This window comes from Vanellus vanellus, assembly GCF_965231255.1.
Source record: "Vanellus vanellus genome assembly, chromosome: 1".
NCBI lineage: Eukaryota > Metazoa > Chordata > Aves > Charadriiformes > Charadriidae > Vanellus > Vanellus vanellus.
In genome coordinates this window covers 122684914-122745390 of record NC_138905.1, presented here as the reverse complement: position 1 = coordinate 122745390, position 60477 = coordinate 122684914, and the positions used below count along the sequence as shown (strand labels likewise).

At 43.7% G+C, this 60477-nt stretch overlaps 1 protein-coding gene and 1 pseudogene across 2 annotated transcripts; both read left to right on the top strand.

Annotated features, from left to right (window-relative positions):
• The first annotated feature begins 7140 nt into the window (after nucleotides 1–7140).
• LOC309677186 (histone H4 transcription factor-like) lies at nucleotides 7141–23990 on the top strand (annotated as a pseudogene). Its single transcript has 8 exons — nucleotides 7141–7296; nucleotides 8403–8649; nucleotides 13951–14063; nucleotides 17908–18061; nucleotides 18990–19067; nucleotides 21812–21932; nucleotides 22954–23092; nucleotides 23922–23990. The product of its transcript is annotated as a histone H4 transcription factor-like (transcript).
• An 8918-nt stretch (nucleotides 23991–32908) lies between these two features.
• On the top strand, nucleotides 32909–55114 carry RIPK4 (receptor interacting serine/threonine kinase 4; the record flags this gene model as incomplete). The annotated part of the gene is made up of 8 exons (XM_082487469.1): nucleotides 32909–33197; nucleotides 40805–41096; nucleotides 48910–49058; nucleotides 49846–49895; nucleotides 50950–51108; nucleotides 52057–52163; nucleotides 52685–52937; nucleotides 53937–55114. Exons 1-8 carry the CDS (start codon nucleotides 33013–33015, stop codon nucleotides 55112–55114), a joined length of 2373 nt encoding a protein of 790 aa, XP_082343595.1. The 5' UTR covers nucleotides 32909–33012.
• Nucleotides 55115–60477: the final 5363 nt, after the last annotated feature.

Here is a 60477-nt window from a genome sequence, read left to right as displayed (position 1 = left end):
AAATTATTTTGGTTTTGTTTCAAACAAATTACTCTGTTTGTAGAAGTTGGAAATGGATGCCTTTTCAGACAGAGCTTACCTTGGAGAACTACTGACTGACAGCTGCCCTCCCAACTACGCCTTTTTCAGACGAATACCAAAGTTATACTGATGCTGTTTCAGACTGCACAAGAAATAAAACTACGTAAGGGATGTGCAATCTAAATTTCCTTTGCCAATTTGTTACTAGCCTTTCCAGCTACAGGATGTGAAGGCTATTGATTTCAGCCACGTGTTGGAGATTTTGCGTTAACAACTGTTCAGTAACAAACTGGAATTACTTTGAGCCAAAGGAGTGATGTTGTGTAGTGTTCTGTGTATTGTCATTGTTTATTGCTAAGACTATTATTTAATTGAATGCTGTCTGTGGCACATGGGCTCTAAGTAAAGGAGCATCAAGGTACAGAACCCTTTCTCTACCAGTGTTATTCTTTTCTGGTCCTTAATTAACGCATCAAACATTTTTTTCTTCAAATCACATAGACTTGCTTCAAAAGCAATAAGCTTAACCATTGTCTCATAGAACTTTGTACATCCTGCAATATACAGAAACACAGGGTAGCGTTCTAAAATACTTATTCTATAGCTGGTTACTGGGTAATAACAGAAAGCAGAGGAAATTGAATCTTTCTTGGCTATGGTCTGTGGTGAGTTCTCTCAGGAAAACCTACTGTATCAAGTGCGATTACGCTCTCTAAAATTAAACTCCTCTTTTGAGATCTGCCAGTATAAAAAGGATTTTTGCAGAAACTTGCCAGTCAGTCTTCTATGTAACCAGATATGCTTCTGTACCTTTTTATTGTTCCAGAAATTGTTTGAAGTTAACAGCCAGGTAACAGCTGAATTTATTTCTAGAACTGATTTTTTTGTCAGTTTGTCAGTGTGATTTACTAGTGTTCTGCACGCATAGAGATGCCTCAATTTCTCATCTTGAAAGCTAGGAATGGAAGAAATACCATACATCCAGATGACAACCATATAAAAACTACAGGTGCTACATGAAAATGGATAGGGTAAATAGCTTTGGTAGTATTGCTTTGTGAATTCTTGTTTGGTAATGAGATTTCCTTGGTGCTATTTAAAGTAATAATAATGTCACTCCTTCTAATTACTTTTGGCCTTACACTTATTATTGATATAGGCATACCTGTTGTAAAATCTTTAACCCTTTGTATTTTTGGCATGCCCTTTCTTGGTGGTTGTGTGTTGGCCTCATCTGGTGAGAAGGAAACATATTGGAGGAGGAGGATGCTGATCCACACCAGGATGCACAGCAAAGCTCTGCTTGTCATTTTGGAGATGGACTGTGCTGCTAAGTGACTTGCATCTGTGAGATCAGTTACCAAGGTTTGGTTTCACGTAAAGGCTTTTGCCCTGTAGCAAATCCAAAGTTTCATGTTGGCAACAGGAGAAAGGAAAAAAAAAAGTGTTTCCATCGTGTTTGTCATCAACTCATCTCAGAGTGATTTTCTTCAGTACTGAGATGCTACTGTGATATTTGCGATGTATATGGCAAGAAGCCATTAAATTTTCTTGATTAAAGATGTTGGAACACTGTAGAAAGCCACAGGTACTTCACTGTACAGCGTAACCATGGTTGAAAAATATGTTTCTTGCCCTAAAATGCTTTGAGAAAGCTGTTCTGGATTTATTTTCCCTCCTGGGCACTGAAGCGCTGTTCTGCGTGTGTACTGCTGCCAGCTGAGTTCAGACTGGGGTTCAGCACACCGAGCCCCTGCAGTACAGCTAACAACGGCTGGCACGTTGGATCACTTTTCTAGAGAGTCCAAGCTCACTGGTGCTAAATGTAAATTCCCAACAGCTGGAAGGGGCAGAGAGGGCGAGATTTGTCCAGGAGACTTCGGTCTCACCCCTGGAGTGAGGATTTCATCAGCCCTTGTCATGCAATGCTGTTCTCTTTCTGCCTTATCCATGCGCTGTTTTGACCAGTTACAGTGCCTGGTTAATTGCTAATGCTTTTGAAAAGCTGCTTATTAGGTGCAATGGCTGTAGAGCAATAAACAATACTTCAGTTTGGGGATTTATTTCATCTAAAGCGAAGTTTTTAAGTTCCAATGTCTTTTTGCTGTCAGTTGAGTGCTTTCCTGTATTTTTCTCTTTACTTACAGATTTTGATTCTAAAAAGTCTTAAAGTGTCCCATAAGTGTAGCAAAATTTAAAAGGCTAAAAAAAAAAAATAAAAAATGTAGTAACGGCAGAATGAGGAGTTAAAATTAGGAGAAAATAATGATGCTATTTTCTACAGATTTCCACCCTTCTCCTACCCACATGAGTCTGAGGTTCTTGCCGTGACGATAGCTCAAGGAAGGAGACGGCACATGCTCTGGCTCGTTTGCCAGAACAACTCGCGTAGGGATTGATGCACTGGGTGCTGTTAATAAGAGCAGATCCCAGCTAAATTCTGCCAGCCTTCCCCTCACGCCATGCGCTTGTTTCAGTATCTCTTCCCGACACAGCTGGCCCTTTTCAGAGAGCTCCCAGGAACACGAGCGTTTCTGAGACTTGTACCTCTCACGTCTAGTCAATGTCAAGACACGGATTCAAAACTGGGGGGAAGAGGGACCTGAGAGGCAACAAAATATACTAGAAGTGTATCTAAAAACTATGTGGGAGAATACGTGCTTAGCCTGCTGTACCAAACTATATGGTAAGTGGTGGTGGATGCGGTGCTGTTAACTAAATATTGGTGATTATTGCTTCCAGATGCTTTTTTCTAGCAGAACCTTACAACCTTATAAGCAGAACCAAATAACCTCCTGTTATTTGTATAGGGGAAAGTGTTAGTGTGTGTTCATTTCACCATAAATTCAATTCAAAGGTTTGAATTCACACGCTCAGTGTGTTATATGCAGCAACATGCAGAAACCAAAGGGTAAGATGCTCAAATGATAAGAGAATGAAGCAGGTCTACGTTTCATCACTTTTGGGAAGAGGGAAAGCAAGGTTGTGCGCAGTGTCTTCTCAAGAGTGACTGTCCTTTCTCACGCACAGAACAGACCTGCTCTGGTGTGTATGTGATATCTGCGTGCAAGTCGGGCACAGGAGTGTCATCGAGGGGATGACATTGGAATAGAGGGGTGTTTTACAATTAAAAAAAAAATCAAATCAGCTTATTAATGGAAAGGGTGGGGAAGCTCTAACCCTAGTTCCTTGCTGGGCCAAGGAGAGGGGGATAAAAAAGAATGGCTCTCAATCTGTTATGCTGGCTGTGTTGTGGGTGGGTAAAAAATAAATTGACTGCACGTGTGAGCTCCTCTTCCCTTCTCTCCACACCTATGCCTGTGTTAAGACCTGAGTCTGAGCTTTCAGAGGAATAAAATACCTTTGTCTGACTGATGTACAGACGGCACTTGTGCTCAACGGCCCTAGTTATATAGAATTCAGGATTCTATACAATTTAGTAAATATGGGTATCTAGGTTGGGGGTATTTGGGCAGGAGCGGGTTCTGTTTGGGGCTCTGTGTGTCTTAAAAAGTAAAGAATTGTTGCTTTATTGCCTTCCCGTGAAATCCATCCTGATGCAAACAAGAATTTTGCTGAAGAGACAGTGGAATCAGTGACAAAGCACTGTTTTTAAAGATGCAAAAGAGAAGAGCTTAGATTGCATAATCAAAGAGAAAAATGAGAAACTTTGTCCTGAAGGCAAATGCACCTACTTCTCATTCACTCTCCTCCCTTTTCCACTACTTTTTTTCCCATGAAATACATGCAAATCCCAACATGCACTAAGTTTTCCTCCAGGCATGATATACTTGTGTGGTTATTTAAGTAAGAAGAGGGTTGAATAGAGATATGAGGTGTTCCTGGCAAAAAGGTCTTGGAAAAAGAGTGTTCTATTTACTGCTGGTGTTTTAAAGTAATCCAGTCACCCCTGAGAGCATTTCTAGTTACTAAAGGGATAGCTGTCGTTCTAATTACACAGCATACACAATTCCTTCTTAATTTACTTTGTCTTCTCGCAGTATAGCCAGTATTTCTGAGTCTACTTACTTTAAAAAATGTCTAGAAATTAAGTGTAAGCATTTTATCAAAATGAAGAGTGGCTTAAGAAGTAATTCAAGTAGAGCAAGAACTTGCTGTAATCAATTAATGCTTGCGAGAAATCACAAATTCTGGTTGCACAGGACACTTAGAGTCTGGAAGCAGCAACGGAACGTGTGTGGTCGCCTACACCTGGCTACAAAGACTTCCATCTCTCAATGGCAGGCATTCCCGGCTAATGCACTCTTACCTTTAAAGATGCCTGTGTTTGGTGTGAAGGATATTGAAAATGCTACAAGTTTAGTCTAAACTAACAGCCCTATAAATGGGAGAATTAGAGGGTGGGTGGTGGTGAGTGGGATTGTTGTGTGGTAGCTACAACAGCAGTCGTAGGAAGATGTGTTTTAACCACCCCAAATGCCTTTGCAGCCCACTGCCTGCTTCCCTTCTCCTCTGGACATTCGCCTCCCACCAGCCGCTCTCCCATTCCTGCTCCTGAGCTGGCGGTTCCGCCTCGGCTCCAGCACCAGTAATGGGGTCCTGAGCCCCAGACACAGCCTGATGGCTCTCCCAGCGGTCTGCTGAGACGCTCTGGAACTGGGGGACTCCCATGAGCTGCAGACCCCCGTTAGCAAAGGGAGCAAAATGGATCCGGCCCAGCACAGGTGCGTACCCACCACTCACACCTACACACCTGCACACACAGCTGCCCGCACCACGCACGGCGTGCAGCCCTGCCCAGCCCCACACTGGGCACCCCTCAGCTTTGGGAAACATCTCAAGGTTGGGAAGAGCTTGAAAACAGGGAAATAAACCTCTGAGGCTGTCGGGTGGGGGGGGGGGAGAGAGGGTCGCGGAGATCACCGCTGCGGCCGGCAACGGCCGGCAGGCCGCACGCGCGCGCACCGGCCCTGGCCTCAGGTAAACCCACGGGCTTTATGGCCGCGGGGCAACTCACGGCTCCCACCCGCGGCACGGGAGCGCTGTGGCAACGCGGCTGAGAGGCGCCGAAGGCCTGGCTCGGCCGCCGCTCCGCCTTCGCTGAGAGGAGGAGGATGATGGCGGCGGCGGCAGCAACAGCAGCAGCAGCGACCCCGGCGCCCCCCTTCCCTCTTCGCTGTGAGGGGGGAGGCCCGAGCCGCTGCCCGCCTTGCGTACGGCTTCTGCGCATGCGCAGCACCGCAGGTGCGCGGTGGGACCTGGCGGTCCTTCACCCCCTCCCCGGGTCGGTTAGTGCCGTTGAGTCGGGTGTGCGGAGCGCCCCTCTGCCCGGGTTGTTGAGGGGGGGGGGCTGCTCTCCCGCTCCCGTAAGCACCTTAGGGCGGCTGAGGTGGGAGTGCAGCGCTAGCGGGGGTCTGCGGGCGGCTGAGGTGGGGGCGTAGGGATAACAGGGGAGGGGGCTGTGGGCGGCTGAGGTGGGGTGTAGATGCGGGGGGAGGGCAGGGGAGAGTGGGAGCGGGAGCGGAGGGCCGGGTCCGAGGGTCCGCGTCGTTATGGACGGGAGGATTTCGAGGTCACTCCCAGAGTTTTCCCTCTGGTCGTTTTTGCCTCTAGTCTCGTCTGCTTGTTAGGATGTTGTGGGTACCGGCATTGGTCAATTAGAATAATTATAACTTGAAATATTTGGTTCTAGAAGTATTAATACCGTGTCTGGAACAACTTTAATAAAGTACTTGACAACGGATTACTTAATGTGTAGCATAAATCGTACTCGTCCTACCTTTCCGTCTGTCTTTAGGGATGCCGGCATGTCCTGCTTCAGGTCAGTAAGAATGGGGCATGGGTGAAATAAAAGGGTTCGTTGTAGCAGTTTAGATTAAACTGTTACAACGTGAGAAGAGTCCCACGTGCAATATAAGGTGATTGGTTCTCTCAGAAGCTTTCTGGTAATTAACTTTCAGATTAGGGGTATGCTTCCAGATTGATATTTCTAGCAGCTGGAAGTACAAAGATACTGCCAGTTATGTTGATAGTGTCTGCTGAACACCATTGAGTTGGTGTACTGATTCCTGCATGCTTTTCCACTTACATGCTTTTTTTTTTTTTTTAAGCTAGTATTAAGTCAGTGCCTGACTTTTTCAATCAATAGAATCAGTAAGAGCATCAGGGAAGACTCAGACTTTTATATACTTACGCTTTAGGCTGTTGGACAGTTTGTCTTCCAGATCTGTGTGTGTTGATGAGAAAATGAAGAACCTCATCCCAGCTGCTTGTTACCATCCTCCTTCCAAAGTCTGCTGCTGACTGAGATCCATCAGCTGATCTGCTTGGAAACTCTTTAAACTCTTAAAACTAATCCAGATTGCTGGGAATAATGCAAATTAGGGAGTGGTCCTCTGAGCAGCTGAACTGGCAGATCTTTGAAGCTAGTAACACAGGCAAGACTAGGGGGGTGGAAAACCTCTGAGAACAGGCCAGTAGTTTTTAATGAAGTTTGCTATTGTTATATCTGTTCAGAGTCGTGAAAAAAAAAAACAGTGGAACTATTTCTCCTTGGTTTATTTTCCTGTTGCTTCCTTTATACTGATACAAACATGCATCCAGTTGAGCAGAAAGCTGATTTAGCTGGCTTTCTATCATTCCCCCCAAGAATTAGCTTGCAGTTGGATCAGTTTTCCCATCAGTTTAGTGGCTGGCTGTGCCAATTCCAGACCTGGATCTTGAGAAGAACAAGAAGGGGCAGATGGAACCAGCCTTGTTCAGTGGGAGCCCACACTGACGTCAGGCTAAAGTGACTGTAATCGTTACTTTGGCTTTCTATGTAGAAAGAGGTTTTACAGTATTGCCGTGGAGTTGAATTACAATAAAAGCATCCTCAGCAGATGTTTGGGATGGTGACCATCGAACTCTTACTGTACGGTTGTAATGAAAATGTTACAACATGTGGCTTCTGGCAAGGTGTAAACTTTTACAAAATATGGCCTTAGATTCTTAAAATAATGTATCCAGTAATAATAAAAAAAAAAAAGAAAAAAAACCAACGAAACCCATTCATCTCATCTAGGAACCTGTAACCTGAACTGCTCATTTTACAAGAGAAATTTACAGAAATGTAATATGATAAATAAAACTTCTCTGTACTTCTAAAAATTTTAGGCAATGGCCCCTGGAAGCAAATTTAAGAGTGCTGAATTGATATTACCATGTGAATGGAAAGAATGCTGCTTTGTAGGGAAATGCATGAAGGAATTTTGCAATCATATTGCGGAACACTTGGAAGAGTACCTGCAGCACCCCCTGGAAACAGCAAGTCATTTATGTCTCATCTGTCACACAGATTACATTGTGGTTTGGAGGATTATTTCTAGCCTAGAAAATAATATTGACTCCAGTTTACCTGCACCTTAGCTTTTCCAAGGCCCAGCTGCATGAAGCCCTTAGATGCGGGCTTATACCTGCTTTTTGCTTCATATCTGATTGTCCTGGATTTTTGTCTATATTGGTAGCTATTACTAATATGGTAAGAGGCTGGAGAGGTGATGTCATGAGAACTTCTGCTGAGCATTTTTTTTTTCTAAGATTAGGGTCTCAGCAGGTGCAATTGTCTAAAACAGATTTTAGCATATTGTTTTTGAATGGCAGAGAGTTCTTCCCTTTAAGGGAACTGGCCCGTTGCTTAAGAATCCGAAGTTTAAAGTAACACTTGTATGAATCTTTATGGAAATGTGGAAACGTTTATTGTTTGTATGGTATATACCTTATTTGGATACTTACACTGGTGTTCTTTTATGAGGGGTACTGTATTTTACATATTTTTAATAGTATTAAACGTGCTTAAAAAGAAAACAAAAAAAATCTGATTCTGCAGAAAATTATAGGCACTCTCTGTGGATTTAATAGCAATAATATACTAGACTTTTTAATATAGCTATTTTGGCTCTTGTGTATCCTGCTCTTTATTCTTAAGACTGTAATCAAGTGTAATTACAGGTGTAGACATTTTAATTAAAGGTGAATGAGTTTTAATTAAAGGTGAAAAAAGTAGAATTGGACCAACATTAACAACAACTCTGTGACCTAAGATGAAGAATGTCATAATATATACCTAAGAAAATACTTATTTTTGCAAAATTTTCCTACTGAATCTGTGAAGTAGCCTTCTGCAAAAAGTTGTGGTTTAAGGTAAAAAGCACTCTGGTATTGCTGCAGTTGTGAGACAGTGGAAAATCTGTTTGCCACTGAGATTTGCAAGTTTTATCTAGTGCATTATCAGCAGATAGCAATTACCAGCTAAGGTTACTTACAGATTGTGAAGTTATTACAAATGTAAATACTATTGACTTTCTCACTGTGGTGGCACACAGCTGCAGATTTCATGCAGTGTTCTGTAAAATGTTACATCTTTCTTGTGTTTAAAGCAGTACTGGTGTTGGTGGAGAAGTTGTGAATTTGGGGCAAAAGATACCAGAGAGCTGATAACACATGTAAATTTTCACAGTTACCACACCAAACTGAAATTCATAGGCTCTCAGTTACGGGCATTGCACCACAATTTGCCAGTTACAGGCATTGCACCACAATTTGCCAGTGTGTTTGCAGAACAGTCGTAGCTGGCAGCAGTTACCAAAGACTTCGGCAGAATTTGTTTGCCATTGGGAGAGTTGTGATGTAAGTTAAATACGTTGCAATATTACACAGAATCACAGAATGGTCAGGGTTGGAAGGGACCTCTGGAGATCATCTAGTCCAACCCCCCTGCCAGAGCAGGGTCACCTACAGCAGGTTGCACAGGACAGCGTCCAGGCAGGTTTGGAATGCCTCCAGAGTGGGAGACTCCACAACCTCTCTAGGCAGCCCATTCCAGTGCTCTGTCACCCTCAAAGTAAAGACGTTCTTCCTCATGTTAAGACGGAACTTCCTATGTTCAAGTTTGTGCCCGTTTCCTCTTGTCCTATCGCTGGGCACCACTGAAAAAAGACTGTTCCCATCCCCCTGGCACCCTCCCTTTAAGTATTTGTAAGCATTAATAAGATCCCCCCTCAATCTTCTTTTCTCTAGACTAAAAAGACCCAAGTCCCTCAGTCTTTTCTCATAAGAGAGATGTTCTAATCCTCTCATCATCTTTGGAGCCCTTTGCTGGACCCTCTCTAGCAGATCCCTGTCTTTCTTGAACTGGGATGCCCAGAACTGGACACAGTACTCCAGATACGGCCTCACCAGGGCAGAGTAGACGGGGAGGATGACCTCCCTCGACCTGCTGGCCACACTCTTGATGCACCCCAGGATGCCATTTGCTTCTTGGCCACCAGGGCACATTGCTGGCTCATGCTTATCCTGTTGTCCACCGGGACTCCCAGGTCCCTTTCCACACAGCTGCTGTCCAGGAGGTCAGCCCCCAACCTGTACTGATGCATAGGGTTATTCCTCCCCAGACACAGTACCCTACACTTGCCCTTGTTGAATTTCATTAGGTTCCTCTCTGCCCAACTCTCCAGCCTGTCCAGGTCATGGTGGATGGTGGCACAGCCTTCTGGCACGTCAGCCTCTCCTTCCAGTTTTGTGTCATCAGCAAACTTGCTGATGGTACACTCTATCCCTTCATCCAGGTCATTGATGAATATATTGAACAGGACTGGACCCAGTACTGACCCCTGAGGGACACCAGTCATTACTGACCTCCAACCAGACTCTGCACCACTAACCACAACCCTCTGAGCTCTATCTGTCAGCCAGTTCTCAATCCACCCCACTGTCCATTCATCTAACCCACGCTTCCTAAGCTTGCCTATGAGGATGATGTGGGAGACAGCATCGAAAGCCTTGCCGAAGTCAAGGTAGACAACATCCACTGCTCTCCCCTCATCCACCTATCCAGTCACCCCATCATAAAAGGCTATCAGATTAGTCAGACGTGACTTCCCCTTGGTGAATCCGTGTTGACTACTTCTGATAACCTTCTTTTCTTCCAGGTGCTTTGAGATGACACCCAGAACAAGCTGTTCCATCATCTTTCCAGGGATGGAGGTGAGGCTGACCAGCCTGTAGTTTCCCAGGTCATCCTTCTTGCCCTTTTGCTATTTTTTGTCCTTTCCTAACTTTACCGTAGCGTCCTTTGGGTTTGACTCACTATTGGGAATTTTTGCTCAATCTTATCTCTGAACAATGCTTTGTAAGTAATACATGGTAATTATTATGGTAGCATTCACAAAAATGTAATCAACATATTTGCATAACATCTGTGACCTCAAATTCAAATTTTCTTTCCCTTTGTCGTGACTAAAATGATCTTTTTCACAAAGATGCAACTTCTCTTGGGTTTTAAAAGGGCACATATGCAAAACTTTAATATACCCAGTTTAATGGTAACTTAATGAACTTGGTAGTTTGTAGAGAGGTCCAGAGTGTTTATCATTTGTCTGAAGAAAGGCAGCAGAATATCTGATGTTTCCTTGGTTGGTTGGAAATGTTTGGTTTTTAACGGGACGGAAGTCAGACATTTGCAATAGGCTGTTCATATGTGTGTTGTTCAAATGTGGCCAAGATTGGTTTCAATTAAAAATGGTTTGTATCTTCACCACTTTTTGGTGTCCTGTATTAAATAAAATCATTATCCATTCTGTTTTGACTGTGCTATTTCTGTATCAAGTAAACCACAATGATTAGCAGTTGCTATCTTTTTTTGACAATGTTAACATAAATAGTCCTGCCTATCTAAATTTTCTTCTGCTTCTTGGAGGTGTTCATTCCTGATCAAAAATGGCTTCATATTGATATGATGTGATAGGGAAGCATTTTCTCTGTCACTGTTGGCCTCAGAACCTCAGCTGTTATTTATGCTAGGGAGCATTACCTTTGCATCCACAAGTGTGATGCCTTGCAGATGACACTTTCTTACTATCTCCTTTTGTGTAACTGTTGAGCAAGATAATTTTTAGAGAAAGAAGTGCTACAGGAGAATTTTCTATCTGGTCTACGTTAATTTTCTCATGTTGTATGAGGTTTTTTGTTTGTTTGTTTCATTTGATTTAAGTGATATAACGGAAAACGAAATATTTGCAAAGGAGAAACAACTGAAATGAGTTGTACTGTGGAAATCAGAAAAACCGTAAAACTAAATAATTTTGCAAACCTCATATGGGTGAATCTGATGTAGGTTTAGTAGTGCTGAACTACAAATCAAAACAAAAACTTTAATTTTTTTTCAAAGGCCTTTGATCCTTTTTTCCTTACGTCTCTCTAAGCCTTTCAATGATTCATGGGTTATCATCCTTAAATCCTGTTTAAAAAAACACTAAATAAACAAACACTAATTTAATTTAAATAAACAAACACTAATGAGAATGAAAATATTTCCGTGCAAGGGAATGTCAGGCTGGTCGTGCTTTACATAGGTGTTGTATCCCTCACATGCATCACATTGTTGAATTAGAATCAGTGTGATGTTTGAGTAAATATGCTGCAGTGATGGAGTGAAATTACTTTTGTCTTCTGATGGTCGTTATAGTCCATGCTTTGCTTTGCTAGCTTTCTCCTTACTAGGTCTAAAGTTATTTCCAGTTTCCTCTTAACATTTCAGTTTATAGATTGTTTGTGCCATAGCATATATAAAAGGTAAGTGCCTCCTCATCTGTATGTTATTACTGGACAGAATGTCTAGAAATATCCATTTATGTCTTTAGGTTCTGAATTTAGAATATCTATACTCACATAATGCTTTGATACCTCACTTTTCATTATTTTTTCTTTACATGAAATAAGGAATGACATAAAAATCTGAGAGTGAAGTTCCTAGAGAGCAGTAATTCCATTGCTGTCAATCTGTGAGAAACTCTTATCTCGGTAAATAAAGGCTTTTATTTACTAGTGGATTACACATGGAAGTACCCTGTTCTCTTCTTTTTAAAGCTATAAGCCTAAACATATAACAGAGAGCATTATTTATGATAACTTTTGAATATTTTGCATAGTTTGATTACAAACTATTGTTACAAACAAATCTTATTGCCATTATGTCTTATAGCTTATGGGAATCCTATTTCCTACAGCAGTGATTTTTGTTATTAACTCTTTTTCATACATACCAATCACTTTTTACTCACATACTGCCATGATTGGTCTATTTATTTTAAAAATGAAGAGGTTCAGAAAAACTTCAAAGCCCTCAGAATTTGATCTTGCTGCATCTGTTAGTAAGCACAGTCTTTTGAAAAACACGCTTAAAAAACAGAATAAAAATCTTCTCATTAATTGATTTCATGTTCCATTTTTCATTTATGTGAGTGGGCAGTTTTAGTTGATGGGATCCTTTAGTCCATAGCATTTTGCTAAATCTTTTTATACATGTTTTTTCAAGTTCAAACTATGTTGTGAATTTTATTAATTAAAAGAATGGTTCCCAACTTAGTAGGCAGGCTAGACTGGACCCAGGAGGTGGGGTAGGGCACACTGCGAAAGAGGAGAACTTTGAGGGCAGGGAAAACTGCTTACCTTTCCCACCCTCCTGCAAATATGTTCCCACAGTTATGAATATAATTCTCTTTGAAAATCACCCATACAGCTTCCCCTGACACTTGTGGTGCCTCCTCCTGTGTCAGATTCAGTTTCCCCAAAGGTAAAGCTTCTGACTCAGGCAACAGCCCCAAAAACTTCTCTCCTCTCCTATTTACATATAAAGAAATATTCAAGAAAGTTCCGGCAAAACACTTAATGAGATGGTGCCAACAAATTAAAACGGGTTTAATCCCCATATGGTTACTCTGATTAAGAACTGAAGAGGTTTTTCGATCACTGTCTAGCTCAATGCTTTCAGTTGATTCACCTTAATATGCCTATATGTTTTCATATACACAAGACCTTGGATTTCTCAGATCATGTTTCAAGCCCTTCAGAGGAAATAAGGGCTTGTCTCCCCTGAGGGAGCTATTGTGAAATACATTGGAGTATGAATTTAAAATGCAGCAGTTTGCCTACATTAACTCCTCGTGTGAATGCTCTGTTCTGCACGCAGAATGCCTTGCAGCTTAGTTTAATTCACTCTACTAAGATTAGGATGATTAAAACCAGATAATACTAAATAAATACTTTTTTTTTTCACTTACATATATTTTTTAAAAAAACAACAACCCACTGTTTAAATTTGAATCAACTGTACATTATCGGCCATGGCAATGTCGGCCTAAGGAGTTTCACCTGTTTCCCATTTCCTCTCCCCAGTGTTTTGATTTGGTTGAAAGCCAGATCAATTTCTTGACCCAATTCAATGTGTAGCCTTACAAAATTGTGCCAGCACAGCGGAGACGTTAAGGGGTTAAATTATTTGAAACTGGGAGGGATGCTTTGAATTGAGAGGGATGCCAATGTGCAGTTGAATGCCACCCTGTGTTACTTGAAGAAAATGCAATGTGCAGTCTACTTTCTCTCTGCAGGTGTGGATTTTTGTGGAGTGAGGCAGAGGCTAATTAAGGTTTAGTCCCCCTTGTCACATAAGTACTGACTCGTGGAGTGCTGTGTCCATAACACCTAATTCAGTTTAATCATTGTGCAGCCTTCCCATTTCTGTTGGAATTACCTGCGCTGCCCTCATAGCCTTCTCATGAGTAGGAGCAGGTAGAAGTGAAGGGCGGGGAGAAGGTAAAAGTGTACCAAAGAAATAAATCAACAGAAATACATTAACAGACACATCCCTGCCCCAAAGAATGGGTAGCATTCACTCAATTAGTCTAGACAGAGTTTTCAGTTACTAAATAGTAGGTGAAAATTCAGGACCTGGTTTGTGTGGTGGATACTGCAGAATGTTCTACATTTTTGTAGTTGATGTAATTGTCTCTGTGTTGGGGTGAGTTAATTAAATGTTACTGCAATATTTACCGGTGTCTGTTTGATTTCTAAAAACACTTAATTCTATGTTTCTGTCAGTTGATTTCCTGCCAAAACTATCTTGTCTTTTCCATGCTTCTATTTTGTTTTTAGGTTACCTTCAATAACCCAGTGTGGTTTTTATCAACATGTTGCTCTTCATGCCTATGCTACTGAGGAAGAAACTATTACAGATCAGAAGAAAGCTGTTTATTGTCACTGGAAAGGTAGTTCATATAAAAAAAAATCTATTTCAAAAAGTATTTCACTGCAGCGTTTCTTATAAAGTTCACTTAATGCTACATATTGCATAGGAACTTGTGAGAGATCTTCAGGTATTTTTTAATCTATCTCAAATAGTTGCAGAAACATTTCTATTTTATAGGCACCATGATTTACAAAGAATAGGTCCTATCATCCATGGGGTTGAATGCCCTCGACTCCTAATTAGTCTAGGTTGAGAATTGCCAGTACTGAACAGGGTTTCCTCATAATTCTGCCTGTGGTTGGTAGCTCATATACCATTCAAACAGACTTTTCACTCAGGATCAGGGTTGTCTCCCTCACAATAGTCTTTCATGGTGAGCTTACTCTTTGCTTTCCCTCATCCGTTCCCTTCCAAACAAGAGAAGCACACCTATTGCCATCCTAGTTTTTCTCAACTCTGTGGTGAGAAAGAACATTTTTAATGCATTTCTATATTGCTAGCTACCTCTTGTGTTAAAATTATTGTCATGGCTTCAAAGCAGATGTTCTGCCCTTGGCTCTATTGTAGAAGCAACATTCCATTGACAGTCTTTCATAGCAGATGCCTTGATTGTTTGAGTAAGGGCTAAAGTATGGACTGCCATTTGATGTGCATGCCATTCAGCTTCAGACCTACAAAGTGTATGAGCAGAACCTCTCCAGAAGAAAACACTTTCTGCTGAAAAGTAATTAGACAACCTGTGGGACTCTGGTCCTGGAACAGATCATTCTGTGCTTGCTTTAAACCAATCAATTCGGCAATGTCTTGTAAAATATGTCAACAAAGTCCAGGTTTGATTGGAATCCTCTTGATGAACCCCACCAGATATCTGTCTTTTCAATTTATGGCTTAAAGTTACTTTTTGGGTTAGCAATTCACTGCAGTGACGACAAAATCCCATCAGTAGATGCAAGACAACATCATTTTGTTCCTTTTCCCTCTTGAGATTAGCTGATAGATGTACTTTTTTTTGGCTGGGGAGCTCACTCCAGTGACCTGATCTGTAGTCCTTAGAGGAACAAAAATCACACATCAGTGTGATCATAGCTTTAGGCAATATAGCCCATTAGGACAGGTGAAGGGAGTCTTCTGACTGTATGGCCTAAACAACAGAATGGGGAAAAAGGAAATGCAGAAGAAAAGGAATATGGTATGTCTTCAAACATATTTAAGAAATGCCCTGCTGTTAGGAACAGTGAAATCGTCTATTCTCCATGTCTGTGCTAGAAAGGATGAGAAGTAATGAGCTTCAGTTTTAACAAGAGAGACGCAAGTTATAAGTTAGGAAAGCCATTTTAATAGGGCATTTTAAAATACTGTAGCAGTTGCCAGCTGAAAAGAAGGAGATTGTCTGTCACCGGGGAACTGAGAAGACCTCTTTTGAGACCGAAGTATCATTGATCCTGCCTTGGAACAAAAGTTCTGTGTTTTACAGGGTCTGTTGTAGTCTGTGTTCTTGACATTCAGGGTGGTGCTATACACTTCAAAGTGGTACGCAGAATCATAAGGTCCAGGCAGTGAAAGACAACTTTTCATTCATGCCCCCAAACTTAACAATCAAGCACAGGCCAGCAAGTTCTCACCCCTGTGAGAAAGCAGTTTTCGTGGAACTGGGACAACAGATACAATGTGATCAGTCTTTTCCAGGGACCTTCAGTATACTAACTGGTGGTCTGACTTTGCATTTGTGAGGGTACAGCAAGAGTGGGCTGCTCTGCAAGGGAAGGCAAACTAGGAGTTAAGGGTGACAGGCCAGCAGGGACATCACTGACAGGGATGCAATCTTACAGAACCCGAACTAGAAGGGAGTGGGTCTGGTGGTGTTAGCCAGGGTCAGCCGCAGCCCAGTGATCATCAGCCAAGGCCACTGTGACAAGACAGGTCTGAGGTCAAGCCAGGAAGTCCAGATAGCAAGTCAGAGGCAGGGCCAGTGAGGTGTAAGGCACTGCGCAGCATACCTACCTACAGGGTGGGAAACTGCAGCTCCCAAGCCAAGGAGCAGAGGGTGGGTGAGTGCAGGCCCCAGACGAGGCTTCTCACTGCTCTTTCTCATAACTTAGCTGTTTTCACAGGAGTGTGATGGAAGCTTGAACAGCCTCACCATATTAGAGCAGACCTCAAACACAGGCAACTAATCTCTTTTATGTGTGGGGTGGAATTGGCTGCAGTGGAGGATTACAGAGAAAGATGGCTACAGGCTGGTCAGGGCAACCAGAGGCTGTTGGTATGCTCGGGGCCCAGGCAGAGTTCACAAAGAAAGGATGTAAGAGGGAGATTTAATCTCATGTCCTGTACTCACATCTTCAGTCTGGGGTTAAACAGAGACATATATCTTCGTGTTGCACTGGAGGAATAATCAGTCCTCCGGCTTCTTATCTAGACATGGGAGATTGTCCTTTTTCTGTGGCCTCCCCCTGTCAGAAGTATCCTGTATGCAGTAGAGGCGAAAGAGACACTGATGATATTGTTTCCTCATTGTAGGTAAGGTGAGGTTTTAGGATTTCCTTTGTCTTTTAATAAGGAGTCTAGAGTTCTGTCCCTTTATTAAGTATGTTAATCTGGAGCTCAGAACTCCTTTCCAGGAAGTTGCCTATATTCTACCCATTGGAGTGTACGTGGGTTGCTATCAAGGCTATTACATTCTTGTTCTACCTGAGAGAATGTCCCAATGGATAGTAGAAATGGAACTCACAATGCACCTCCTTGGTTAAAAGAACTACGCAAATCCTTTTTGTTAAATGAATTTTATGTATTAATTTCTCAGACCTAAAGGTATCCAACCTGTTATTGAGTTTGATTCACTTGATTACTCTCATCATGCCTCAGCCACAAAAGAATATTTTTATCTTTCCCTGTCTCTAGCTCTTCATTTTGAATTTAGTCCTTTTGATTCTTAAGAGTCTTTGATTGGGTCCAGGCTATTATTTCATCTTTCTGGAAAGGTAGCTTTCTGCATAGCTGTTATCTTTGTTAGGTAGATGAAAGAGACTTGGCTGCTTCTCCTTATGTGAGATGGTAGGCTATTCCTTCACATCTGTCTGAAGTTTTATCCTGAAAGTCGTTCTTTAGCTCCATTTACACCAATACATTAACCTCCTTGGGATTTTTCTCTTATTTGTCACATGTCAGTACCCAGAGCTTTCTACTTGTCCTGTTAAAACTTGCATTGTGTCCACAGTACCAGACTGTTTCTGAGCTCAAGAGATCTGAGGACATATGTATTTATATGCAGAGATTGTTTGGTGGATAGCTGATTGCTTGTGGTTAACCACTATGTGAATGCGTATGTAAAGACAGAAAATGTGAAGATGAGAAAAAAAAAAAAATAGATGTCAGTAAGTGGAGTTCTTGGAGATGTCATGTATTCAGTACCCCATCTTGTTCTCCTGGTTCTCCAGAGACCATGAAGATTGCTGGAGTTCTGTGATGGCAGGGGGGAAGCAACAGAAATAGTAATGAATGTTATCTCTATTCTACTGTATGAGCGTACATGTGGAGTCAAAAACTTTGACACATGAGGATGGGAAGTATAGCAGCATGCTCTCTGCTGATTCAAAACTGAAATTTTCATGAGGGACACATGACCAACACGTCTTAAAGAATTCTGAAAAATAATCTGTCTTTGTCATGGATATTTGCTGGATTAAATGACACGTGATGTTTGTAATAGTGCCAGTCTGATTCCTTTTTTTTTTTTTTTGCCTCGAAGCAGCTTTTTTGTGTTTCTAAAAACATAACAATAACACATAAATATGGAATAGCCTTTTCTGTTTCTATATAAGAAAGAGTACAGTATTTGTGCAGCTTTTTCCTGTTTGTTTTAGATTGTTTAGGTGTATTTAAAGGAAACCATAAGCTATGGGATCATTTAAGAACCCACACACAAGAAAGAGTTGTAGCATGTCCTACTTGTGGAGGAATGTTCTCCAGTAACACTAAGTTTTTTTGATCATGCAAAAAGATAAGTTTCAGAAGATAGTAAGTGGATATGATGTTATTTCTGTTTATATTTCTGAGATATTTTCATTTAAGATGCTTTGTGGTAATGTGCACCTGTAATTTCATAAATATTTCTGGTTTTCATATAAGTAATTGCAGGAAAGCGGGGTTTACTCTAGGAAGGCAGTTGTTTTCATAAAGCATGGAAGTTCTCTTGACTTTGCATGTTTGATGAATTAAGGTAATGCAAGTGAGCAACAGAACACCCTTAGATTTGTGTTTCAGCAGAAAAGCTATTTGCTTGGCAGCTGTGGCATCGCGCTGCCTCTCATCCCTTGGTGCCCATGGCACAGCGTGACATTCCACTGACACTGGGAAACTGCCCATGAATGGGAAAGACTTTGGATTATTGAAGAGAGAACCTCCACAAGAGCCAGGCTTGGATTACAAAATCTCTGCAAGTAATCCCAATGAGCCTTTAACTAATTTCAGGTCAAAAGGCAATTTTTTTCTCTTCAGCTTTGCTTTTGCAGTAAGTATTTTCTTCACCAGAACACTCCCTGCCTCAGCCAACCGTGTGTTAGTTGGCATGCTTTCCTGCGTGCTCAAGAGGAAAGGAGAAGTGGTTGGGTTTTTTTCTGGTTTTAAGTGCTTGGGATATATATAGGAATTGTGGATGTTTTGGTGATGGAAAGGAGGTGCATTCTAGGTAATTGGCAGAAAAGCTCAAGTTTCAAACTGTCAGTGTTTTGAACAGATTGTTATTCTGTTTAGGATAAAATTAAAAATCCTTTTCATTAACCTAAACTAAATTTTCTTCTGAAGAATATTGGTAATGAAAAAGAGTATTGAAACTGTCTCAATGCTGTGTTAGTTTATTCATGAAACTGGCAGCTATAACTTATTAGTTAATAAATCTTTCATAAGTTATTTGTACTGCCACTAAATAATTTCTATTTAAATTCAGAACAAATACTTGTTTGCCAGAACTGTCAGAAACATTTTGCCGATGAAAGGCTGCTATGAGATCACAGGAGGGGACATGGTAAGTCAGAGCATTTTAAAATAAAACATACTTTTCTCAAGGTTACCTTGTACAGAAGAGGTTTGATAAACTACAGAGTTATTATAAGTATCATTATATCAGCTAAGAAAATGAATATTTGGAACTAAGGCAGCTGTGTTACAGATGCTGGAAAGTAGGAATTTCACTGCCAGTCTCTCTGAAGCGTGGCAATTCCCTTCTTCATGCCTTCTGATCAAAAAGTTTAAGGGGCTTTTCGGTTTTGCAGTAGCTCCCGTGCAGATGCCTATTCTTCACTTGCATGGCTGTTTACTTGCTTTCCTGACGAGGGCCATGGTTCAAGCCAGAGCGGTGTTTCAGCTTGGGCTGCAGCTCTGCTCCCCTTGCAGCGCATAATCAGCCTCACTCAAATGCTGTAGGTCTTCGTTGACCTAACCACAGTTTCCCTGAGGTCCCCGAATTATTCCCACAAGTTATACTACAACAGCGATGACTTGCTGGGAAAGAATCCTACAGCATCTAAGCACGAGGAAACGTGAAATTGCTGTTGGACATACAGGAAACGCAGAAGCCGAGAGGCGGGTGGGTCTTTGCTTTGGGAATAGGAATATTTGAACCGTGTAGCCAGACCTGGGCACCAGTCATTTAGGTTGTCTAAACATACCAGGAGCTTTGTGCAGACTTGCTCAGTCAGGGTAGATTCTACTTTCTAGTTGCATTCTTATGGAAACATGATTTTTCACCGTCTGCAAGTCGACACATTGATGCTTAACAACTGTGGTTTTGATTTGGTGCTTACTGTGAGCTACCAGGACTGACAATGTTCGTATTTAAATGGTTTTATAGTTGATATGCATCTGACTAAAATATCTTAATTTTTATAGTTTATAATAGAAAATAGATAATTATTTTTGTTTTGTTTACTAGATCGGTTTTATTCCTTTGTCTCAAGGTGATTTTGGATAGAAATTGGAAATAAACACAAATTAAGTTTTGTTTTGTTCTGTTTTTGTTAGCTAATGAAGCAGATTAAATATGATGGGGTTTTTTTGTTGTTTTTTTTTTTTTTTAATTAAAGCATAACACACATTAACATAGATCTGATATAGTAAATAAAGCACATAGCTAACTGACCTATTTGTTTCTGGTCACTCTGGCTGCACTTAAATCTTTGTGAATTGTACAGTGTGCCTGGCTGTCCTTGTCCCCTGATAATTCAGACTGCATTCTGCTTGCACAGCCAGGGAAAATCACAAGGTGGCTGGACCTGGCAACAAGGATGATGTGAACCTGTGTCATGTCCCAGTAAGCCACAGTGAACCAGCTGCAATGTGAACTTGGCTGAGGGAGCTGGGAGGCATTCCTGGGTCCAACTGTTTAGGCACGACCTAAATCCTTTCAGATACTAGAGCCAGTTATTTCCCTGGTTCATGATTCAGCTTTCTTTAAAAATTCTGGCAGCAATACATGTCTGCATGTTAGTGCAGACTGCCAGTGCAGACGTGACATTTTCAGATTCTTACCCCAGCATATTTCATAATAGCTTGCTGGTATAGATAAATATTTAAATTTTCTTTTAAAGAGCTTGCTTACCTATAAGAAATTATTCTGAAATAAGCTGTGATGTGAATGCAAATGCTGTAGGTGATGTGAATGCAAATGATGAAATCGCTCCTTACATGGACATAGTTACATGCCAGACAACTATATAAACTGTTTGATTCTCCCATTTCAGGAGACTGCTTGCAGTCTTGCCCTGATGCAGTTTTGCAGAGTAAGTTATTCCAGACTAGTTTTCCACATGAAGATATTTATTTTAGGGAGGAAAAAAAAATAAAATCATTTTTGTTGGTTTAAGACAAAGTATGAAGAAAAGTGCCTATGCAGGAAGTGATTACAGAATAGTTACAGTGCATTCTATTTACTTCCTTTTTTGAGAAAACGTGGGTGCTTTAACTGCATGCTTTTCTTTGGCCACCTGTAAGCACTGGGCTGATTTTAAGATAAAGCGTTGTTTCCGAGTCCTAAACATAACAGATTTTGTCTAAATCCAAAACTTCTTTATTGAGACTCTTCGCACTGCATTCGTCGGGTTGCTGATTCAGGTGTAGCAAAGCAAGCATTTGTTCGGCTTAAGATGTTACAGTCCTGCCTGCCAGTCTGCCAGAGGTTTTCCCCAGTTCCGGAGTCGGCAGAGCGAGCCTGTGTCTCAGCCGTGGCGGTTCATAGGTTGGCCAGGTGCTTAGCCAGCACCTCGCGTTATTATGCCTTAAGCAAGTACATCCGAATGTGAAACGGGGAGGCGGAGGACAGACACATATTCTTTCTGCCACCTTTTTAAGAGTGGTAATACCTTAAACACTAAAAGTAGATTTGCCAGTGCTTGCCTGTCGGAAAGCCTCCAGACAACATCCGCCTTTTAGAAATCCTCCCAGAGTGCCAAGGGCAAGACGATAATCATCCTTTTTGTTAGAGCCTAGAGAGTGAAACGTGATCCTCGACATCTTTTTCCCTTACTATCTATTTTTTGAAAGTAACTTGAAACATTGTAAGGTTGACCATTATTTCACTACTCTCTCTATTGTATCCGCATTCCATTTTTAGATCTTTTCTCTGTATATTTTATTCCCAAATGTATTATAATCTGTTATCTTTAATATGATATTTTAATACTTTTTTTTTTTGTCACGTGTCGTAGCAGACAATGTTCTGGTGAAACTGTGATACAGAACTGAAAGTATCTTTCTTTCTGCTATCTTTTCTAGTTAATCATGTTACATGTGCTCTTTGTGATATGGTATGCGCAAGTGTCTCCTCGCTGAAAGCACACATCAGATTCTGACACCGTGATGAACGTCCTTCCCTTTGTCACCTCTGTGACAGCAGGTGAGAAAATTTGAGGCTCGTAGCTATGTGAGCAGAACTGTAGAACCAAGTTAGTGTTTTACCTAGGGGATAGTAAAGAAAGAAAAGTTTCCAACCACAAAAATAATCAACTGTTCAATGAAGAAATCTAATAGATTCATCTGCCTTCAGCTGCTGAGTTGTCGTAGTTATGAACATCTGGTGCAAGTAGGACCGATCCATTAAAATGTGAATTTTCTTGGCAAGACTATGTGTACTACAAAACGGTCATCACAACAAGTTGATATGTGTAGCAGTAGTGACTTAAACTGTGGGTTTTGCCATTCTAAATGCTTGCTGGCTGTTTGCTGGGAGAGTCACAGTCTTCTCCTTTGAGTGCTTTTTCTGCCACAGGCTTACTATACATTCTGTTGTCTTGCACTCTCATTTTTCTGTGGTGGTTTCTTTTCTGCTTTCACCACATGATGCCACACAGCAGTGAAAAAAAAAAAAAAAAAAAAAAAAAGCGGCACTGTGATGTGATAGACCAAGTTGCTTATATAAGCACTGGCAAATTATGTTTAACTTTGCCAGAAGAAGATGAGAGGTCTAGCCTTTGTATGCTGGAAGTGGGATAAAGTGAACAAATATCTCAGTACTTTCGTGTTCACACTGTGGGTGGACAGAGGAAATAATCTGAATTTCTAGACCAGAGAGGATGAAGTGACAGATTGATAATGGGCAAGAATTTTTTCTATGTGAACAGAAAGAGAGGGTGATGCCTTGCAACATGGTTGTGGAAAAATTACCTAGATTTGGGCATGGTGTGGATGTGTGGGAAGAAAGAGGGAATGGAAAATGAAATCCAGAGCACATCAAAGAGATGTCTGTACTATCCCCTTTTCACAAGTGGAAAAAATGAGGTAGAGAAGCGATTAACACATATTCTGCTTTCACTTGTCATTGTCAGAGCCAAAAATTACTACCTCCCAGTCCTAAACATTAACCACAAGACTACTCCTCTGTACTATTATATCTGTTATTTGTTTTACCTTGTTTTCAGTTTTAAGAACACGTATGATCTGCATAAACATGTTGAAACACACAATGATTCAGATGCCTACAGCTGTGATGTTGAAGGATGTGGTTTTACTTCATGGACTTTACAAACTTTGAGACAGCATTACAAGAGAGCACATGTGGTGAGTATATTAAATAGCATAATAAAATATATTGCTATAAATGAGACTAAAGTTTCAAATTTACGTGCATATAGTTTCTTGTGAATTAATGAAATGTTTCGTTTTTGCATCAAATCAAATATTTATTTGCACACATTTCTGGGACTCTTGCAAGTATTATGCAAATAACTGACTCATCCTTACCTATAAATTTGTGTGCTTACCTTAGATGTGTGTAGCTGCGTACTGACAGTCTTGAACTCTGGCCACTCCCCCCCCCCCCCCCCCCCCCCCCCCCGCTGGCTTTTAAAAAAAGCAATAATAAAAGAACATGCCAATCCTAATATCAACAGCAAAATATTTCAGGGATTAAAATCCAATGTCACCTTTCTCCTCATGTTGGTACTCCATCCTTACAACTACTATGTTACCTGAAAATAGAGAAACTATAAAGTGTGTAAAGTTTACATCGCTTTTAATCAGGTGAGTTTGGCCACAACATTAAAATACAGTTTTGGCTGCTATAGTTTATGCACACTTATTGCCTGTTTCTTCAACTTTCTTAGGATCACTGCCATGCTGTAAAGTGAATATATTTTAGTGGAAGCTATGTGTCACACTCTTATTGGAGATACCTGCAGTGCTGACGGCCAATGCCGAGAATTTCCGTGTTTGCTGGGGTTCCTTAATCAGACAAGTTCTGAAACCCACACATTTTAAACATTTCAGGAAAAAGAATTCCGAAAGGTTTTCAGCTAGTCAGCGTGGTTTTCCCCTTTTCAACAAAGGATTATTTTTTGTCATATGTATGTGTAAGCCTTCAATGACTCTAACAGTCTTTCTTTCCAAGAGTAATGGCGTCCTGAATACAAATGCCACATCTGTCAGAAATGTTTCTCCTGGAGTTGACATACATTGACCCTACATCTTTGAAAAGCTCATAAACTCAGGAGTCATTCTCGTTTCAGTTAAGTTACCGCTCTGGTTAAGATCATAAAGTATTTTTTTAAAAACATCTTGTTTAAGAGATCCAGATATTTAATCAAATGCTTTCTTAAGTTTGGCTCAGTTTTAAACATTCTGAGCGTGAAACAATTTACTAATTAGGTTTCACTAACATGTTGGAAAACCTAGTGTGAAGATAGTGAAATCAAGGGGAAAAAAGGTCTTTTTGCTTTTATAGCTTTGACTCCTGTGAAATTCTTGTAACCTAGATTCTTGAAAGGAATTCTTTGAGCCTGCAAGTTGTAGGCACCAGCTTCTGTAGTATAAACAAGCCACACTTTCCATTTTGGGACAATAAAATCCAGCAAATAAAATGTAATTATGAATAGGTATCGCCTATTTTCTGTAATGTGATGTGTATTTGATAAAAGCTACTTATTGGAACTCTCTTGCAGGTGTTCCTTCGCACAGAATGTCTTTTGTTTTGAATGCCACGGAATAAATAGCAATCTAATTCATCTTTTAATCGCTGGCATTCTCAGTTTTGGCAATCTAATTAGATGTTATTCTTCTTTTCTGCTGTAAATGCTATGTTTGTAACTTGTATTTTCAATTTTACTTCCTTAGATATAAAAAGAAGATGATGAGGGTCACATGCGTTTGAATTTAGCAGTATATAATGCTGTCGTGGGTTTAGGTCAGGGTCATAATAACAAGATGGTAACAAATAAGTCTTCACCAAGTCAAAACAGTTTTGGAAGACAAGGAGGGAGCTCTTGCAAAAGAGACGCTTCAACAGCAGAAGTACTGTTCACACAGCTTCAGCCATGGTCACAAGCTACTGGAGAAAATGTTCTGATAGAAACAGAGACTTCTATGCCAGAGCCTGTGTATTCTGTACTTCAAACGGCTGTACAGCCATTTGAAAACTGTTTGTACTTCCGCTAAAGTTGATGAAGCAGCACCAAAGTATGTGAAGGAAAAGCTGTTAGAAATGGAACTGGGCTTAGGAATTCAGATAGCTTTCTACTGTGAAAAGTATACTCTTCAGAAGAGGTTTACTTTTTTAAACAAAATACATTTGAAAGTCTTCACTTTTATCCTTGTCAAATCTTGTGTCTAATACTGTATTTTCTCAGCTTTCACGTTAAATTATTCTAATGTATCTGCAAGATACACACAATACTATGCACATATAATACTTTCATTTATAGCCTTTTGGAGAAGAAACTTATATTCATATAGCATATATATGTGTATATGTGTATTTATTTATTTAAAAATTATAGCCCGTGGGGAAAGTATTGAGCCAATGCATGAGACAGACAGTTTGAACTGGTAGGTAAAACATCCCATTTTGTATTAGCCCACTGTGGTGTTTACTAGAAATCAGTAACTGCTTGTGAGATGTATAGAAAAAAACTTACAATTTTGGCAGGCTTTTTAGCTTTACTTAGTGACTTTAAAATTATTTCAAGAGTTATTAGAGAGACTTTGTTATTATAATGGACTTTCAAGCTACAATGTGCTGTTAAATGAATACATTTAAATAAAAAAGAAACTTATGTCTAAATGAAACCGTTAAAGGTGTTCATAGGGCTGACTTTAGGACTTATATACCATTTGGTATAATGGAAATTTTTATAGTTATTTGTTGGGTGCTGCAGGTACAATGACGAGAAAGTAATTGAATAATACTGGCAGCATAGCTAAATGTGCCTAACTGTATTTTCATAAATATTTCTGCATAGCCATAGTTATTCTGAATTGTTAGGAAAAGTGCTTGGCAAAGGCATTTATTTGATTCTTATGTAGAGGGCACAGACAAAAAGACAGGTATCTTTCATTACAGTAAAAATTAATTACAATATTTGAAACATTTTTTAAAACAAGAACTGAATGAACCTTCCAACTAAAATACGTAAGACTTACACACAGGAGAAGGTAATATTCAGTCAGCTAGAAGACTAACTGACCCTGTGTTAGCTACTCCCGGCCGAGGTCCCTTGAGGGCCCAGAGGCAGCCTCTGAGAAGGGCTCGCTGTGCCGCTTTGAAAGCGACTTTCAGCACTTGCTTACGCAGAGCAGTATTGCATCACCCCCACTTACTGAGCGTTCCTTCCTTCATGTAGACAGACTGATACTGAGAGCCCAGGACAAGCAATCAGCCTGCACACAGCTGAGTCCCCAGCCAACCAGAATGGAGTATCAGACAGACTGGGAATTGTTTGAACGAAAAATAGACCATCTGAAATTGAAGTGAGCTTGCCGTGTAACCCCCGGGGATTCTGGGGCGCTCCTCTTCGGGAGGATTTAGACTGTGCATCTTCTGTAGAAAACTGTCTCCCCTGAACTGGCCCCTCATCATCGAACTGCCGGCCGCTGTTGACAGGTGAGGACCACGGGGCCATGCTCGGCCTGTGTGCAGGGTTAGGGGAAGGAAGGACTCGTTCCGTCTCATCCCCATGGCTGGAAGAGCACTGTGCTCTGCGCAGGGCCCTCACGAAGGCTGGGAGGAACAGGTGAGGAGGTGGTACCAGTGTGGGATCTGCTACACCCTTACATGAACTGTTCCTTCTGCTTCCTGCGTTTGCTGTCACAAAGAGTGCGGGCAAAGCAAGCCAACAGAAGGGTCTGTGCCATTGGGCCACAGCTGCATGAGAAATGGGAGTGGGGCTTGCCGGAGGGAGCCCTAAGTAGTGCCTCTAACTCCACAGACAGTGCTCACAACTGATTCAGCCCAACAACCTAGACCAGGTTGTCCACAATGTTTAGCAGTCTCGGCCAGAGAGAGAAGAGGAATTTAAGACCCCTGTCACAAATATAGGCAGATTAAAAGTGACAGCTGTAAAAAATCTCCTTCCAGAGCTGTCCACCTTGTCACCGCCTTGACAGTTCCTGCCTTGAAAGTTCCTGCTTTGCAGGCAGCTGAGATCCTTGTGCTCAGGTTTTAGTATTATTAAATAAGCCGGGCTGTAATTTGTGGCAATTCAGCTGCTGTTTCAAGAGCAGTTGAGCCATCTGTGCAATGGGGGCAGACCAGACAGATGTGGGTGGCAGCCTGATTTTAATCTGCCTTTGCGCATGAATCAGAGACCCGGCATTTTTAATACTTTACAATACAGGTAAAACTGACTCACGTTTCTCTGGGCAATGAATAGGTACCACTATAGCCTCTGGGATTTCCCCTGCTAAATATCAAAGGCCTTTAACAAACAAGAGGTGTTAATGCTTCCCAAAGAAAGAGTCCTTTATAATGGAAAGTATTAGTCAAGCAGAACACAGAGGAGCCTTTTCCAGATCTTTTAGGATAGCTTACCAGAAGCCTCTAATCCAATATCCAACAATTTACTCCTTTGGGCAGCTCCCCATGCCTGCCCGATCGGGAGGCTGCTGCCTTCATGCAAGCTGCAGTGCAGCTCCCAAGGTTAATTTACACAAAGCCCGTTCAGGGCTTCACATGACAGGTTGAAACATGGCATTATGGATTTGTACTTGAGCCGTGGAACCACACTTCCAGGGCGAGGGTATGACCTGCGAGTTCTAAATTGCCACAACTTCGTGTGAGTCTATTAAATACATTTTGGAAGACAAAATCAACTGTGGGGGCAGACACAATGGGATTATAATTTATTAATGGAGACCTATTTTTGAAAATCACATTTTAAAATAATTTCCCTCAGTCATGCTTCTTAATGACACTCCAGAGTTTTTTTCTACTATTGCTTAGGTGCCTGTTCCACTTTATTCTTATTCACAGGGCTTGCATTCACACCAGGGCTTTGCAAAGCTAAAAAGTTACATCCGTTTTCTTGCCAGTAATCTAGTTTAGAATTTACGTTCATATATTAGTTTGCATACAGAGGCTTTCTTAACACCCATGTATTTACTAGGCGATAGTAGTTAGTGACAATGGATTTCAAAGTTGTTTTTTCAGTGTGTTTTCAATTTTTATGTTAAGATTTAAGTGTTAGATTAGCACTCCAAGATGCTGGTTTGCACGTACAAAGCAAAATAAAATATCCATCTGAATGAAAGCACTTTGGTAAAAAAGAGGCGCTTTTTTTCTGATCTCGATACCAAATTTTAATTTTTTTCACACTAGTTATTTATACTGAAATAACTGTACGTAAATCTGTTCGGGTTTGAAAACTTTTTTTTGTTTCTGCTTAATTTTTCCACGTGATTCCGAAGCTGCTTTCTCTCTCCCCATTAAGTGCTGCCGGGTGCACTCCCGGGGAAGCGCCTATAGAGGGTGCCCGCGGACCGGACTCAGCCTGCCACCTTGTCGCACCATATCGTGCGACATGGGGCTACGCGCTAAGCAAATACCTTGGCTGAATACATCCTTTATTCAGCTCCTCCTAGAAGAAAGAAGCCCAATGAGAAACTAGACGTTATTGCTGGGATGTGTGGGACCCAGCTTGAAAAACAACTTCTTCCCCTGCGCACCAGGTATGAGGTGGACGTGAGTCACTCGGGACTTGTTCTCATGGAGCCAGATCATCAAGATGAGGCAAACTGGCGCAGGTCCACTGGAGTCTGTCGAACAAGCAGAATGTCTAACTGCGGCTCTGGCATGGGATCTTTGTGGATTTCGATGGGACCGGACTAGCCCTTGGCTTTGTGGAGGCCGGAGGAGATGGCTTGCCGGGCTGACAAAGAAACCCTTTGATAATGACCTCGGAGATGGTGCCCTGCAGCACAGCTAACAGCAGGAAAAAATGGACCTACAAAAATGACAGTGTCTGCCAGGAAGCAGAGCAAGACAGAGCTTGAGGAACTCATGCAGAACACCTTTTTTTTGTTCTCAGGCGTTTGAGAACAAAAATTTGAAACTAGGCATTGTTCTCCAAAATACCACAGAAACAACCATGTTAGTCATTCACTGCTTACATGAATGTGATTAATCTTTTTTTTTTAATTTGTGTTGTTTTTTTTTTTCACTTTGTACAGGCTTTCTACTGTCATAAACAGAGCTGATAATGAGATATACGTAAAATTTGGGTTGTTTAATATTTCTCAAGTTCCTGAAAGCAGGGCTTTTTATTATCCTTACAGAGGAAGAATGTTAGAAAAAATAGTTCAGTAGTTTCTAAGAAAGCAGTTCCGAAAAAGCACACTATTTGTCTATTGGAAAAGAATTCTCAAAACTGGATCATTAGGCAGCACTGCTAGTTTGCACAGGCTTTAAAGTTTAGCATCTGGGAGAGGAGTGGTTGCCCTGATCTGGCTTTTGGCATATAATTCCATGAAGCAAGACATGTTAAAAGCAATCTGCAAAGTCCTGAAACACTAATTTTCTTATTAGATCACATCAAATACAGAGTGTGTTCTCTTACTGTCTCTACAGCGAGGATCTTACATGATCTCCAGCAAATTATGATGTGCCTCAGTTTTTTGCCTCTAAAGAAGAGTTCTCAGCCTTACAAGGGAGCCACAAGATTTTTATTAACTCGTGTTCTGATTTGTTCAGCTATTATAGTCATGAGCACTAAAAACACGCTGCTAAAGACCCATGCATGGTCCCCAGCCTGTCTTTTAATTCATGGCTTACTTTTGTACGGTCAAACCAATTTATAAAGGAACTGACTCTTGGGGTGCTGAGCAGGCAGAGCTGCCATTAACTTAAGCTCTGAACTAGCAAAAAATTCATACACGTGCCTGACTCTGAGCAGTAGGAACAGCCCCGCTGCAGCATGTAGTTGACTTCAGAAGGATGACCTACACTGTGCTTTTCTTTTCAATTTTCTTCAGTGGAAAAGTTGGTTTAAGAATTCCCACCCTCTTCCTACCGCTCACTTCCACCTCCTCACCATGCTTCTCAGTTGTTTGCGAGGGTGTGCTTTAAATGAGATCAGCAAGGAACTCCAGCATCCGCTACGATGTGTAACTATGCCCCTTTCATCACCTCCTTCGGAGGTAGTTTCCTTCCAGCATACTCGCCTCCCTTTCTGTTGACATTAACCAGCATCTGGTAAGTCAGGCCAGCTTTCCGATCTGTCTGAAAACCAACCAAGGGAGTTTTTTTAAGTGAGATCATTGAGCTGATTCAGTTACTGTTCAACCACGTGAACGCGAGTACAACCGTGTGAATACTAGCACCGACACAAAAGAGGGGACGGCAGACTCCGTCAGAGACAATGTGGGTTTAGATTGGCTTAAGCCAACTGCAGTATTGCACCGTTTCTGTATGAAAACCTGAGCGTAGCCTAAATTTTTGCAGAGCGGGTGAATAGACGTGTTTTCAGTTTATCTTTTGGAAAGTTGCAAATTAGTCCTCTTCTGTATCAGCTTTTAAAGCTATTACATAGTTGCCATCTGCTATCTGTTCGCAGAACACAGAGGCAAAACATTTTAGCTCTAACATACAGGACAAAGGTGCCCTACGACCTGTTGAATCTTCAGGTTGGCTGGCCTGACAAGCAACCCTTTAGAAGGATTTCATTCTGCAAAAGAAAAGGCTAAAGCACTGTATTAAATCCGGTTCTCTGAAAGGACCGAGAAATACTGCAAGACAATGAATCAGAGTAAGAAGAGGGTTTCTTTGTGATGCCGCTGCTAATGTACGTGCCCGGGAGAGAAGGAGTTATACAAGACTGGTTACCTTGCCACAAAAAGATGCAGTAGGGTGGTTTCACGTGATTTGTTCTAATAAACCTAGTATTGACTGTTCGTCAGCCTGGCTGGCTATTAGCATAGTGTATTTATTTATTTCTTTTTAGGCAGACACCTGACTGCTCTGGAATTCTCTTGGCACCTTCTTTTTCTGCTTCTTGAAGACAACAAGCTCTTCCAGTGCCCTTTTGCAGCCTTCCTACACTTCACCAACTACAAGCGCAGAAGCTGGGCAGCCAGTTCTCTAAGCACCTTAAGTGTGAATTTTATTTAGGCCTAGCCCTTTTGAAAGCACGCAACTAATGGCAGATCTCTTCGATGAGCTCTTTCCATGTTCCTTTGTGAGCTCTCACTCCATTGCTGATGTTTGTTGGATTAATTCTGCAAGTTGGGCTTTGTCCAATTCATTCCGTTTTCCAACTTTTGCCAATAAAACAGGAGTTTGAATGGCAATTTATCGTTAGTGGAATAAAATATCTGTTGTGCTATTTGGAACCAAGTCATGCACGCACACCTCCAGAAGGTACAGCGTCCAAGGCCCTGGTTCTCCAAATCGCTTCAACTTAAGCAAAGTTCCTTGAGTTCCTGCTGTGCAGGCAGTCTCTCCAGGCTGATCCAGTCACAGCTGAAGTCCCATATCAAAGCAAGGAACAAGTTTTAGGATGATAGCCAGGAGAAGGAGGTCAGACAGAGGTGTATTGTTGGGTCACACAGGTGGCCTAAGGGCTTGTCTCTAGACACAGCTATTTCTTATTCCTGACTTATTTAAACATAGATTTTCTCATTCAGAATAAACAATTGTTTCGCTTAATCCGGAGTAAATTAAGCAGGAACAAGTCCATGTGGAATAAAGCCCTGAGAACAGACTTAATGTCCTGTGTCTTTTGAAAGTAATTAAATGTCTCTATGGATTCTTTTTAAATGGAGCTTTGCAAAGACAAGACTGACTGCTGCTATTATCCTGGCTTTAAAACACATTGTCCTCTATCCATTGCCTAACCCGCCAGGTTAACCATCACACACTAACTGCCTTGAACAATCCACCTGAGTCTGATATCCAGTATAACACACAAACACGAGCTTTATGGACCTTCAGACATGTGATGGGTGTGAAGGTCCTGATGCTGATGGGAACAGCCTCTTTACTGTCACCTCACCTAGCAAAGGCCGTGGGCTCCTTCCTCCCAGCTCCAGCGCCTCACTAACACAGCGAACCTCCTGATACATGGGGCCAGTCATAGAAACACAGAATCACAGAACAGTCAGGGTTGGAAGGGGCTTCTGGAGATCATCTAGTCCAACCCCCCTGCCAGAGCAGGGTCACCTACAGCAGGTTGCACAGGATGGCGTCCAGGTGGGTTTTGAATGTCTCCAGAGTCGGAGACCCCACAGCCTCTCTGGGCAGCCCGTTCCAGTGCTCTGCCACCCTCAAAGTAAAGAAGTTCCTCCCCATGTTAGGACGGAACTTCCTATGTTCAAGTTTGTGCCTGTTACCCCTTGTCCTGTCACTGGGCACCACTGAAAAAAGACTGTTCTCACCTACCTGGCACCCTCCCTTTAAGTATTTATAAGCATTAATAAGATCCCCCCTCAGTCTTCTCTTCTCAAGCCTAAAAAGACCCAAGTCCCTCAGCCTTTCCTCACGAGTGATGCTCCAACCCCCTCATCATCGTTGTAGCTCTTTGCTGGACCCTCTCCAGCAGTGAGGCGCAGAGGACAGGTCACAATGGGAGCCGTCCCCAGGGACAGCCCCAGCCACTGGGGTCATCAGAGATGCTAATCCCAGGGGCAACTAAAAAAATATTAAAAAAAAAAAGACAAAACCAAACCAGAGACGCATCAGTTCTTGGCGGCACGGTTTCCCACAGCCTAAAAATGGTCACTTCGGAGTGTGGCTGGACGGACACCAGCTTTTGCCACCCGGCGCGGGCTGGCCCGAGCCTGGGACACACAGGTGACCAAAGGTCTGTCCCCCTTCGCCGGTGGGACCCAGCCCCGCCGGGGTGGCCACCGCGGGGCCCTGCCTAGAAGAAAAATTGCTCTGGTTTCCCTTTTTTATTTAAAAGCTTGATTTTTGTCACAGCTCAGCAGCGCTCCGAGCCCACCCCGGGGTGTGTGTGTGACACGGGGACTGCCCTTTATAGGTGTTGAGGGGGACCATCCTTGGGGACTGAGGAGGGCGCTACCACCCGGCTCGCGTGGGGGGGGGGGAGCGTGCCCGGCCCAGGAAGTGACGCCATTCCCCCCCCCCCCCCCCCCCCAGTCACACCTGACTCACCTGGGCGGGCGGTGGCGGTGGCGGTGGCGGTGGCGGCGCTGCGCACGGCGGTGCCGGGCGGTGGCGGCGGCTGAGGAGGATCGGGATCGGGATCGGGATCATGGCGCGGGAGCCGGGCTCGCCCGCTTGGTCCATGGGGCTGCTGAAAACCTTCGAGGAGAGCGAGTTCGGCAGTTGGGAGAAGATCGGCTCGGGGGGGTTCGGGCAGGTGTACAAAGTGCGCCACCTCCACTGGAAGACCTGGCTCGCCATCAAGTGTTCGCCCAGCCTGCATGTGGATGAGAAGTAAGGGGGGACAGGGGGGACCCTCTCCAGGCACTCTGGAGCCCTCAGTCGCCCCGCGCGACTGAGGGCTCCCCCTTAGTAGCCCTACCCTGGGAGCCAAGCCAGCAGCCCTGTTTACCAACAGCGACAAACGGGGACGAAGGTCTGGCCGAGCGCTGCAAAACGAGCCGGGCAGTTAAATATTCCTGAGGGGGACGGTGGCATTCGAAAGAGCAGCGTCTCCATGAATACGCCGTTGTTGCTTTGGCCCTTGGAAAATGCCGCCGCTCGGCAGCCAGCGTCCCATCCGGCTCATTCCCTCACAGCTGTTCGGGAAACGTTTTGGCCTGCCCTGGGCCATGCGTGTATTGGCTTGTGTTAAAGCTTTACGCCTTCTGCTGCTCCAAAGGCGGTCCCCCAACATGGAAATGCCGAATGGGATCTGGGGGGGCTTCTCTGGCCTGCCCCGTCTCCTTCCAGTCTTCTCCCTACCATGCGAAGACCCATCCCTTATCACTTGAGTTTTGCGTTTGCAGACGCGTTAGTTTGCGACTCCCGTGTGGCAGATGCTGGTGGGGCAAGTGGGGGGCATTGGGGGCGCGGGTGCTGCAGCCCCAGTGCCGGGGGGTGCTGGCTTTTGGGAGCAGGTTCTGTGATAGGAGACATGCTGGGAAATATATTCTCCGGCTTCAGCATGGGGCTGGCGCTTCTCTCTGCGTCTGCCCAGGACGTGTCCTTGCAGGGTAGCGCGGCATGGAGCTGTATTGCATGTTGCAGGAAAAGGTACCACATGGTGAGAACCCCCTCCAGCTCACTACCCTCTGTAACTGGCCGTGGCCCGTGGTGGAGGACGGTGGGCTTCACTGTGCTCATGCCATCTGGGTGCGCGATGGGGGTCTATCGAGTGCAGATCTCATTTCCTAGGAGAGGAAGGCTGTCAGATGCATCTTTAGAAGCATCCTTCTGTTCTGAGGGACGGCAGTGATTTCCCAGCAGGTCAGGCTCTGTGCGGTGGGAGGTGAATGTGGCCAAGTCGTGTTCGTGGAGCTTTTCCAGCTCCACCTTGATCTCTGGGATCTCTGCCAACTCACGAGCTGATTCTGCAGTTCATTTTTTGAGGTGTGGGTTGGTTTGGTCACAGAAGGTTTCCCTTGTTGCAGTTCCTGGAGAAGGGGGGAGATAAGTTGGCCCAAGATTGAAAACGTTTGTAAGCCCTTCTTCTACACGATTCCTAGAGTAGCGGGGCATCTTGCCCATTATCTGAATTGCTGACTTTGCTGTAGGCATGGCTTATATAGCACAGTAAATAAGATAAAAATGTTCCTTGTTTAAAAGGGGAGAGGGAGAGTTTAATATATGCTTAGGGCAACTGTGGTGTCTGTGAGTAAAATGAGAAAGACCTCAAAGTTGCAGAGGGTGTTTTATTGGGTGAACCTGCAAGCCCTCCTGCTGTTAAAACTTCAAAGTAGATTTCAGACTTGATGCTTATTGGGGCCTAACGAAAATTGTATTGTGGCTGACTAATTTTGCAGTTAAAATTAAAAGATCTCTTAAAAATAAGCTAGAACATTCGTTACACTTTTCATTTGCATAAAGCATTGAGAAATTGACTCAAAAGTTAATTTTCAGTCAGAGAAGAAGGATGCTGTCACCTATTGTAATATGAACAATTAATTTTGAGGGTTGCTACCAAATCTCTATATTAATGTCTTTAATGAGCAATAGAGAACTGCCTGTCCCTCAGTGGCTATGAGGTGTGCAGATACTGGAAAGACCATATGATCATGCAGTGCAGTAAACAAAAATGCCTTCACAATTTGGGAACTTTGAGGGCATGGGGCTCTGGCAGCTCCTGCTTAATTTTGACAGTCGGATCCGTGGAACCCTAATTTATATGTTTTACTGCAGATTTGTGCTTCAAATGCTTAAGGGGAGCATTAATTAGAAGTTGGGGGGGGTGGTCTCTGGCCTTTGAAACAGCTGTTTGTGCAAAATTAAAGCTAAGCTGAATTTGTACATGCTTCTCCTTTGGTTCTTAGGCTGCTCTACCAAACCCCTTTCAGTGGCTGGTAATGCTGCCCCCCACCCCACCCCTAAAGAGACTTTTCACCCGAAATTTTTCTAAGAAAGTTGTGCTGTTCCAATGGTGGGGTGGAGTGGTGGGCACAGACAAAATAAAACACTACCTCTTTAGTTCACAGGTTGGAACAAGCCTGTGTAATTAGATTGTTAATCCAGCAGATTAACTTGACTAGCCGTTTCTTGGAACCCTGTGAAGCTGCAGAGTTAGAAGAATTACTAGTCATATCAGAAACATTAACTGAAAAAAAAACCACAGAGGCTGTTTTTTAATTTATTTAGTACCACATTAAAACCCTGTTTGTAATGGCTTGGTGGCGGTAATACTCTGTATACAGTCTCTCTTACAGTGTTTCTGCAGACAGTAAGAGATGTGAAGTAATTCTCTTGGCAATTATCACAGCATAGAGCCAAGTGGCCTCAAGCAGAAGAAAAACTGAATGTACAGCCAGAAGTGTTTTTACCTTTAAGCCCAAGCCCTCTCAGGCAATTGAGCAAAATTCCATTCCTAACACCTTATTTGCTCCCACTTTCTGTCTCCTGAGATAGCATTTCCCGCATGCGACTCAAGATGGGGAGGTTCAGTGTAAGCCTGAAGAAAAGAGAGTCTGAGCCAGAAAGGTGGAGGAGCCTCTCCCCCCAGGACTTGCAGTGGAGGACGCAAAGTCTTTTCTCTTTAGCCCCTGTCCTGGTTTGAGGTAAAACAGAACCAATTTTGTTCAGTAACTTCGCTTCTTAGCTGGGCCTCTTCTAACTACTGAAATTAACTGCCAGATTAATTAAATGGCCAGAATGGAAGTATGGTCTGGAGGAAGAGGGTGGCGAGCTCAGAGAACAACCTGGAAGCCTTTGTGGATTTCTTATAGCTGAACATAAACATGCAGGCTATAAGAAGTATGAATGATGTAACGGTTTGCAGAGAGGGCTTTTTGCTGGAGGTGTTAGCTGGTAGGGGTGACTACAGGGTATGGAGGTGGAAAGGTCTGCCTTCTTGATTGGGGGGAAAAGAAAATGAGCAAAGCCCAACATGTACCTCCCTCTGCAGGACCTGGATTTAGGAATGGAGTAGAATTTAGAAATTTAGGAGGTTTTAGAAATGCCTTGTTGTTAGCAGATGCTGTGTTTGTTTAGGTGATGAAGGTGAATGAATGTCTGTTCTGGTGGTCTCTGGATGTGTAGGTAGAACTTAATAACTCAACTTGTGCTCCTTAAAGAGGTAGAGGTGAGTTTAGCTGTCGAGATTAACCTGTAATCTCCTCGTACCAGAGCTGTGCAGCAGAGGTCTGTTAGCAGAGCTGAGATGTGTGTTAACCTGAAGAAAGGGATTCTCTTCCCTTCCCCCCCCCCCCCCCAAACATATTCTGCCCTGACCATGAAGTGCTTTTTCTTTTCTTCTCTTACTCACAACTCTCTCTGAGGATCAGCAGTGTGAAGGTCATTGAAGATGTACGCTGCAGAGCAGAGGTCACAGTGTGCTCTTAAACATCTGCCATGATGCAGACAAAAGAGTCCCCGTAAAAAATGCAATTCGAGGGTGTTGTATTTTTGTGGTCACCATCTTCACCTCCTGCAGCTTGTGAAGAGGTAACTTGCATTCCCTGCTGGAGAGCAGCATGGCTGTGCCGGGCTGGATCTCCCCTTGCCTGGGCGAAGTCTGGCTGCTCTGCCTCTGGAGGTGGTTCACAGAAAGCTCAACTACAGGTTTTCAGGGCTTTTTGAGTTTCTCTGCAGCAACTTTAACTGCTCTGTCTCCATTAAGGAAATGTGGTGGTAGTGGTGGGTGAATATAAAGCTGCAAGGACTGCCTTGTGAGTTTCAAGTTGTATTTTCATAGCACAGTGTTATCTTTAGGGCATAAAGATTGGATACATGCTAATGGGGATATAGTCGTAATTCTGGCTGATCTTGTGGCAGGGTTTGTGGTACAAGGGTTGGGCCCTGGGGAGTGAGGCAGTGGGCAGGAGTAAGTCCCTTGTCTCTCCAGGAGAATCCGAAGAATGCAGCCCTATCCTGAGGTCTGACTTTGAGCAGAAGCAGGCAGCTGTTTCGGGGATGTCAGTGGTCCCTCATTCATGTAATGCTTCTAATTGCTTTGAAAATGGGAGATCTGTCACTGACTTCTTCTCTGACAAAGTTTCTGTTCGGCACTGAACCCAGTGCTAGATCTTTTGCTGTGTATGCCCCTATCCCCGAATAATATTATAGGAGAGAGAATATGCATCCCCATGATTTACATGAGCTCAGCTGTCCTGTGTGCAAGCTTTTTCTTTTCCTTTTTTTAGTTTTTATAACTATAATTTTAGGATATAGTAGTGGAGGGAAAGGGGAATGGAGCCAAGGTGCTTAGAGAAGATAATTCTGACTCTTTAATCATGTAGGTGTTAAATAAGAAACTATTATAAGAGAGGCTAGTCTCATGCCTCTTGACTGAGAAACCTCATAAGGAGCTTTTCCTTTCTTCCACTTTGGAGAGAATTGTTTCTTGGTGATGGTGCTGAATAATTTCTAAACACTAGGAGTAACTGAGCAGAAACTCCCCCCCCCTCCATCCCATACTTCGATCTGTTAAATGTGAACGTGAAGGATATCTACAGCATCCTTGGTCTCATCATTAGCCCTGGTGTATTGCAGTGATGGGCGCACTGAGAACACCTAAGGCAGTGCTGAGTGCCAGCAGCACCTTTCGCTAAGGGAAAAGGAAAGGGAAAGACCTTTCATCTTTGCCTGATGGAGGAGATCTTGCTTTAATGACTCGTTTGTGTTAAGAGGATTAATGCAAGTGCACTCCAGCACTTAGGTAATGACTGAGTTGCACTTTGGCTCTCTTTATTTCTTTTGTCTTTTTTACTTTTCTGTTTTCTAAAGGTGACAGGGACCTGTATTTGAAAACTGGCATGTCTCCCTGGCTTTATGAGATCGCTGGCTGATTGAGTTTTGAACGCTCTGGGAATGGGGAGATGCTAAAGGTGGCAATTGTTGCGTGGGGTTTTTAGTTAAACAGGCAAATTAGATATAGGGCACTTGCCTGTTAATTAGTCAGTTAATTCACTCAACTAACTGGGTCTGGTCCAAGCAGAAAGGGAGCTTTTTTTAATTTTGTTGAAACTAGAAATTCTCTCTTCATTGAGGAAAATGCCCCATTTCGAGCAGCTGATACCGTTGATTTTGGTGATGTTCTCTGAGGCTGTCGTTAGCCCGGGAACCGCATCCCCGGCAGTCTAGTGGTTCTTGTTAGGCTTTAGTTGTTGCTGGGTTCTTGCCTTGCCTTGGAGGGCTCAGACAGGTATTTTACATCCCTGACTCCAGAGCTCAGCCCGCCGAAGCCTGGTGAATTATGCTGGCTATGCATGTGGCTTGGGGGCAAGGAGTTGGTTGTGTTATTCATAGGCGCTCCCTTCCAGCGTGCCAAAGAGCAAACTGGGTACTTGTCTACAAAGGCAATTATTTCACAAGCAAGTTGCTGTAGGGAGCAGCAGGAGCCAACATGGTTAATAGAGAGAAAAGATTTCCCTTATCTTTTTTTTTTTTTTTCCTCCCGGTGTGTATGTCCCACTTAAACCATTTTTCAGCCTGATCCTGCCTCTGAAATAGGTCTGCTTCTTCTTGCTAGGCTAGACTCGCCCCTAGCGTGAAATGTGACCTGCATGGGGTTATTGCAGGCTACTACAGCTGGTGAGGAACAGGCAGCAGGCGCGTTCCCAACCTGTTCTGGGCGAACGTCAACTCTGTGCTTCCCACTGCAGGCAAAGCAGAAGGGAAGGGAAGGGGACACGGTCACAGGAGTGTCCTAATGCGGAGGAGTCTAAGGGATAAATGATGATTCCCAAAATCACACCCATGTGGGAGTACTGAGGGTCCCTTGCAGGCTATGTCTCAATGTGGGTGGTGCGTGCTGTCCCCTGGGTCACTCGGGCATCGGCGGTGGGGACATAGGGAGGCTTCACTGCGCTGAGGTTGGACTTGGTGTTTCTCTTTTTAGAAATGGAGAGTGCTTCTAGCTGGCCTTGGATTTTAAAAACAATAAAAAGTTTGATGGAGCTGATAGCTCTGCCGTGGCAGAGGCTTCCACAGTGGTAACTGGCATCACTTGTGAGCAGCACAGGGCACAAGCTGTGACTGGGTCAGGATCGGTCCCCCAGTGTTTTCCCGCTCTTGGGGACTGGCAGAGGGGGCAGATGACAGAGCTTTCTGCCTTGCCAAGGGTACGAGCATCTTTCTTCTGTTCAGGTGTTGCAGCAGCTGTGAATGTGCTTGCTGAGCTTTATATTTAAACCCTGATGTCTTCCAGGAGAGCTGGTCATCTCAAAACACCTGCATGGGGTGGGGGAGCGTCACAGCAATGTGTTTTTCTTTTAAAATAGGACTTTCTGTTTACCAGGGTTCTGTGTTATAACTTTGTCCTATTACTTCAGGTACTGTTCTCCATTAAATAGTGTACACACCTTGAGTACATTACAGGAGTCGTCCTGTAATAAGAGAGGGTCTGTTCAGGAAATATTATCTATCTGACCTCCCTGTGTCCTCTTTTGTGAACCGGTGGGTGGCGGCAACAGTGATGCATCAGTACCTGCGGCCCAAAGCTGCTCTGGGTGCTGCCCATCATCACTAGTAATGTAGCTTTTGATGGACTGAAGGCTTCTTTCACCCATAAGGTGTGGCTCCTCCGTGGGGATGCAGTTGGCCACAGGGGGGTGGACCCTTGTTTCCTCTTCCAAACGTGGCTCCTGGCAGGTTGGCCATGTGTGGGGTGTAGAAGGAGGGCATGGCAATTAAGGGTCTTGACCTGGGAGGCTGCAGCTCGGACTGAGTAACGCTTAGTGCTCTGTGGGGTCAGGCTAAAGTGACCTGTAAACAACCCGGGGGTGTTCATTACACGTGCCGGCGCTGGGACTGTTACATCACCAAAAATGGCGTGCTGGGAGTTTTCGGCATCTGCTGGAGCCGAGTGAGCGTAGTATTGGAGTTGCCAAGTCTGGGTTTTGAGGACAAGGAGTCTCTTGCCAGGTCCCCCTAGCTACAGTGGTCAGCTTGTGCCCCTAAATGGTGGGTCCCCGGGGATTCCTCTCCCAAGGCCTGGGTCTGTGCACTGGCAGCCGGTGCCAGCAGGGCAGCTGAAGCAACGCCGTCCCTGCTTGCTCCTGATTAACACAGCCGTATGACTCACAAAAAGTTAATGACTTTAGCCCAAGGAGTTACAGCGGTGGTAAATCTGGGCACTACATGTATCGTCCTCCTTCTGAACAGCGCAGCATAAACATCAAAGAGGGGTAGACGGGCTTTACACTAGGGATGTTTGCGCTGTCGAAGCGTGCAGCTCGTCTGTGGTTCGGCAGCTGTGAGCTGCCTGCCATTAGAAGCATAAAACAAAGTTTAGTAACTGTGGAAATGTGCCTGGAGTACAGGCTGATGAGATGTAGCGTGGTCATGAAAGCGATCATCATGAAGTGCGGTGTTCGGTTTCATGAGAAACCTTTTGTGCATATTTTGGGGGGGGCAGGAGGGGGAGAAACAGCTACTCCATCCTTCACCATCTGTTCTCTTCTACCCAGGGAGCGCATGGAGTTACTGGAAGAAGCCAGGAAGATGGAAATGGCAAAGTTTCGCTACATCCTTCCTGTTTATGGCATCTGTAAAGAGCCTGTTGGCTTGGTCATGGAATACATGGAAACGGGGTCTCTGGAAAAACTCCTGGCTTCCGAACCTCTGCCCTGGGAATTGCGCTTCCGAATCATCCACGAGACAGCCGTGGGGATGAACTTCCTGCACTGCATGTCCCCTCCGCTACTGCACCTGGACCTAAAGCCTGCAAACATCCTGCTTGATGCCCACTATCATGTCAAGGTACGCATCAGGCACTCTGTACCAGAGACACACTTTTGGATATTCCTGTATGGTTCCTGCCAAACTCAAAGGCCTGAGAGAAACCAGCAGCATTCCTTTTGAGTTAGAAAAATGCCCAGCAACCCAACCGCTCCAATCCCCAAACTTGCCTACCTCATTTATGCACCATTTTGGTACATACATAGAGGTTGAGTTAGGGAGCTTGTGAGAGCTCTCCTGAAATTTTAGGAGGGTGCTAGTGTAGTGAACTCTGGTTTTGAGACCTAATTGGTCCTGCTATATATTTCCTTGCAGTAGGATCATGAGGCAGATGAGACAGGGAGAGAAAAGTAGTGTGAATCTCTAAATCATCTGTGCCACTTCCACAACTTCAGTGGTAACCTTGTTCTGTGTAGGTCCTTCTGGCTTTGTGTGCTCCACTAAATACCCAAATCTCATTTACAGCTGGACTCCAGAGAAGCCTTCATGGAGGCAACTCATTTTCTTCTTTCATTTGCTGAGAGCATATACAGTGAAGAAGTATCTCTGTCCTGACTGCTTATGCATACCAGAGGTCACTTAAGGAAATTTTCGTGGCTGTATCAGCATGAAATTCTTTTCGTTATCCATCTCCAGAGTAAGCTAGCAAAACTTGTTGGCCTTCTCTGTTGGAGGTTCTGTTTTGACAGCTGGACTAAGGAGGTTGTGCTTGCTTTCTGATCCTTCCTTCTGGAGAAGAGACTAACATACATATTTTTCCCGATTTTTTTCAAATCAGCGGCCAAACTCTTGCAGGTTTAATCATGCTGGCTGGCTGATATAACTCGGTACAAGTAATCATAGATTCTAATTGGTGCCATCATCCATCTGCTTCATTTTCCTATCCCCCTCAAACTGGCCAAATGGCTTTGGCTTGTACCATTCTAAAAATGATGTTTTCATGAAATGAAAACGTCTCTCCTGATGTCATGAGGGGGTTGGAGCCATAAGAGGTTTGTGCCTCTCACGAAATCACACCTATGACAGTCTCAGCTTTTTTACTAGGCCTCTTAGTAGTGTACTTCTTAGAAGGATTTTCTTTCTGGAATAGGAGGCATCGTCAGGTGGTCTATGGTATTATGACCAAAACATCAGGATTTGAACTGTTGAAAGTATTTTCTCACACGTTGGTGCTGAGGGATTGTCGCTAAGAATTTATTTACCTAAAGTTTGTGCTTGCTTGCATAACTTCTTAAATTCCTAATTCTTGACTCATCCGTGAGCCAAGATATGAAGGCTGTATTTTTCTGTTTCAGGAGGTTGAAATGCTGCCTGATATTCTGCCTACTGTGTAGCCTATATTGGGTGGTGATGTAATCCAAGGGGCAAAGTGCAGAATGTTCAAAAAAAATGTTTCCAGTGAGGTCATTGTTGACATGCCTCAACTGTTGCCACTTGCTCTGTATATGAAACACATGAAGGTCTTCGGACCCTTTCCATTAAGTTGAGAAAAAAAATGGTCTCATCCCAACCTTTTTCCAGCCATCAGTCTTTTACATCTGGAGGCATCTTGGAAACCCTTCCATGCAGGAAAGCAGAGAGAGGAACCTATATGCAATATAAGAGATGTACATATTCTATGAGGTGCCTTCACTTTAAAAATGTGGCCCCAAACCTTCTTTTTGTGTGATGTGAAACCTGTAATTAAATTTCAGACCCTGCAGCTTGATTGAATGTGCATTTTCTTGCTGGAAGGCTAATGGAGCTGATGATTGAAGTGCTTTTACTTTTTAAATGTTAGAGTTAATTTGGTAGATGACCTGTCCCTAATAGAATCCTAAGGTGAGTGAAGAGATGTTGCAGACTGCAAAAGAAGAGTTTGGAGGTAGGGAGGACTTGTATAAACTGTTTGCCCTTGAGCCAGGAAACAGACGGTCTTCCAGTGGAGCACATTAGAAATGCTTCTGTGCTGCATTGCTAGTTGAATGGAAACACACCCTTCTTCTTTTACAAGCACACCACTTACTGTAAAAAGCCCAAGTGAGGATGATGACTAACGCAGTCGTGTTGTACAGAACTTATCATCAAGTGGGTGCCTCCGTATCATAAAGCCATCTCCTGTGTGTTACATAAGCGCGTGCTGAATTTTGTTCTTGGGAGGATAATTAAGAGGATGGATTAGCCTGAGCACTGAGCAGGGACATAGACAGACAGATGTTAACTTTTTCAAAGGCATGTTGGGGTTTCCTTGGTGATTTTAAATATATGTATATACTATGTACAATGCAAGGTAAGGCTTTGCTGTTTTTTGGAGGACGGATGGATGCATGCATGCCTCCTCCCCTGCGAGTGGTGGTGGAGGTCAGTACTGACTGGAGCCTCAGCTGGGAGCTCCCTTCCCCTCTGTGTCCTGCTCCATCTTGGTTGCCTTAAGCAGTGTGGTTTCCTTGGGAGGATTACTCCATACCCAGACAGGCTTTGCTAGCCAGGATCAGCTTGCTTTTTATTTTTTTCCTTTTCTTTTTTCTTTAATTTCAACCTGTTGCTTCTATTTGTATCAGTAAGATCCTCCCTGCCCCATTCTCCAGTGTTCCATTGATGCAGCCTTCTGATACTTAATGGGCTGCTTAACATTTAGTTTTTGCCTAACCGGACCACGTCTTATGAGCTTGTTCTTCAGCTCTCCTGTCCTCTGTGTGAATTCTGGATCGCTCCCTGGGATGCGGCAATGGCTTGCAGGGAGCTGGTGCTGGGGAAGCAGTGCCACATTCATTTGCTTGTTCCCTGCTCGGATGTGATCTCTCTCCAGGGCCCTCAGTAGGAGAATACACACACACAATGCACCCACCACCCTCCCCACCATGCAGTAATCTCATACCCTAACTTGTTGCCAGCTACCGTGCCCGCATGTTCTCTCTATTACTGTTTCCCAGGTTTCTTATCTTCAAAAATCTCATCGTTGAGAGTGTTACTTTTTGTTCATGTATTTAAAATGAAGTCAGCCTGCAACTTAATACTTCTAGGTAAAAGCATTATTTGTAAGTTCTTGCTTCTCTTACTATCCAGCTATCTCTTACTATTTTTGCAGCTTCTCATATATATGTGTATATATATACATGCATGCGCATGTATATATGTGTGGGTACACACAGACAGAGGCAAATCCCACCAGTTATTTTTCATCTCCCAGATTTTGTTTTTAAAGAACTTGAAGCGGGCTGAACTGGTCTCAGCTGTGCACTGCTTTAAGCTCACTGTAGTTGCTTTTATTTTTGTTTCCCCCAGCGCTCCAATTTAAACCAGTGTCAAGAGTGAAGTTTGCTGCTGTGTTGTGCCACGCTGATGGTCTTACTAAACATGGATAGGTTGCCTCTGTGGTCTTCACCTTTATTTGCTTTAGATGAGGAAGGAGCTGCAAAATTTGAGTGTGGAATTAGAAGCAGCCTAGTCAGACGGGCAAATTCGTTTATCAGAAAGCTTCTTAATGTAGGTCGTTAACTGTACGTCAAAGTAATACCCAGAGGCCAGGCTGGTAAAGAGTGGTTGTCTGTCTCTATTAGACTACCTGATGTAGTTAACAGATCGTTTTTTATTTTTTTTTATCAGCTGCAAATGCCCTCCTGTTATTAGAAATGATAAGAGGTTTTGTTGTTTTCTGTGTCCCTGCTCCCTGTTTCCCACCCTTCCTGATCAAGGTTTCCATGTAGGGCTGTTGTTACATGGCTTTTTAATCCCAAGCAACAAAGCTGGTTTTCACCTTGATCAGTTCTCTAATTGATCTAATTGTGGTGGCACAGGGGAGGGAACAAGACCATCCCTGTTACAGTCATGTAGATTTATGTTGGATTAAAATCGATGTTTGACCGTGGCCTTGGTTTCTGCCGCTTCTGAAGAGAGCGTTACAAACATCACACGTGAAACGGGTTTTGAGGAGTTAAGGTTTCAGGGCAGGCTGGAAGAGGATGGAAATACAGTCTGTTTCAGGACGACTTCTTTTAGTAGCTAGCTGAGGTGTGTTTATAAACACTGAAGTAAAGGCATTTGAAGCGCAGATGCTGGTTGTGCCTACACTTGGAATTAATTTTTATTCCTAATTTTTAGTAGTCCAAATCTGTGACCCATGTAAGTCTCTTAAAAATTTCTGGTATTTCTTAAAGAACAAAATTGAAACAACCAGCCTTTCCCCCCCCCCTCCAGTAAAACAAACAAACAAGGCCACCCCCCACACACACACACACACACTCACACACCTGAAAACCCCGTAGATGAACGTGGTGGCATTCTCAATATCCAAGAGCACAGAGACTTTGGACAGAGGCAAATACTGGGTATGCCAACAGTGATTAAAAATTAATCTGATGGCTTTGTTACCTATTTGATGAAGAAAACCTATAGGTGAACTCTGTCCCTGAGTCCACTCTAGCAGATTCTTGAGTCTTATTTACAGAAAAATGACATGCAGCATCAGAAGCTAAGCGCGCACTTCAGGATGGCCTGTCAGCAGTCGTCAGGGAAAGCGCCTTCCCAGCACTAATTTTGTTCCTGGGAGCTAGATCCCTGCAGTGTTTGGGAATAGCTGACTTCAGTAACCACTGTAGTTATGGGAACATATCTACTAAACTATCTTACAAAAAAAAAAAACCAAAACAACTCCAAACCAAAAGCCAAACAACACCCCCACCCCCCTCACCCCTACCCCAAAATACCCCACCACCAACAAACAAACAAAAACAAAGCTACCCAAACCCCTCCAAAAAGTAAGTTGACAAACTCAAGCATTTAAAACATTGCAAGTGAGTGTTTCAGGGTTTTTTTACAAACTGGAATTGAAACATCCACAAATGATAGAAGCCGAGAAAGACTTGTGTGCATAGCATACTCGATTTAAAACAAATGGGAAAAAATAAAAATATCTTTAGCTCTTGGAATCTCTCAGTAAAGTACGTGTAGCTGGGAAGCGGGCAGGAATTCATGTGCAGCTCCCCTCCCCAGTCGCTCCTCACGTGTTTGTTCTCATGCAGACCTTTTCAGAGCAGAGATGGAGCGAGCTGTCTGAACATGAACGATCCCACTGTCTGCGTGGGCTTTGGCCAATGTTGTGTTTTTTTTTTTTTCTCTTCTTCCTACCTCTTCACCACGTGTTTTGCATGAAGCAGTCTGTCGCCTCTGTGTCTCCTCTTAACTCTGGCTGATATTAGGTATGCTTTTGAAGCGTGATGGGCTCCACCTGAAATAACTGATGTGAGGAGTGAGATTACGGGTTCTGTCAGATGGTGGGGCAGGGCAGATCCTGGGGTGGGCTGCAAGGGCTAGCGGGGATGCGGAGGAAGAAGCGGCGAGGGGTGCTCTGCTTTCACTACCTTCTCCAGCAAGGGTGCCTTGTATTGCAGAATCGGGTACCTGGCAAGCAATTTAAAGGCAAAATAGGTTGTTAAATGGCCGTGTCTTCCACCCACTGCACAGTTCCCACTGATGTTTAAAGAAATTGCATGACTAAATACACCATGCAGTGTGGAATATTTACCCCAAAGGAACTAATAAAAGCCACAAAAGCTGTCTGCAGAATCTTACTATTTTGTTGCAGCCTGGAAGATAACAACTCTTCAATTTCCAGGGCTTTCTGCAGAACTTGATGTGATTGAAGCTCTCCTGTACAGATTCATTTCCTATTAATTGGTATAAAACCTAGTCCTTCACAGTAGGTAGGGGCAGGTTCACAAGGCAAAGTTCTTGCTAGTCTTGGGGGGCTGGGGGGGTATACTATGTATCTTGGCTGTTTCTTGGTTTGTAGGCTGAGACTGAGACCTTTTCTGTCTATCTTGTGTGCTTAGCCTCCTGCCTTAGCCCCTAGCCTTAGATTCACGCAACATAGCTGGTGGCTCTTAACGCAGGAGTGTCACCGTGCTGTCTGTATTTCATCTTTATTTCTTAACTTACGCAGTAGGAAACCCGGTATTGTTTAGACAAAGAGGAAGGTGTATTGCTTTAATTATGCCTGCATGCCATATGGATTTCTTGAGGTGTATACAAGCCTCTGCTTTGCGTTAATCAAAGGATAGCAGTGCCTCGCCAGGTCGGATCTGTTCAGACTTGCAGCAGTCGGTTCGTTTATTAACCTGACACCGCGGGCTTGTGCGATGTTGGGGTTGTGCTTTTGTTCTCCTGTGGAGCACTAAGTGCCCCAAACTCCTGCAGCACTTCCTGGGGCGGTTGATTCAGCTCTTGCCAGGGTAAGCTGGCTTGCCAACCTGGGTTTCTTGACTACTTACTGCTTTCCTGAACTCCAGTGCTTGCTTGCTGAGGAGGCCAGCAATCCCCCTCCAAGAGCGTAGCCTTACAAGCACGAAAAACTATTTCTCCAGATAACTTTGATTTTTTTCCTTTTTTCCCCCTTCTTTTTTTTTTTTTTTCTTTTCAAGTCACTCCCACGTTACCCTACAGATTTAAGATCTAGATGGACAACAGGTTGAATGAATATACCTGTGTGCGAGGGTACAGGGCTCCTACGGCTCCTGAGAATGCCTCTATGGAGCGCTTTGCGCCTGGGAGAAGTTCTTCCTGAAGCTGTGTGTGTAGCTTTGTTTGGTTTATGGCAAAGGGAGATTCCTAGCATTTGAAGACCGATGGCTGCATAGCCTGCCTGTTCTCCAGGAGGCCCAAGCTGGCAGCAGTTTTCTCCCTTTCCAGTAATGGATGCATGTTATGACTAGCTTTGTGGTATCTGTAGACAGAAACTTCTGAAAGTGTAAAGTTGGAGCCTATTAAAAAAAAAAAAAAAGCTTTTTTTTAATTATGCTTGTTGTTTTGAGGGAGAACTTTCTCAAAGGAGAAGCTGTGAAGATCAAAAGGGGAATGAGTCATTGAAAAACCTGAGCATTTATTAGATAAAAAGAATGTATAAGTCGGGCGGGGGGGGAATCTTATCTAACATGTATACAAAAATCAGTGGGCTGAATGGTCCCAAAAGACTTGACTTTTCTTGAAATTTCCACTTAGCATAATAGACATTTTTGACCAGTGGGAAATAAGTAAGACAAAGGAAATTCCTTGCCTATCTGTTTGCTTGATGATTGGTATGCCATTAAGAGCAAATGAATGCATATTTGTTTGACACTTCAAATTAAAGTGGAGGTGTGTTTTCCTTTTTATAAACTTGCTGTCACTTGTTCATTTCAGCTGTGTTCACTGCGTCACTGCACCAACTTGTCATATTCTCCGAGTTGCCAAAAAGAATTCCCTGTGTGGGTTTTTGATGTGTGTGTGTGTGTTTTGGTTTGGGTTTTTTGTGTTTTTTTTGTTTTGTTTTGTTTTGCTTTTTCTTTTTTTAACCACTTTGTGTCTCTGCTATTGGGCTTAGTCTTTGGCGTCGTCAGTGTAACAGCGATATCTGAAAGAGCAATTCTCTTGCACTTACTGCAGAGCTCATGGTCTGAAAACAGGTGCTCGGAACATATAAACATAACATACAATGTGAGGTTACACACAGAGAAAGGGGACCAATAATTACATTAAAGTGTAGTTTGCACTAGCTAAATTTGACTAGTTTTAAATTACAATAAATTGTCCGTTTGTTGTGTTTGCCATGTAATGGGCTAACATGCTGTTGCTTGCAAAAAACTGCTTACCTTTTTCTTTTTTTTTTTTTCTTTCCCTAACCATAAAGAAAAGCCTGCCATAGTGTAGTGCTTCCAGAGATGTTTTCTTAGCTTAGGATTTCTGAACAGCAGCTTACTATATTTTGTTGGGTCATCCTCTTACATCTATCGGTCTTTACAGAAAATTTTTTGTTAACACCTCTGAAGTCTAATGGTAGCGTGCACTTCTCTTCCCCTCTTCCTCCTCCATTTTTTTGCAGATTTCTGACTTTGGACTTGCAAAGTGCAATGGCTTGTCCCATTCCCATGACATCAGCATGGACGGCTTGTGTGGCACAATTGCATACCTTCCTCCAGAGCGCATCAAAGAGAAAAACAGGTGTTTTGACACCAAACACGATGTGTACAGGTCAGTTAACTATGAAAATACTTCAAAGTACTTTAATACTGTAAATGAGCCCTCTTTTTCTAGTTGAGCATGAAACCCCTAAATCTATTTTGAGCCTCATCTTGCAGAGGGTCCCATTTGCTTTGATTTTTTCAATGTCTTTATGTAGGGTAAAGGCCTTTTAATAAACTGTAGCTGATCCTGGGTCTTGAGCATTATCATCGCGAGTAACACTTATTTATTAGCAACTGGCACAGGAGGCACTCTGCCCACCTTTCATTTCCCCATCAAAAAGTACATCCTGACCTACTTTTCGAGTCTGACAAAATTCTTAGCTATCTTCAGTGGATTTCATCACTAGGTCTTTGTTTCTTCTTTTGTGGCGAGGTTATTAGGAAAAGGAAATCATAGCTGTAGATTAAAAGATATGTCATATTCCAAATGGAATCTATTTCTTTAAAGTCGTCTTGCAGTGTAGAAGTATTAAATAAAATCCACAGTAATGCTTTGCTGCTCTCTGATTTTGTCAGTGTTGGTGTGGAGTAGTTTGTAAATGTTACCAAGAACTCAGCAGCCTCCAGCAAGTCCCTATGTTGGCTGCCTCAGGTTCCTCTCTGCAAAAACTAGACTTTCAAATCATGGTTCTTGGCTGCATCTTGCTATGTGTGTTCATCAGTTGAATTAGATGCAGAAGTAAAGGACAAGGAAAGAGAATTTAGGAAAACAAATTAGAAGATTTTGGCTTTTTTGTTGGTTTTGGTTTTTTTAAGCTTTCCTAGAAATATTTTTTTTTTACATTTATTTGTAGCTTTTCCATTGTGGTTTGGGGAGTTCTTACGCAGAAGAAGCCTTTTGCAGGTAAGTTTGATGTATTGTGGGTGGTGTTGGAATTTTTCACTTTTTCCCATTTATAAGCACGTTTCCTGCTTCACCAGCCCCAGGTTACATGCACGTCCCCCAAATTCCTAGTCTTGCGTGGCAGACATCTTTAAGCTCTCAAATTCTGATCACAAATGTAAGTCCCCTGTTGTCCTACATCATGAAAGCAGAACCTGTATTGCTGCAGGGGGCCCTAGTTGCAGCTTTTTGCTTCTGCTGGTGTTTGCTGTACAGACCTAGATTAGCCTGTGGTCTGTGCAGACTTCTTTGCGGCCAACGAGGAGCAGTGCAGAGCGAAGCCAACTGACAGTCGACTGTGCTGTTTTCAGAAACAGCTTCTCTATAGAAATGTTCTGTAGTTTATTTGTAGATTGTAGGTACAGTTTTGTTCTTTGAAAAAAAAAAAAAAAGCTGTCTGTGAGAATAAGCCTTGTCCCACCCCACAGTAAATGTACCGATCAACAGGCAGCTATTTATTCTTTATGACTTTTCCTGTGTGTATGACTAGCCTATGTATAGCAAACAGGTTTGAACAGGTCCCAGTCTACTATTAATTTTTCTCCAAGTGAGAGATCCCATTTAGCCCAATGGTTGACTTCAGAGAGCCACATTACTGCACTGCTTGATTTGTGTTCTCCCTTCACCTTTATGAGAAGTTCAGGAACCTGGTCTAACTAAAAGCTGTGGTTCAGTTTTCTTAAACCAGATATGGAATTCCAGAGAGAGGTAGCAAAGAACTGTTTGAGTTTTTCTCCTTGGTTCTGTGTCTTTTATGGGTGGCAAAAGAACACAGTCACTTACTGACAATTGTTTTTAACTGATACACAGGAAGTAGGTGTTACTGCGTTGACGAATGTATTATGGGAGAATAAGACCAACTTCTTTTTCCCTGTTGATAAAAGAAAGCACACTAAATCTAGAAAAAAATGCACGAAAACAAAGTTGCAGCCTAATACACTGTTAATGCTCTTAGACAAAAGAGAAATCCTTCCTTTTGCTGGGAAATCTTAACTTGTGTGCTTTTGCTTTACAGAGGAAAACAACATTTTACATATTATGGTAAAAGTAGTTAAAGGCCACCGCCCAGAGCTACCTGCTGTTTCCAAATCCAGACCTCATTCATGTAATAACTTGATCAAACTGATGCAAAAATGTTGGCAAGATGATCCTGGTGAACGGCCAACATTTCAAGGTAAGATTTCCTCGTAACTTGGCTGCCCATTTATTCTTCTATGAGTCACGTTATTGCTCAGGACTCTGTTAATCCTTGGGGTAAACGCTGTGAACCTCTGTGACAAAATAAATAGAGCACATTGTATGGTAGAAACAATGATACAGGCCACTTATTCATTTGTGGAGGAAGGGATTATCTGAGGACAAGTCTGACCATGACGATGTCATGTAAACACATCAGGAATAAGGACTGTACTGAACCAGTTGACACATTTAGCCAGAAATCATGTTCATTTCAGATTGTGTGTATCAGGGCATATACCAAGCTGGAGTTGTTGTGGTTTTCACCATACCAAAACGTTGAAAGCCCTTGCTCTTGGCACTTACTGTTGTATGCTGAGAACCTAAATTGTTTTCTTGTAACAAAACACTGTACGGTCATTTTTCTGCCAATAAAAGGCAACTCTGGTGAAAGACTTGAACTTGGCCAAAGCACCAGTTAGGAATTCAAAGGTGCAGAAGGATGTAGGCAAGTGCTATCTCCAGGTAGCTTCATTTAGCATTAATGGGAGAGACTTGCCTCTTCCCTCTCCTCCTAGCCAAACAAGGTATGGGGACTGAAGGGAAGAGGGTTCCCATCTTTTTAAAAACATGTCTCAGTCTGCCAGCAGTAGACTGGTTCCCATTTTATGCACCTGCAGTGTAGCCACCACGTAACATCAGTCTGGTCTGAATGTGAAAATGAATTGCTCAGTCAACCCTATGCACTCTTTGCTTAGCGACACACTTGTACCTACTGATGAGGTGCTCAATGGAATAGTCAAAACTGGAGTCTTTCTCCCACAGTATCTCAAAGCTGTTAAGCTCTAATGATAGAGAACGGCAGCAGGGCATCTCGGAAAAGTCTCCTATTAAAAAAAAAAACAAGCAACACCAAACCAAACACCTTCTCTTGCTTTCTTTAAAGAAATCACTTCAGAAACAGAGGCCCTTTGTGAAAAACCGGAAGATGAAACAAAAGAGATGATAACTCAGGACCTGGACACCAAGAATTCCCCAGAGCAGCAGCCTGAGGTATTTTCTCTTTTCATCTCTTGTTCAAGTGCACTAGGTTTTTCAAGGAACAGGTTCCTTTGTTATCTGTAACTTCCCAAGCAACCTTCTCTTTGCTGCTTTTGAGCACCTTCTTGCCTGATAGATGTGGGTCTTGGTGAAGGACTGGAATGCGAAAGTGACAGCAAATGCATGGACCAGCTCAGGAAAAGCTCAGCACAGGACTAAGCGCAAGTGGATCTTAGACTGTTGAGGGAGAGCGGGACAGTTAGGAAATAAAGGCTGGAACTATGTGGGTGTGACTGATCTTAAAAAATGCTGTAGACAGAAGAGCTGTGCGGCTTTAGTGGCTGTGTGAGTACTGATGAAAGCTGCCCTTCTGCATCTGAAAACTTTCAGTGACCTTATTCATAGGTTTAATTTAATATGAACAGTGCTTAAAGGCTGCCTGCAAACTAATAAACTTATGTTTCTTCCTGTAGGGCCTCATGCTCAGTTTTCTTTACTGACCTTTCTAAAATGCTTGTGTGCTTCTCTTGAAGGGGGTGTCTGCATTATCCCAGACGAAACAGGAGCCTGCTTTACCATCAGTTAAGGATTACAGTCTCTCAGAGTTGTTGTCCCAGCTGGATTCGGGGATTTCACAGACTATGGAAGGCCCTGAGGATCTCAGCCGCAGCTCTTCTGAGTCTAAACTTGCCTCCAGTGACAAGCGGCTTTCAGGAGTGTCATCTGTAGATTCAGCTTTTTCATCCAGAGGCTCCCTTTCCCTTTCCTTTGAAAGGGAGAGTTCAGGTACTGCTCAGGTTTTTCTTTGTTGTTGTTTATTTTTGTAGCTGTTTGGACTGGGGCACGGGAGTCAATGGGTTGGAGAGCAGTCATATAAAGAATAGTGTTCTGGAAATCACTGTTAGCCTTGCTTTCTCTTCCTGTCAGTGCTACAAATTTGTTTACTGGAGATAGTTATTTAAAAAAACCAAGAATGAGGTGGTTCCCAAACGTGATCTAATGAGAAATAATAAATCTCATTTACTTTTGAAGTGACCTGAATTCCCACCAAAGCAATTACAGAATCAGTCATGTAAAGGTTGGTTGGAAGGGAAGTCACCTAGTCCAGCGTCCTGCTCGAAGCGGGACTAAAGCCAATGCCCAGTCAAGTCAGCTGAGTTTGTGGCTTTTTCAGTTATACTAAGCCCAAGTCTCAGCACCACTTTCTTTTTTTTTTGTTTTTTGAGAAGACTTAAGCCACCTTCTCAGTAGCCCCATAAAGACTCTTACTGTTGCACACACGCCCTTCCCTTTTGAATCCAATACTGCAAAACAAATGCTTCTGTTTTCCAGTTAGGCAGACAATGATTAGTGCAGGGAGGTCAATCACAGCATCCTTTGTTCTTCATTTCCCAAGAAAAGGAATAAGTGGGGCTCCAAATCTGACCTGAAATTGTTCTGAAACCGCTGCAGGGGGCAGAGGGGGAATTTTTTTGTAGTCAAGTCATTGCTGAAGCCACCAGATACGTTAGCCTTGGGTAAGTAAAGTTTGATGGGTATCAGAACTGTGATGGTGTCTTTTTCATAGAATCACAGAATAGTTTGGGTTGGAAGGGACCTTTAAAGGTCATCTCGTCCAAACCCTCAGTGCGCAAGAACATTGTCAATTAGATCAGTTTGCTCAGAGCCCCATCCAGCCTGACCTTGAATGTTTCCACGGATGGGGCATCTACCACCTCTCTGGGCAACCTATTCTAGTGTTTCACCACTCTCATTGTGAAAAATTTCTTCCTTATATCCATCTAGATATTGGTACTACAGACATACAGAAAAGGAAGCTAACAGAGGCCATTTTATCTGGCGATACCAGCAAGCTGATGAAGATCCTCCAGCCTCAAGATGTTGATATTGTTTTAGATGGGAACTCCAGTCTTTTGCACTTGGCTGTTGAATCCGGTCAAGAAGAATGTGTCAAATGGCTGCTCCTGTACAATGCTAACCCTAACCTCACCAACAAGAAAGGATCCACCCCTCTCCACATAGCCATCGAGAAGAAAGTTAAAAGCATTGTGGAGCTGATTATGGCTAGGAAAATCAATGTTAATGCCAAAGATGAGGATCAGTGGACTGCTCTTCACTTTGCTGCCCAAAACGGGGATGATTTCAGCACCAAAATGCTGCTTGATAAGAATGCATCCTTAAATGAGATAGATTTTGAAGGCAGAGCCCCCATCCACATAGCCTGTCAGTATGGCCAAGAGAACATCGTGCGGATCCTGCTGAGAAGAGGCGTTAATGTGAACATCAAAGGAAAGGATGACTGGGTGCCACTGCACTATGCTGCCTGGCAAGGTCATCTCCCCATTGTGAAGCTCCTGGCCAAACAGCGGGGTGCAAACGTGAATGTGCAGACCGTGGATGGAAGGACCTCGCTACACTTGGCTGCGCAACGAGGACACTACCGTGTCGCTCGCCTTCTCATAGACCTGGAGTCAGATGTCAACATACAGAACGCACTCTTGCAGACTGCTCTCCACATAGCTGCTGAAACTGGCCACACAAGCACATCGAGGCTGCTTCTTAAACATGGTGCAGACATTGAGGCAGCAACAGCAGAAGGATACACCGCTCTGCACTTGGCATCTCGCAGCGGCCATTTAGCAACAACAAAGTTGCTGATAGATGAAAGGGCCAGTGTTCTAGCCAGGGGCCCTTTAAATAGGACAGCATTACATCTTGCTGCAGAAAATGGGCACTCTGAAGTAGTAGAAGAACTTGTCAGTTCAGAAAATATCAATATTTTTGACAACGAAGGGTTGACAGCTCTTCATCTGGCTGCACGAGGAGGGCACATAAAAACAGTTGAGGTTCTTCTGAAGCACGGGGCGCACACTGACATGCAAAGACCCACGCGTCAGACCCTGCTGCAGCTTGCTCAGCAGAGCAGTAATAGCTCGGTTACTATGTTGTTAAGTGAGACTTAAGCAAAAGGTACAGAACTTGCTGCCTTTCTACCAGGTGCAAGAAGGCTGCTGGAGCTTGACTCATGAGGGCCTTCTCCAGTTGTGCAGTGCTCATCAGCAGTGTCAGCTGATGGACTGAAGTGCAACCAGCAGAAGCTACTTGTGTTTGAGTGTGCGAGTGAGAGCCCACATGGACTAAGGCCAGACGTAAGGCTAAGAGCTGGAGTCTGCCGTGCCATAGTCTGTATCAGTCATTCTGCCTGTGCCTGCCCTGTCTGTGTATTGACATTCCCCTCCTAAGGATGTTGTGAGAGAAGGACGTAACTTGTGGGTTTCCCCTCTGCTGCTTTTTTTTTTATGTGCCAAACTAATTTAAGAACTAACATTTTGCTTTTTTATCCCCCCCCTCCCCCCCAAAAAAAAAAAATAAGATGGCATAGATTCCTGGTTTATTGCAGTGATCTATATTTTGGGCTGAAAGCCTCCAGCATAAAATAAACACAACACAAATCTGCTTGAAATTAAAGTAAGAGATGGGGAAAGGGCTATTTGAGATATAGTTATTTACATTTCAGTGTCAGAAGGTACTCTGTTTAATGGAGACATTGATTACAGTTTTCCATGTACTTGAAATTGATGAGGCAGACTTATTAACAAGGTAGAATCCCCTAAATACGTAAGCGGAAGTAAGAGCTTAACACTGGTATCTTCATATACAGTACCACCTTGTATGTATCCTAATATCAGTAAGCTGAACTAGGTGCTTAGTGGTTTATCTTAAATGAAAAAGTCAAAAGCTAAAATTCATACCGGACTGTAACTGGATGGTTTATTCTAACACCGTTATACCAATTTGTAAAACAATGCTTGGAGGGGCTGATGACTAGACTGATATACTGTGTATATAGTATTTCTACCTGTTGTATGCTTTTTTTTTCTACTGAAGAAAATAGATTGCTTAGAGTGGGTATGTTTTAATACACCTTTTAATTTCACTCTTTTCAAAGTTTAAATGTGATCTGTTATTAATAAAAAATTGTGTTCCATATCTGTCTGTATTTTGTAGTTGTTAAAGCAACTGAAAACCCATTGACCAGCAGCAGCACACAACTGTATTGTGTTTAACAGCATTAAAGCCCAAACCATTGACACATAAGGCTGACCTCAGTTTTATGTTCCCCTTAGCTTTCATATGGAAGGTAAGAAGCTTGAATGAAGTAGAGGTGTAATTTGCAGAACAAATTTATAGAATAAACCCCCACACAACCTAGCCTTTGCATGCATAACACGTTGATGTATAACGGGGATGCTTTCCTTTTATGCTGTTTAGTTTTCTTCCCTACCTTGAAGCCAAGTCAAATGCTCTTGCATCTTCCCTGTTGACTGGTCAGGCTGCTGCCCAGAAAGGTACCTCACCTCTCCTTGGTGGTGTGTTCCCACCATGCGTGCCACAGAGCAAGCAGCAGTGTCATGCTTTGTTCCCACCTCCCCGATAGGAAAGCTGCTCCTGCTCGAGACCTTTTTTGCACGTAGCTGATGGCAGCAGTACAAATGCCAGTGCTATCTCAGTATCTGATTTTGGGAGTCAGAGTGCTCCTGTGGGAATCTAGCCCCATGAAAGTCAATACTTTCTTAAAAACCAAACCCCAGTGTCCTGTCATTGGAGATGGTAGTGGCTGAGGGCCACCAAAGGAGCATGGGTGCTTGCAGAGGGGGCAGGAAACATGCTGCTGTTTGATACTGTTCCTGGCTCCAGGTAGGTACCTCTGTGTGCAGCTCCCCTAGTTCAATTTCTTGAAGTTCAAGGCAACTCACTGACTGCCTAATGAAACCGTATTAAAGAACAGATGGTGAAGCCACGCTCATGCCAATATACGGAGGTTACAAAGCAATATACCTCTTACTGGAGCATGGCAGTCAGAGCAAGCTTCCTAAAAGTGCTGACAGTGAAACTTCTCATTAAACAAACAAAACTGTAATTTTCTTAGTGCTTCCTTCAACTTCTTTTGAGACCAATAAGGTTGTCGTGTTTCATTAAGCTGTACTTAATCAGTCTCTCTTTATAGCAAATTCAACCACAGACCACTTAGTCTCTCAAGTCCTGTGCCACTGTGATTAAACACTTGGCCTCGCCTAGCACACACCATACCCTTCTATTTCAAAGGCCTCCAAACAGTGAGATTTGAGGTGCTTTAATTCCAGCGGTATTTGCCTGAACTGCAAAAGAGCTGTAAGACCAGGTAAGAGCAGTCTTGTGCCTCCTAATAAAGGCGGTGCGTGCCAGCTAGGCAAGGGGAAAGTACACTTAAAAAATGCTTTTAAAACAGCTCAAGCACTGCTTCGCCAGTACATTCCTTCAGTGCCTAATAATAATAGCACATTAGCTTCTAATTAAACATGAGGCCACACTCATGAGTCTTGATTTTCCATGCCATCTTTCACAATAACAGGCACCAGCTATGCATTACAGAGAAGGCAACATAGCTGGCATTGGAAAAAAAAACAAAACAAAACAAAGGGATTGCAATGACCTGCCGCCGGTATTGGAGTGGGTATTTGTCCCTGTGAACCAGCCTTCCTCAGGGGCAGGATGGGTGAACGGGGGTGCTAAATTAGCACTAATGCCACAATTATGAGTTACTGTTTTGCAAAGGTCTCCTGCGGGTGGCTTTCCTGGTCGTATGTGCACTCCTCTGACTTAGCTGAAGTCCTAACTGGGCTGCTGACCTAAAGCTTACAGGCATTTCTTTACCTCTTTCCAATCGTAGCCATGTTCTTTAAAAAATTGCCCCCCAAACTACACAGAACGACCTAATGGCTATATCAGGCTTTGTCGCTACTTACACAAAAAAAAAATAAAAACCACAACAGCCAAAACCCTCTACCGCAAGAAAAAAGAACTCCCCAGACCCAACCATAAATGCACACGCGCTATCGTTTGACTTCTTTTCCCTTGCTGAGTTGGCAGGTTGAACTCAGCTGCCCCAAGTCTGAAAGGAAACCCGTTCCACACACCACTTTCTGCGAGCTTCCCTCCCTCTGCACCAGCTCATGCCCTGAAGCAAACCAAGGAAACTGTGTGAACCAGCTCCTGAGCCACTGGCTCTGCCCACTCACCCCTCCGGCTCCAGCCCTCGCGCAAACCCCTAAAACGTGCCCCAAACCCCCCTGCACACTCGGGAAGCGGCTGTGAGAGGTGGTGTGAAGGCATGGAGGGCACCACAGAGCTGAGCCTTGCTCCAGGTCCCCCACGCTGCCTGACTGCTTCCATGGCAGCAGAAAGAGCTGCAAGATGAACACGAGCTCCTCTTGCTTGCCCTCCAAAATCAGGTAGAGGTTGCTTGCAGGGTTTCTGCGTACACCGTGCTCATGCCTGCTTCCTTCAGGCTTCTGACCACGGGTGGCTATTTCAGCCCAAGGACTAACAAACACAGGAAAAAAAAAAAAAAAGATACAGTGAAATGGCTTAGTGACCATAAGCTTCAGCTTTTCATCTCTAGACGTGGTTTTTCAACCTGCCCTCTGCCTGCGGGAAGGCAGTCTGGGCTCGGTGCCGGCTCCCCCTGCACAGGAGCCCCAGCAGCGGGGAAGGTGCCTCACACCGTCCCCATCCTTCGCTCCTCCATTCTGGCCTCCCCCTCCGGGGGGATAGCGCACAGCCCCCGATGCATTCATCACCCGTCTTCGCAACAGTTTGTTCCCAGCACCCGGTAGCTTTTATTTACTTGCTACTTAGCACCAGGCGCTGCAGCGCCGTGTTTCTACAGGCCTCGAGAGGACTCGACAAGCCTGCGGTTCAAACACGCTCGGCGGCGGTGGCGGCGAGGGGAGGATTGCTGGGTGATTGCAAAGAGGCCCGGAGGCAAACCTCAGCCCTTTCATTCCTGCCTCCTCTCTTGCACCACCGCCTTGGCTCTGCGCAGCAGGGTTGCAAGAAAAACAAGGCATGTGGGAGCTGCTCGACAAGGTCTCCTTTAGCGGAGAGGTCTGAGGAGGAGGATATTGGCTCTCCTCTGTGCTCCTTTAACCCCAGCTGGGTGGCATAAGGTGCCGACTGGCCCCCAAAAAAACTCCAGGCAAAGCCTTTGGGTGTCACAGTGCTCTCCTGCTGGAGTGCAAACCTGCATCACCTCCCTGACTGCCCCTGGGCCAAGCTGCTGATCAGACCCCACCGCCCCTGCGCCTGGGAGAGGGGGCGTCCAGCCTTTCCCCTTCCCTCCTGGTCTCAGACAGGGAGGGCTTTCTTCAAGCAGCGTTGATTTTGATCTGTTTCTTTGAAGGAGACCCACACAAGCAGGGAAGAAAGACTTCTGGGCTTCTTTACACACAAGTCCTGGGGCCAGGCGTTGGAGATAAGATGTCAGCCACGCTTCGCCTGTCCTCCCATCCTGTTCTTCAGCCAAAACCACCCTCATGCGCACCTGGGTCTCTGCATGAAGTCTTTGACTGCTTTTGCCACACAGATTCGGTGTTGCAGAGGGACGGATCATGCACGGCCCCACTCCCCTCCCTCCCTGCCCTCTCCCTCCTTTTGGGATGCACTATAACCTGGTGGCTGTGGCAAAACACTGAACACCCAGCACTCCTATTGCCGACCTGAGCCAAGGAGGGAGGCAGGGATCCACAACCTGGAGCGAGAGCTGATTAACCCAAGTAGCATACGAGCAGAGGAAGCCCTTTCAGCTGGGGAGGCAGCAGAAGGCAGGTCCCAACATGTTGTCGCACAGCGGCTGAGCGTTAGGGCCTGTGGCAGCGAGACACAGGGCCAAGGGCAGCGTGTTGGGGCTGGGAGCAGTATGGGGAGGCTGTGCCGGTGAGGAGGCAGCCACCATAGCCAGCTGGGCCAGGAAACCATGGCTGCTGCACCAGGGAAGCCCTGAGCTTGTAGGGAAGCAGGCAGCCAGGCACTCAAGCAAAAATGGGGTTTAAAAGCACTGCTGCCACCACCTCGTGTTTTTGAAGTGCTGTGGGAGAGGCTTCCAGGCTTTTCTCTGCAGTTATGTAGAGGAAAGACCATTTACAAACTAATAAAGAGCAACTCACAATCTGCACAGAAGCACCTGGCTCTAAGAGGCTCGAGTAGAAACATGCAGAGGCATAAGACAGATGCTACAGCTGTGGCATTGACAAGGGGAATGGTGCTCTGCACTCTTCCCTGGAGGAGCAGGCAAGAGCCCATTTGCAGGCACTGCTCCCTGGGGCACACTCTGCCCCACAGGCAGAGTAACCCTCAACAGCAGCAGGAATAAGGGCCCACAGGCTGCAGACTCACAACATGCACAAGAGAGAAATTTGCCTGATGAGTGTGTGTTCCCCCTCACCCTCCCCAGTCTCCATCACCTGATGGGATCGGAGGAAGTAAATCCTAGCAGAGCCAGTTTTCA